The following is a 68460-nucleotide window of genomic DNA, read 5'->3' on the forward strand; positions in this document are numbered from 1 at the left end:
GTAATCGAGATGTTTTATGTGTATATGATGCTGTACAAGTGCTCTTACAACTTCGACTTTATATGAATAATTGACCCAAAAAATTATGTAAGAATGTTATAAATTGATTTTGTACTTGAATTCGAATTGAACTTATCATAAACCTTTAGAAAAATATGTTTTATTTTAATCTACAAAAAGCATTTACTTTTATCGTCGTTCGTAAGGTATTTCTGCCCCACTGTGTGACGACGACGCCAGACGACACCAATGAAATCGAGAGGCTCTAAAACCGACTAACTAAAACTAATTACAATATTGCGGGAGTTAATTGGAGGAATAATATTGAAGTCAATTACGGTAATATAGCTACAGAAATTGCGGATAGCGAACAAAATTTTGGAAGAAATAGTTCATGCTGATGATACTAACAATGAACACAGTGAATCTGATGAAAGTAGACGAGATAATAAACATCGAAATACCGGAAAAAGTTTTCTGTTAAATGCAATTGAAATATTGGAAACAGCGATTGAATTGACAGAATATGTACATGTATATATGAGGTTTAAAAACCACCTTTTTAAAATAGAGTCATTTTTTAAACGATAGAATAAAAAATTACTAATTTGTTTAAATAATTACAATAAATCAATTTTGAATTATGAATAATGAGCCTTTTATATTTATTTAATCATTGTTCGGATCGGGAAAATACAAGTCACCGACACGTAACACTGTACTGCTCTACTCTGGTAATGATCCAGGAAATGCTCGAGAAGCTGGAGTTGGGTTACTCCTTACAAAAACGGCAATCAGACGCCTTATTTCGTGAGAGCCCCTTGGGGAAATGCTTATCAAAGCTAGGTTTCAGAGTAGAGTACGACATGATTTCATTATACAGTGTTACGATAAAATTGACCACTTCACGATTAGTGGACGCTTTAGAAGCAGTCTCTTGGATGTCCGAAACAGAGAAGGTGCTGACAAGGGACTTGCCCGTAACCACCACTTAATGATAGCTACCCTAAGAATGCGTACAGCTACAACAGAATAACACAAGCCCCAAATTCAACATCGCCAGACTAAAGGATCTCACGACCCGTCAACAATTCAGAGACCACCTGCCACAAGAAATGAGAACAATCAGCAGCTTAGTACATGACGACATCGAACACCATTGCAATGCTGTTAAAAATGTTTTTATTCCAGGTGCTAACAAGAATCAGAAGCTACTGCAAACAGGTCCGACAGCAGGTTGTCGTTCGGATAGAACGCCCCGAAAATAAAATTGTTGTTCGAAGACATAGCTCTTGCAATGTGACCTCGAATGAGTTTTATCACGAAATTGTTAATTCTGTTGATTCGAGCCCCGTTGTATAGGACCTCGTTGGAATAGTAATGCACATAAGAAGATTCGGCTGTTCGATATAAGCCGGTACAGCGTCGTAAACACTGCCGCTCGATCACCCAAAACTTCTCCATCTGGGAAGGGGTAACGTTGAACTACACAGGACAACCATACACGATCATTGGCCGTATGAGGGCCATGTAGCAAATTACCTTCACTCTGGGGTCAAGCCGACTGCTAAAAACCAGCCGTTTCGTCAGAGCGAAGGGTCCTCTGGCCCTGGTCAGAGCAGCATTTATATGTCTGTCGAAATATAGATACTGATCTAACCAGATACCGAGGTACTTCACTACACTTTTGTTCGCTAATAGCTGCCCGTGAAGATCAACGATGACCATCTTGCGCCAATTCTTACACGTATCACTCGTGGCCCTAGCCAACGGAGTCCGGAACAGAATTGTCTCTGACTTCTGGACATTTATTTTCAATTTCCAGTCGTCGAATCTTGTCGAAATCACGCTGCAAGAGAATTCTAATATCCTCAACCTTTCGGGCCGTTCTGTACGCAATTAGATCGTCGGCGTACGCAATGGCCTTTGTAAGACTACCAATCAGATCGCTGGTGTAAATGCTGAAGAGAATCGGCGAATTCACCGCTCCCTGTTGAAGACCATTTTTAATTGAGAATGTTGTGGTAGAAGTTACATTGCCACTTTTGACAACAAACTTTCTACCGTTAAGCATATCATAAAGCATATACAACAATGGTTTGTTTATGCCAAGCCTGCTCAGTTTTAGGTAAAGACCCTCTAACCATACGGTGTCAAAGGCCTTTTCCAAATCAACCAGAACAGCACCTGTGCATTGTTGTTTTGATTTATTCCATTGGATATCAGAAACGAGTTTAGACGCAGCATGAATTGTGTGATGACCCGCCTTGAACCCGAACTGTTTATCCGTAATTATTTTGTTGTCCGCAGCCCACTTAGTCAGAGCCCTATTAATAATCTTTTCGAAAACTTTGCTGATGCTCGAAAGAAGACTTATCGACCGAAGATTTGACGGGTTGGAGTTGTCCTTTCCCTTTTTCGGGAGAGGATGAACCACAGCGGTCTTCCAATGCACTGTATAATATGCATTATTCAGTGCATTGTTGAAGAGTGTAGTGTAAATGTCAATTGCTTCCGTCGGTAAATGTGTTAGTACAACGTTGGATATACCATCGACACCTGCTGACATTTTGTTTTTTATTGAGTTGAAGATGAGCTGAAGCTCAACCTTCGTCACTAACAAAGGACTTGGTCCCGTTTGCTCAGCGATTATGGCATTTGCCAAGGAATCGTCATTGAACCGCATGCTACAACAGGAACATTTACAGAATAACCATAGAGCTGACCGGTACACACAGCTCAAAGCAACACCTGGTGGTGAAACAAGTAGACGGTACTGTGATAAGATCGGTGGATGAGCCAGTCAGAAGGTGGAAAGAACAATTTTCCCTGGTTTTAAACCGACGTGCAGACGATGCCTTCTTCAGTAAAGATGAGACCGTTGCTGTAATTAAAGGTCTTAGAAAGAACAAAGCGTTAGGACTTGAGAATTCCCGCATAGCTTTTACAAGCAGCGCCAAAGTCATCAAGCGAACAGCTTCATCCGCTCATAAAAGAAGCCTGGCCCACCGAAAGCTTTCCCGATGATTGGAAGTAGGGAATTATCATCAAGCTCCCAAAAAAAGGAGATCGAACAAAGTGCGAAAACTGGAGAGGAATTTGCGTTCTTCCTGCTTGCCAAAATAGTAGCAAAAATCACACTAGAACACATCAGAGAACACCTTGAGGCCACACTCGATGTCGAACAAGCAGGATTCCACGATGGATCCTCCTAAATGATGCGTTGAATATCGATCACTACTACACCTACTGTTCATCGACTTAGAGAAGGCCTTTGTTAGCGTTAACAGGGCGTATATGTGGTTAGCTTTGCTGAGGAAAGGCATCCCAGAAAAAACTAATTGCTTTTGGCATTTTTTACAAAAAAAATATTTTGTGATTTGATTCCCAAACAGTAAGTATAAAATATATTTAGATACGAATTTATAAAGAAATGATTTTAACCAAAAATCGAAACATAAAGTAATTCTAATTAGTTTGTTTAAGATTGCTTAAGAGTTCACTCGGTAGATGAAGTACTCGTAAATAAAAAAACAATTGAGGAACATTTCAATAAGAAGAGATATGTTTTCCAGAAACCATACATGCTGTTATGATCAGAAGAAAATATTGCTGAAATATCGTCGAATACTCGCTTTTATAAATTTATGTTTAAAGCAATTATTTTACTGTTATCTGTACATTTATTTTCGATTATGATCTGCAGTATTTTATTGTAGCATTTGAATGAAACAACTACATTCTTAAATGAGGCATATGAATTTTAATGAAGTTTTGTAAAATTTAAATAAATTAAATACATTTCAATACTCCTTTCACAAGAGTTCATATGACTCTTCTTATAAATAAAACAATTTATATTTTTTGTATCATTTAACATATTTTGTAATACTGGTCTCCATAAAGAGAAGTAATCATTTTGAAAAGCCATTTAGTTTTAATGTCATTCCATTAAAACTAAATCTAAATACTCCCTTATTTTGAATTCTTCTAATTCCATTCAAATGGAGGTAATTTATTAAAGTATCATATAAATTCAAAGCACATATAAGAATAAAAAAAAACAAAAAATGAATAGGTGGTAGGCAAACAATAACAAAACAACAAAAAAATTGTTACATTCAAACAAATTGTGCATTCATATTGTGCACTATGCTCGTTTGCAATTAAAGAACCTTAACTATGTACCGTAAAAAATGAATTGTCCTTCCACCACTCCTAATTGCAGCAGTTAATTGCAAATGGGGCTAATGTACAGCACTTTCCCATTGCCCACCCGATTGTCCTGATATCTGATGGCACCGGAATAGGCCGACCCCTCCCGCATCCAATAACCATAACTATTACGAGGAGCTTAGACTACTTTATATATGCATGGAGAACGTAGGATATGTTTGTAAGTATAACTAGATCAAGGATCAAATGACCATTTCATTACGCTCATTGCACATGTTTATGTATATGTGTGATTGTGTGTAGGTTTTTTTAATGTGGTATATGTGCATTGTGGAAAGTGGGATGTAGGAAGACTGGTTTAACGGGAATCCTTCACTAATTGCTGGCTATTTTCGATTTATCCTTTTTATACTTTTCCAGGAGGCTATGATGGTATTGTGGTTAGGCGCTAATGTTTGGTTAGCTTAGTTTTCATTGGCTATTTGTTGACCTGTATACTTTTATACGGAATATAGCTACATATATGATAAGAGATTGTTTCGTTTTGTGCTAAATGGATATAAGTGACCTTAATCTTATGAAGAGAAATAATCGGATTAAAATGTAATAAGGTGACACACAACCATCAGAAGTTCGGAACATAACATAATAAGGGATTTGAAGGCTTTTGGTTTGGCAATACTTTTCAAGATACTAAAGTTGTTTTTGTAATTTACGTTTTAATTTTTCGCGACAGTTGTTGGTTTTGATTTAAACGTTTTGTGTTTTTATAAATAAGTTGAAAAATCTGCTCTAAATCTGCTAAATATCGCAATTTTCCTGATTTTGTTCTTCACATGGATCAAAAAGATCGGGATTTGAGTCGAAAAATATTTTCTTTGACCTTTAATGCTAAATTTGTAGCAGAGTTGTCATGTTTGCATCATAGATGTGTCACTGTTTCAAAAGTTTTTTGGCTTGCGATGCTGGTGTAAGTGATACTGAAGTTAATGTGAAGCTACTTTTTGTGATACGTTATTTTTTGAGCATCTTATTTCTTGAAGATGTCATCAAGATACTGTTGTTTGACCCCGCCTGAAAGATAAGATCTCTAATAATTCTCTTCAACCATTTTAATGTTTGAAAATTGTAATTCTTGAAGTAATAGAAGAATACAGCAAAGGTACAAATTGGTCATGGAAAATTTAATAAAAATCAGCAACGCACTTTATTCGTTCAATATTAGTGTAAGGTCTGAAATTATTGAACTGAAGATGTAAATGGACAACGGATTTCAAGTCAAGTCTAACTTTCATTTAATTGACTAAAACACTATACGGGGCCGAAGCCATTATCCTACTTTCTACACCTTTTTCGCTGTATTTTTTTTAATTTGAACTTAATTTCGAAAAATTGCTGAGCGGTACACATTTCCTATCTCTAAAATGGTATACAAACAAGATCGAGACAAAACTGGGATTTAATGGCATGTTTGACTTTTTTTAGGAAACAAAAAAAAAAACAAATAACAAGACCTTCTTCAATACCAAAAGCATGCATTTTCGAAAAGAGACCAAGATACCAGACTTTATCAAGTGCCTTTGAAATAAGAAACATGACTTACTCCAAAACGATGTAAAGAGATTAAAAGTGAACCTATTGCAACGAAAGCCGTAGCAATAATAATATAATTAATCAACGTCCCTTAGAGAGAAGGGACGTTAGTGCTATCGGTCGAAAATATGAGGTAGAATAAGGTTCACCTTTTTTGGGGTTGCATGGACAAATCCTGCTTTTCAGCTACTCGGAACGAGCCCAAGAGAATATGATAGATGTAAAATCTTATACGCAGTGGTTTTGTTAGCGTGAAATTTAGATAAATAGCTGGGATACCATTCGGACCAGCGACAAAGTTTGAGTACGAGAAAAGATTGGTCCCATAAAATCACTAACGCATTCAAGAACTTGGGGAGTCATGAAACTATCAGGTAAGGTGGTTTATTTTTGGCGAACTGCCTTGCAAAGAAGTTAGCTTTCTCCATAGAGCTATCTGAAGGAGTGTCATTAACAAGCAAGCGTAGGGATCGAGCAACAGTTACAATTTAACATGTTTTTTACGAATGACCAAAAATTCTTACTAGCCTTTGGTCATTGCAGTATTCTTCTTTCTCCTTACCTCCTAACCATGATTTAGCCTTGGATTTAATACTTTTAAACCTATTCGTTATAAAGGTTTTTATTCCAAGATGAATCATACCAGTAATCATATCTGCATTGGAGTCTACGTCATAACCGAGAAAGTATATTGACCAGTTAAATATCGTGAAGAAATTATTAAGACCGTCCCAGTTGGCTTTCTCGAACGGTCAAACAGTTCCCTTTGTAGTTTTTAGCTTAATTTTTTTGACACAAAACTTAGCAGATATGACACTATGGTCCGATGTACCTAGAGTAGTTAAAACACTGATTATACATTTATCAGGATCAGAAGTGAGACACAAGTCAAGAGTATTTTTGGTTTGGCCGTTGCCGTCTGATATTTGAGTAGGCTCATTGACAAGCTGAGTAAGATGGTTAAACTCAGCAAAAATCTCAGCATACATTCGATTACTATATTTACATGATAAATCATTCGTAAGGGTTAATTATTTATTGTTATTTATTTTTTTTGATACTGTGAAAGGGTATTTAGTAAAAAGTTGGTGTAACTCAACTTATTAACTTTAGCAAATGTTTGTTTCCAGATAATTATGTTCTAGACACTGGGACACTTTAAAAAGGCACGACGGCATTTAACAATTTACGAAGTGCCAGAGGTTTGGCCAAGCCAAAGCTCAGAAACCCACAACGAAGGAGAATGTTAGCTGGGGAATGAGCGGGGTGAGGATTTGACCCTGCTAAAGTGTGTCCTTTGTGGAAACCAAGGGCATCCGGCTAACTAAAGAGGTTGCCCTAAGGTCCAACGAATAAAGCAAAAACAGGCCAGTCAAAAAGCCGGAAGGACTCAAACACATCGACATGCTCCAACACGAAAATTCGTGGATCCCAAATTCTCTTACGCCCAAATGGTGTCAGGGAATGGGAACACGAGACAGGCTCCATCACCGGTTGTCCCAAAGGCCCTCGTGCCTAAGGCACCAGAGGTCCTGACATTGTAGCCTTGTTGTTAAGCATTCAAGGTCAATTAACAGGGCTGCAAAGTCAGATAAAGGAGCAAGGCAAAAGGGTAGATCATCTCTACTCTTTGTTGCCTGTCCTGGCGCAATTTAGACCATTATGGGCGCGCTGCCGGAGACGCGCCTTAAAGTCCTAGCTGTGAATGTAAATTCACTGATTAGGATTGATCGAAGAGCCAATATGTTCCAATTGTTGAAAGACTACAGTTCCGATGTGTTTATGGCTAGCGAAACTAGGCTAAACCACAAAACGCATATTAACTCATAAAAATTACAATATCCTAAGAAGATACCGGCCCGACTCCACTCAAGGGGCGGTGTCGCTCTCTTTATACGAAAAGGCATTAATTATAAAGTCATGTACAACAATGAATTGCGAAAGGTCAAAACGCTAGAAGCTTGCGTTGTATGCATCTCTCTCACTCAGGGAAGCGGATGTATATGATTGCAGCTTATGCGACTGGAGCTCCGCAGGTTACTTACTTTGCATCAGAACTCAAAATTCTTTTTAGGGAACTTAAACTGAGCTTGGAAGAAAACTATTTCATTTTGGCCGGTGATGTAAACGCAAAACATGAAGATTGGGGAAATCAACATAGTAATCAAAGAGGTAACCATCTTTTTAATTTGACTAACAGTAACAGACAAAGTGGGTAATCACAATCGAAATTGACAGTCGAGTAAGACAGTAATCACTGCGGACTGGCTGCTGTAATGCAGATTTCGAACGAACGCTTGGAGTTGGAGGAATACGTTGCAACGCACTCTTACAATTACAGTAAGATGCGTTGGCTTCGTTTCACCAACGCCTTAGCGAGAGAACTTCGTTCGAGTGGCATAGCCCCACCAAACAACAGAAACCTGACAAATACCGAAAGTGACCAAGATTTACAACAGATGGACGAAACAATAAAACGAACGATGGAACAGACAATTCCAAAGTACAAAGAACGGGACCAAATGGACGCTTACAGAAACACGGCTATTGACGCACTACGTAGGCACAAGAGTGGCTTACTGACAAGACTCAAAAACTTGTACAGATGACTTACAAATCCACACTACTTGAAGGTTAAGACACTGAATTCGTCAATAAAAAATGTCAATCTGTTGATTAAGGAGAACTACTGGTTATCAATGAACAAGTACAGAGACTGGTCATTTCTAACACCAATTTTCAAGAGAGGTAACAAGTCGGATATAAGCAACTACATGCCCATTGCAAAGCTTTCTTGCATTCCTAGATTATTTGAACAAGTTGTTTTGTGAAAAAAAGACCAACCGTTATTAATCTCCTCATATTCTCAAACATATGTTCAAACGCTTTAGAACAAGGATATGAAGTTGACTGTGTATACACTGACTTTTCTACAGCTTTTGACCAACTTAGCTACGGAATTATTTTATTTAAACTTAAAGCTCTTGGTTTTCCAAGAACATAAGCTTAGAATAAGTAGTTTAAGTTAGCTTTAAGTTTATATCAAGGACCTTATTTTAAGTTGTTTTAAGTAAAAATAAAAACAGGATATTGATATTAGTTTTTTTTTAAATAAATACAATTTAAAGTGATGTAAAAAAGATCTTAGGGCAGAAAGGCATAAGCTTTAAGCGTTATAGTTTAATTTAGAGTCTCTGTATGGGACCAGTTAATTAGTTGTAATTTATGATAAATTACATTTTTTAGATTGAAGTTATAAAAAACAGTTTGAAAAAAAGTGCGTTGGACTGTCATGCAGAGGGTCTTGGGTTCAATCGCTGCCTGTGCAAGCTAACTTTTTTCACGGGTACTGCCTCTTACCTGTTACTTCTTTTTTTTCAAAATTAAACCATATGCCAAAAAAGGTATTCTTTATTTTATTTAATTATTTAAAAGATACAATAATTCTTTTGTTTGTAAAATATTCGAGGTGACATTTATTTGTTTTTCAGTTTTGTTTTGCATTAAATTTTAATTGTACCGCTCTAATATCTGTTAAAAGAAACGATTAGGACTCTATCACTTTTTGACACTATATACAAACCACGACTCTGATCAGCTGTGAACAACAGTGTACCAGTTTTGCTATATATTTTAGCCTTATCTCCTTCAAATACTACCTTAACACCGCTTTTTCCGGCTTTGCTTACCGAGATGAGATTTTCATTTAAATCCGGTATATAAAGTATGTGAAACAATTTTATATCTTTTCCGATTTTGTTGAGGTACGATGGTAGTGACGCCGTGCCGTGCTCTGATGTTGCCCATTTCCATCCTTCTTACGATCGCTTACTTCTAAAAGTCTCGTGCACACGACATCGACCTTCGCGTACTTGCTTTGGGCGTGAAAAGCTGCTTGAACATCTCGGTAATCTTCGGACAGTCCATCCAGGAGAACAACTACCAATAAATCCTTATCGAGAGTTGCATCCATTTCCTGCAGTTTGCTGACAGTCGTTTTGGTTCACTTCTATCTTCGTGTTAATGAGACGCCTGAACTCTTCCGCCTTCTGCCTGGGTCCCTTGCGATCGTAGGTTTCACCTAGGAAGTCCGAAATTTCTTTGGATAGCCGTTTCTCTTTTACTAGCGACACGATATTTGGCTCCATCGCCAACAGTAACTCCGCCCTTGCATCCATGTCTTTGTCATCCCAATTTGTTTGCTCACCTGCATCCTGCGGTCTAGGGATTGCTCCATAAACGTAGCCAGTAAGCCTCGCTTTATAAATAATTGCTTCCTTTGTGGCTTCCAAGAAGCAAAATTTTCTCCATTGAAGAGTTGGATGCGTCCATGAATATTCGTGCTCATTGTTGAGGTTATGTTCTGTAGACTCGATGAAACAAAACGAACAAGAAAATATTCTTGATTTAAAAAATTAAAAATATCAACTCCTTGATATTAAATGGGATGTTTGAAATATCCTGGGCCCATAACCTGTTAAAAGAAAAGAGCGATTTATTTTGTTTTATAGGATAACTTTATTTAAAGACGTCCTTACCTGTAAGAGAGTTAAATTAAAAAGGAAGACGTAAACAGGAAGTAAAAGTGAAGAAGGCAATTAATGAAGTTGACAACTCGATAAAAATTATATGGATGTGATAACTTTCCTTAAGCTATAAACACATTGCTTATTATGGTATCAACAATATCACGTCACGATTTTTAACATAACATTTATTTCTTAGCCAAAATGTTCAGGTTTTTTTTTAATTGCTATGTTAAAAACCACATGCTAAATATTTTCAAGAGTAAGAGTCCTTTCTGCATCTTTCTGTATACCAAAATTTATTTGAATTCCATTTGTCTACTGGTTTCTTGAGGAACACATGGAAACACATACATCTCTCTAAAAATCTTTTATTTAGATTCTTGGGATCTTGAAACGTCGAAACATGTCAATATTTTCAATTCGACAAATAGGACCGATTAGAATATCTCCTTATGGGTAGATAATAATACATCGAAGGGAAGATAAGACCTCAAAAAAAGCTTTTTTCTTGACATTATAACTAATGGAATATTATTCGAAACGTTAAAAAATATATTCCAATTTTGAATCACACATATTTAGAGGTCTGTTGGGTGGTAAAGAATGTTCGTGTTTTGAAATTTGAGTGTTTATTTATTTTATAAAATTCTATTATTTAATTTTATATATTTATAAAAGATAAGAAAAAGAATAAAGTCTTAAATATTTTAATTACTTTTGAGATTGTGATAACTGCAAACCCATTTTTAAACCACTTTAAACATCACAAGTTCAAATAACGCTGTGAAAAAATTCAAATGCCTAAAACATTTCTTTTTTGTTCCAAATAATTTAAGAATAATTTTTTTAACAAATCAGATCATTTCAATTTTAACATTTTTGTGTTTGAAAAATGTTGGGTCTATTATGATCTTCAAAACGATAACAATAGATTTTCAGTTATTCCAATCTTAAAGCTTGCTTGAAATTACAGCTGGTCACAAGACTAAATCTCGTCTCGGTCTCGTAAGAAGCGTCCATTTTCAATCTCGCATAACTAAGTAGCTCGTGAATTGTTTCATCAGTAGGCTAGTCTCGTGGTTGTTTTTTAATTGTGAAACACTTAGGCGATTAGAACTTTACCAAATGGAATGGAATTCGAAAATTAAAGCCTGACAATCTAAAATATGAAAGTTAGAGTTAGTTATTAGAGCTTCTAAGTGCGCTGGAATTCCATAAAATTAATGATTTGTATGTTAAATTTTTTAAAAGTCAAGTCAAGAAATTTAAAAAAACACGTACACAGTTCTTTTGAGTTAAAAATTCTACTTTCAAAAAACCCTAAACTGTCTTCTGCCGAAAGGGTAACTTAAATGTTTATCTACATTTTTCTAACATATGGCGACAAATTTAAATCTTTCGAGACACCATTTTATGTATAGTTCAATCATTCATTACTTGATTGAAAATCTTTTTAAAAGCAACTTTTTTCCATTTACAATCATTTTTTATTTCATCCAAAATATAAAAATTCCATTTAGGAGTAGCTACCCTTTCAATATTACGCATTAGCTCAAATATAACACCAGACAAGAATAAACCCATAACCCATTTATTTGTACATCCACATCACAAATTTTCTAATTCAATATTTTCTTTTCTACTCGTGTTTTTTTTCAAATTATTTTATCAACTGAAAATTGACAAAAATATAAAGTTTAATGTTATTACACTGATGCGACATTATTATACCAAAGAATTATTATTAACATCAATTGAGGTTCTGGTAAAGGTAGACAACATTATATAATGTAAAGGACATGGAATCCTGAATGAAATTTTATTCACATCATATCTCCCGCAGGACTCTTATCATGAATGGAGGTAATTCCTAAGAACCTTGAACACACATCATTCAGAATCACTCAATCATATGCGATGAAAGTGTTAAGGACGAGTGACGCCAAAGAAAAGGATGCTTCGCATTGCCATTAAACTTAAGTGCCTAATTCCATTCATCCCGTCATCATAGCATCCCCTTCCTTGCTTATACCGCCGTCACCACCACCGCCGCTTAATCCTATACTGTAAGCCAGTCGTGCAAAAACTAGCATCACCATCAAGCTTATTGCTTAACCCAACATCCCACTGAACCGCACCGCACTGCCAGTGTGTGGAAATATGATGGAACTGCATACAAATACGGGAGAGGACATTCCAAAATAAATTTAATCGAATTCCATACATGATGGTCCTTTTGTTGGAAAATTCACATTCAAAGAGCGAGTGGGTCGAGAAGGTGGTTGGGCGGTTGTGCGAGCGTTCATACGGGCGGGAGGCGTTGTAAAAAAGGAAAAACGAAAAAAATTAAATAATAATAATAAAGGACCTCTTGCGGAAAATATTGAATTGACACAACAAAAAAGGATGACAATGAAATCAACCTATAATGGATTTCAATAACACATACCATACCTCTAGGCAAGGTACGTATTCTGTATACCTTACTTATATACACGCTCCCATTTAAGGACGACATACCACCTGAACTCCAAAGAAACGGGAGGTAAAGTGCGGGATTTTTATATGTGGATGGGGTTAAAGGGTGCCGAGGGCAAAATTATTGTAAAATACATTCTATAATAATTATTACGGTGGCCGTAGTCGTCGTCGTCGTCGTCCTTGTTGTCGATGCAGTACCTTTGCACTTGAGCTAATATTTAACCAATGCGCCCGCGTTGTCGTCGTGTCCTGGATATTGACGATGCGTGTTTTGGTTGCGAAAGAGAGAGGAAGAGAGGATAAGGACATTTTCAATTTAAATTCACAAACAGCAGCATAAATAGCTTAAGGCCAAACATCAACAACAACAAAAACAATAACAGAAACGACCTTATCTTTTGTTGTTCCACAAAAAAAAAAAAAACATGCTTTATTTTTATTTTGTTTATATAAAATTCTTTTTCAATAAATAAAATTCATAAATAATTTTTGTTTGTACGAATGAATTTCATTGAATTAATTAACGCAACGTTAACTTAATTATAGAGACAATGTTGCTTTAGTAAATTTGTACGGACACTTCACATTTTTCACCCTCTCTTTGACCTATACATAAAAGAGAGTTGGGTACGTCTTTCGAAACTTCCCTTATCTTCAGCACTACCCCTGATTTATATGTAAGCATAGACTAAAAAGGTAGATAAGCAGAGTGGCGCAGTGGAAGCGTGCTGGGCCCATAACCCAGAGGTCCGTGGATCGAAACCATGTTCTGCTAATGTTAATATTTTTTTTTATATATTCAGGTACTTCAAAAATCTAATGTTTTTGAACTCAAAAACTTTAACATTAACTTTAATCTTAAGAAGGTTTGTGTTGAGAAATTTTGTGTGATTTTATACGAATAAAAATAAGCTAAAGAAAAAAACAAATTTCAAACAAAAATTTCTTACAATTTGTTAGTTGTAAGTTAAAACGAAAAATTAGTAAACAATTGCTTAATTTTTTAAAGAGTTCCTTGTTAAATTGAGGAAAATACACAGACCGAAAAAAATTATGTCAAAACGACAAAAAAGGGGGTGCGAAGCAACCGACACTGATATCGCCCTTTGTCTAAGATTTAACAACATAATGGATTAATTTAATTTTTTAAAAGCTATAGGAAAGTTTTTCAATCAAAAACAACATAAACTTTAGAAAAATGCATGAAATCTTTATTTAAATCGATAGTACGGTCCATATAATTGAATATTTGAAGATTATTTTACGCAAATGTTGACTTTGACTGCGCCTCAAATGGTCCATCCGCTTAGTCCAACTTTGGCATACTCTTTCCAACATTTCGGCTAGGATCTCACGAATAAAAGGTTCAATGTTGTCTTCCAATGCGGCAATTGAAGCGGGCTTGTCTTTATAGACATGAGCTCTAAAATAGTTCTACAAAAAATTGTCTAAAGGCGTTAAATCGCACGATCTAGGCGGTCAATTGACCGGTCCCAAACTTGAAATAAAATGTTCAACGAACTCGCCTCTCCATTGTTGCGCGTGCTGTGTGGCACCGTCTTGTTGAAAACATATGTCATGTCAGTTATGCTCTTGCATTTTGGGCAAAAAAAAGTAGGATATCATTTCCCGGTAGCTCTCACCATTCACAGTTACGTTACGTTTCGCATCATCTTTGAAGAAGTACGGTCCAATGATGCCACCAACCCATAAACCGAACCAAACTGTGACTTTTTGTGGATGCATTGTTAGCTCTTGCAAATCTTCTGACTGATATTCACTCCAAAATCTACAATTCAGCTTATTTACGTACCCATATTGAGACAAAAATGAGCTTAGTCTACTTATTTAAGGTGGCGCTACAGTCCGGGGCGGACCTGGGCCTCAACCAATAAGCGTCTCCAGCCAGCTCGGTCCCTAGCTAGCTGTCTCCAGTTTCGCACGCCAAGTTGGTTGAGGTCCTCTCCCACCTGGGTGCGCCACCTGAGTCGCGGTCTTCCTCTACTGCGCCGTCCCTAGGGATTTGATTCGAAAACCTTCCGGGCTGGAGCATTGATGTCCATTCGCTCTTCATGACCTAGGCATCTAAGCTGTTGGACTTTAATTCTGCTAACTAGGTCAGTGTCGCTGTACAGCCCGTACAGTTCGTCGTTATATCTTCTTCTCCATTCTCCATCTATGCATACGGGACCAAAAAACACCCGAAGAATTTTCCTCTCGAAGCATCCTAAGACGCTCTCATCTTTCTTTGACAGGCTCCAGGCCTCAGTACCATAAATGAGAACCGGGATGATGAGTGTCTTATAGATGGTGATTTTAGATGCTCGAGAGATGACTTTACTTCTCAATTGCCCTCTAAGTCCAAAGAAGCAGCGATTTGCAAGAGTTATTCTTCGTTTGATTTCAGCGCTGGTGTCGTTGTCTGTATTCAAAGCGATGCCTAGGTAAACAAAGTCCTTAACTACCTCAAAGTTATAGCTGTCCCTGGTGTCGTTTTGTCCAAGACGTCGTTGTTCAGTGTCCTTTTTTGATGACAGCATATACTTGGTCTTGCCCTCATTGACCACTAAACCCATCTTCTTCGCTTCCGTCGCAATGCTCAAAAACGCTCCACTGACATCACCCTTTGATCTTCCAATTATGTCAATATCATCTGCGTATCCGAGTAATTGGATGGATCTTTGGAAGATTGTGCCTCTAGTGTTGACGGTTGAGTTTTGCACAATTCTTTCCAGAACGATGTTGAAGAAGTCGCATGACAGTGCATCGCCTTGTCTAAAACCTTTTTTGACACCAAATGCATCGGTAAGATCTTTTCCGACCTTGATAGAGCAGCGTGCATTCTCCATCGTCATTCTGCACAAACGGAAAAGTTTGACAGGGATGCCAAAACTAGACATTGCTCGGTAGAGCTCTTCCCTATAGATGCTGTCATACGCGGCTTTGAAATCGATAAAGAGATGGTGGGTATCGATTTGAAGCTCCTGGGTTTTTTCCAAGATCTGCCATAGTGTGAATATTTGGTCGATAGTGGACTTTCCTGGTCTGAAGCCACACTGAAAAGGACCAATCAGGTTGTTGACGAATGGCTTCAGACGTTCACATAATACGGCAGAGAGGATCTTATACGCAATGTTAAGGAGACTGATGCGTCTGTAGTTGGCGCAGTTTAGAGGGTCTCCTTTTTTATGTATCGGGCACACTATGATGAGATTCCACTCATCGGGCATGCTTTCTTCCGACCATATTTTGCAGATGAAGTGGTGCATGCTCCCTACCAAGTCATCGCCTGCTGCTTTGAATAGTTCGGCAGCGATGCCATCAGCTCCAGCAGCTTTGTTTGACTTAAGTTTAGACATAGCTATCTTCACTTCGTGAAGGTCAGGTAGGCGGAATTGTTGATCTGCGTCGCCTAGGTTGAGTGGTTCTATCTCCCTTACAGAGGAATTCGGTTCGTCATCGCCGTTATATAATTTATAGAAGTGATCTTTCCATATTCTCAGCATCGACTGCGGTTCTACTACGATGTTCCCCTGATCGTCTTTACAGGCTTCGGTTCGTGGCTGGTACCCTTGGGATGTTTTTTTACCTTTTGGTAAAATTTACGAACCTCATTCCTGTTGTGACATCCCTCTATCTCCTCGATCGCGAGCTTCTCATGCACTCTTTTTTTCCTTCTAAGAAGCCTCTCGTCTTTTGCTCGTAGAGCTCGCGAGCAGTTTAAGTCCTTTTGTGCAGCGCCGTTCAGAGGCGGCATCTCTGATAGCTGCAAGGCAATTTTTCCACTGGTTTTCAATGCTTAATCCTTGTTTTGGATTGGATCGGGATATCCGTAGCCGTACCTTGGCTACAACGAGGTAGTGGTCCGAGTCAATGTTGGCCTCTCGTAATATTCGGACATCCTGTGTACTGGAGATGTGTCGCGCATCGATCGAAATGTGGTCAATCTGGTTGACGGTTGATTGATCAGGAGATTTCCATGTCCATTTGTGGATATTAAGATGCGTGAACTTCGTACTAGCTACCAGAACGTCTCGCCTCGCAGCGAAATCGATCAGCCTGAATCCGTTGTTGGAGGTGGTGTTGTGCAGGCTGTATCTCCCGATTGTGCCACCAAAGATGTCTTCTCTTCCTAGCGTATTGGGCTTATATTGGCGAATTTAGCCTTGATGCGGATTGTCGTGATGCCCTCGCTCACACTGTTGAACCTCAAGACTTTTTGCCTGAGTGTAGTTTCAACAAAAAATCCACACCCAAATAGACGCTGTCTCTGTTCTCGGTATTAGTCGTCGTAGTATACATGGCAGTCTTTTAGTTTGCGTTTGCCCGGTCCATCCCATCGCACTTCTTGGATGGCGGTAATATCTGCCTTGCAGCAGTTTAGGGGGTCCGCTAATTGTTCGGCTGCACGTGGTCTGTTAAATTACCTAACATTCCACGTACAGATCCGAAGTTCGTTGTCCTTATTTCGTTTGCGTGGGTTGTCAACAGTGAGTCCGTCCGTATCCGAGGCTTGTTGGTGCTTCGCAACTAAAGGTATTTTTTATGTGGCCAGGAAGTCATTCCGACGGGACACACCCCAAAATGGAGGACCAGATCCTTAGTATAACTCCAAAAACAGGGAGCTGGATAAACCGTTCCTTATAGGCCTAGGCTCCCAATATGTCGAAGGAGCCCTAAGTAGTTCAACCTTACTGGAACTGTAGACGCCACCGTTGATTCCATTTTGAGAATTTATCCGCTGACGTCTTGGATAAGCACATATTAAAGCGAAGGCAAGGTGGTCGAACATTAAAAATATGTGGCGAAAAGTTGTCATGTAATAAAATGCAGTTAATACATTTTTGGGAAAATTACATGAAACAATACGAAAAATGTCTCTTACTACGCAACAAATTTATAATGCGGATGTAACCGGCTGATACTGGAAGCTTCTTCCTAGTAAAATGCTCGTTTTGTCTACAGAACAGAACTGTATGAACGCAACTGGAACACATAATCTTACCCCATTAGTTATCGGGAAGTCAAAATTCCCCAGAGCGTTTTCCAGTTTCAAGGTTCCGCTGATTTATAGATCCAGACAAAATGCATGGATGATCAGTGAAATATTTCAAATTGGGTTAACGCCAATTTTGTCAATAACCTAAGCACTTTATTTAAATTTAATCTTTGTCTTAAGCAAATCCTACAATTTTTTGTTTTTTTCTTAACGCTTTCCAGATGAAACTTTATCTGAGAGAAAATAATTTGCCAAAAAGGGCGCACTGTCGCTCCTTGACAGTGCAACTCGTCACTCCAATAAAGAAAAGCTAACTAGTTTTGTTGGAGACATAACAGTTATGTTTTTTCCCCTAATGTTACCGCTTTGATTCAACCTATGGATACAAATTTTAAAAATTCTGTCAAGGCATACTACAAAATGATGTAATGATCCCGAAATCGTCTTGGGACCAACTTCCCGCTTCCTATATCGCTAAGTGCTTTAAATGTACCTATATACTTCGACGTGAAGAAAACTGGGAGGAAGAAGATTTAATTCCCCTTTTACAATTACGAAGAACACTGCCCGAAACTCTGAAAATGAATTATCTTCTTGCAATTATAGATAGAGAACAAAACATTTCGATACAAGAATTTAGAGACTAAGTAGTCGTAGAAGAAACTGCACCTGAACCAACTGAGGATGTTTCGGAGAGTGAAACCGACGAAGTCACTACAGCTTCCCAAATAACAATCTCCCAGTAGTACATTGTTCAGATACGCTGCTTTGGTACTCAGATCAAAATGAACTGGACGCAGAAACGATTTCCACTTTGCTGAAACTTAGAGCAGTGGTAATAGAAATGTCAAGCCAAGCTGTTCAACAATCAAAAATTACAAGTTTTATTATGAAGAATTGATTTAACCGATTCTAATGATTTTTAATTTTTTTTAAATGAAGTGTACTCGCAATTACTTGTATTTTGTTTATTTACATTTTTTGTGAATTCAATAAATATTTTGTGTTGTATTCAATGGGTATAGAGATAATTTTGATCACTTTAATGAGAATTGAAAAAAGTTCCAGTAATTTGAATCTCTCTAAAATCCGAAAACGCCTTGTTTTAATGAGTTCACATTATCGAGGCGCTACTGTATAAGATTTTAAGAGATATGTATGTGTGTGCGTGTGTACGTCCGTTCGTACGTCCGTAAGTCCGTACGTTCAAAAAGCTTTTTTCGTCGTTCGTCTTCAAATACATTTCTTTATACAGATAATAACACAGAAAGAGGACTTTTAAATAAATATAGCGGATGTTCTTTTAACACTGTTACTTCCAAATATTTAAAAACAAAAAATTATTATTTTATCTCCGAAATCTAGTAAATCGAATTGACAGTTGTTTTTTTTACAAAAAATAAAAAATAAAAATAACACCACTAAAAGCTGCTAAAAATTGATTTTCAACACAAATATCTTTTCAAAAATAAAAGAATTGACTTCAATCAAATTAAATCTCATAGAAAATAATCTTTTTGACATTCAGTAATTTTTTTTATAAGAATCCAATAGTAATTTTGTTCGTATAAATTAAAATCTACAAAAATAGTACGAACAATTTGTAAAAATGTATACTTATCCGATTCTGGTAGTCTAGTGAATTAATGAAGTTATTGACTTCAAATTGACTTCATTCTGGGTTAAATTTTGTTTTAACGTAATATATTGTTCTTAAAAAAATCTAATATGTATTTGTTTATATAAGAACAATTCAACTGACAAGTTTTCTTTAAAAAAATTATTTACGAGATATCGAGAACCGAACATCATTTTTACCAAATGTTCGTACTGCTTTTTGGATATTTTATTTTTTATGAAAAAACGGACTATTGGATTTTTATCGAAAATTCCCTGAATGTCGAAAACAATATTTTATGTGAGATAAAATAAGTTTGAAACCAATATTTTAAATTTTTGAAAAGACATTTGAGTCGAAAATCAATTTTTACGAATTTTTAGAAAGTCTTTTTTTAGGTTTTTTATTTTAATATAATAAGAAATATTGAGTTCAACATTTTGAAAACAATCGAATTGACAGTTTTTTTTACAAAAAATTAAAAACCTAAACAAAAAAATTAATAAAAGTTGGTAAAAATTGATTTCGACTCAAATATCTTTTCAAAACTTTGAGATATTGGCTTTAAACTACTTTCATCTTTTAAAAAATATTGTTATTAACATTAAGTAAAATTTTGGAAACAATCGAATTGATAGTTTTTTTTTACAAAAAATTAACAAAAATTGGTAAAAATTGATTTCGACTCAAATATCTTTTCAAACATTTGAGATAATGGCTTTAAACTACTGTTTTCTTTTAAAAAAATATTGTTGTCAGCGCAATTAGTAAAATTTTGAGGAAAATATATTTTTTTACAAAAAATAAACAAACAAACAAACATTACTAAAACTTAGTAAAAATTTTCTTACGACTCAAAAAGCTGTTACAAATTAAAAATATGGTCTTCAAACTCTTTTTATTGCACAGAAAATATTGCTTTCGATGTTCAGTATTTTTTTTTTGTTTTTAACCAACAGTCCGTTTTTTCATACAAAAGTAAAATCTACAAAAAATAGTACGTGAATTTGGTAAAAATTGATGTTCAGTTCTTGATATCTATCAAATTAAATTTGTAAAAATTTAAGAAATTCTTCAAAATTTGTTTGACTAAAAATCTATTTGACAAAACTAGATTTCAAACTAAGCTATTTCTTTATATGAATAATTCAACCAACAACTTTTTTAACCCAATACGAAAACCTACAAACTTTAAGCACAAATAGGCAGACGGGATGGGAAGTTATCAGTGTGGTTCGCATCCCAGCCTCTTTTTTTGGCAAACTTTCGCATTTTCGTGGGTTTTGTGGCGTTGGTTACATCTAAAGAAGTATTATGTATGCAAGTCGTATCACCAAAATTCTCGATAAATATCAGGTTAAAATAAAAGCAACACAATTCAATAGTGCGCTTATCAAAGTGAATGGTCTTAAGCGGCCTTAAACTTCAGGTAAACAAAAAAGGTGGGTAAAATGAAGAATCCAATATCCCATTCTTAAGTTACTGTCCATACCTTAGATTGATAGAAAGTTTCTTGTTTAACGATTAAAGCTGGTTAAACATTCAAAAGTCCCAATAGTAATCAAATAATACAAATATTAACAAAAAAAAAACAACGAAACGAAAAAACAACAAAAGGTTTTTAAATCCCTTTGAGAATACCGAATCTGATTATTTAGTAGAATAGACACACTGACAGCAAAAATTGAAATGCTGCTTGCACCAAAAACAGAAATTTCAAAATCCTGTCAAAAACAGAAGTGAGTAGGAAGGTAGGTAGGTCCTCGACTACTCGAAAATTTATACAAACACAAAGTTATTCAATATTATTATTTAATGACAGCTTAATTCAGCCTCAAGGCAATTAGTTAATTCAGTTTGCAAATGCTTGTGCATATCCTCCTCATCCTCGTACTACTCGTCCTTGTTCGTCGTCGTCGTCGAATAACGTATACGGCGAGTCCTTGTGTTCCTATTTTTTAAAAAAGAGAAAAAATTACGAAATTCCTATTCAGTGAGCATGTTTAAACGTAGAAAGGAATCCAAAAGCTCTTTGTTTTTAGCCTTGGAAGAAACAAAGATTTTTATTTTTATAAAAAAAAAAGCTATGAAAGAACGGAATAGCCTTGAGCACAAGACAAACTGTTTTCAATCAAAATTAAAAAGAAACACAAAACAAATAGCTACACGAAAATATAAAGGAAGAAATCTCGCGTATTTTATAGTACGGCGAGCATATGCACCGTTTCTGGTTTTTTGTTATATTCAAATTTTGTTAAACCAAACGTAAAAAAAATCATCCTGGAATTGAAGCGTGTACAAGGACAATGGAAGTAGCTTCGGACTTTTATGGGAGTATTCTTTTTTACTGATGACGAGTTTCTGCTTTCTTTTGGTATACCAACTTAACAAAAAAAAGTAGGAATTTAAATGCTTATTGATATAATCTGAGGTAGGATAATTTGTTTTTTTTTCTGAAGGACCTTTTATGTTAAATTATTCAAGCTGTTTACTACATTTTTCAAAGTTTTTGTTGCAACCACCAGGAAGCTAATAATGTGGAATTTAATTATACCGAAACCATCAATATAAAAAAATAAACTAATTGTTTTATGCATAAGGTGAATACATTTATTTTAATGTATAGAGTTGGTCAAAACAAAAGCAACTTTTAAAAAATACATCCATTTTTTAGTCTTACTAAAATATTGCTAGAATTTGGCAGCAAAGCCTTTATTTTTAATCACTTCAGCACATCGTCGAGGCATAGAGTCAATTGAATTGTTTATAATGCTGATTGCGATACTTTCTCTAGCCAATTTAGTTTGATCAAACAGATCGTTTTTATTTTTGCATTTAATCGTTAGAATTCGTCGAAATACAATTTTCTGTAGATTTTATATGATGTTGAGATCTGGGGTTTATGCTGGCCATTGTAAAACTAAGCTAACTAAGTTGTTGTCCTTCATTAAATATCCATTTCAGAAGCAACTGATCCTTAGCAAAATGTTACGGTCCATAAAACAATATATTTTACCATCTATTTGGTGAATTGGTCGCAGTTCTCCTCCATGTTTAACATTAGATTTGGTTTAAAGCGAACACGACGGAAGCCATCGGAACCCTTGAAATTGAATTTGGACTCGTTCGAAAAGAGTACGTTCCTCCATTTTCTTACGGTCTCGCCAGAATGATTTTGGTGCAAATAAAAGGATTTTTAACAGCTGTGAAAGATTTTAGTGCACCATCAACAGCTTGTCTCTGAATTGTTCTTGCGCTTACGTTCAGGTCGAGTTGGGTTCTTATTTCTATCGCTGATATAAAAGGTTCTTTTTTAAATAAATAAAAAGTTGCTTTTGTTTTGACCAATAAAAATTGGATTAACTTACCTTCTCATGTCATATTTAAATGTACCGTTATGAAAACTGTTCTCTGTTGTGGTCTATTTAGAAGTACATACATAATGTATTAATTATTCCCAAATTCTGTACAACAAAGTTTTCTTCACAGCTGAATTCTCTCTTCTTTTAAAAAGTCTGTAATATTTCCTATTCACAAAAAAGGACTTTTTTACGTTGTAGAAAACTACAGTGAAATTTCTTTTATGAATGTAATAGCAAAAATATTCTGTGGCGTTCTTGGAGAGAGACTTGAAAAGTGGGTAGATCCGAAAAATATCCTATCTGATCTTCAAGCTGGTTTCAGAAAAAATTATTCAACCATTGATCAGATATTTACTCTGTCATCCATTGTCAAAGCGTTTTATGCCAGGAACAAAAAAGTTTACTTATTTGTTGTTGACTTTAAAGCTGCCTTCGACCTGGTTAACAGAAATGCGATCTTCTATAAGCTCTCACAACTTGGCATATCTTCCAACTTCATTAGAATGATAAAAGAAATGTACACTAACACAAATGGAGCAGTGTGGGATGGCTTATCCTATTCGGAATGGTTTGAGACTGGCGTGAAAGAAGGTTGTCTCTACAGTGCATTGTTGTTTTCTCTGTTTATAAACGACGTAGTAGATGATCTTCCCGGAGGAGTAAGAGTTGCAAATACTACCATTAATGTGTTTTTATATGCAGATAACCTTGTCATGCTCTCAGAATCAACAGAACATATGCAATTAATGATAAAGAGATTTTATTTTACCATTGAGTATGTCCTTGATAAAAAGAACCACAAGGGTTTATCTACGGCTTTTTAAAGATTTTAAAGCTATCAGTGCGTAGTACCCGTGGCATGATGGTTAGTGCGTTGGACTGTCATGCCAGAGGTCTTGGGTTCGATCCCTGCCTGTGCCATCCAAAGTCTTTTCACGGGTACTGCCTCTTGCGAGGAATTGACAAATTCTCCAAGAGTAATTCTTGTCATGAAAAAGTGCTTTCTCAAACTAGCCGTTCGGATTCGGCCTTAAATTGTAGGTCCCTTCCATTCCTGACAACAGTACTCGCACACAGGAATGGTTGAGAGTTGTAAGTCACTAGGCCCTGGTTCACAACGGACTGTTGCGCCACCCCATTTGATTTTTTTGAAAGCTATCAGTGCGCACCTAGAACCATAATTGGGAAAACCATCTGTCCACCTGAAATTCCTTAAAGCAAAGCGCTTGAATCTTCTTTGAATATTTTCGGTCCTGTCTGAGGAATTTTGATAAAAAGGAGACCAAATAACACAACAGTATTCCAGTATGGGTAATATTAAAGATATGTAAATCGTTTTCAGAGTATAACTATCTTTAAATACCCCCGTGTTGCGTTTACAAAAACCTAGCAAAGAATTCGCTTTTGAAATAATAAAATATATGTGTTCAGAAAAAGAAAACTTAGTGTCAAAAATAACACCAAGGTCCTTTATTTCACTCACGGTTGAAAGACTTTCATTGCCTAGACTGTAACTGAACAGCACTTTAGGTGTTGTACGAGAAGCTCTAAATATTTTACATTTAGACATATTGAGCTCGAGATGATTATATTTACACCAATTAAAAAACGCATTTATTTTTTTTTGAAAGTTAACACAGTTTTCAACTGAAGAAATTTGGGAATATAGTTTCAAGTCATCTGCGAACATCAAACAATTAGAGAATTGCAGACAGTTCGGAATGTCATTGACGAAAAGATTGAAAAGGAGGGGTCCCAAATGACTTCCCTGAGGCATTCCTGATAAGACTTCAATAAAAAAGGATTGATTGCCTTCCATTTTAACAATCTGTTTTCGATTTGACAAATAAGATTCTAACCATTTCAGAAAACCGAATCTGAATCCCATCCTCTCCAACTTTCTTAATAGAAGTGTATGATGGACTCTATCGAGCGCTTTCACAAAATCCGTGTATAAAACATCGACCTGCATTCTTTTTTCCAAAGCAGATAAACAAAAAGTTGTAAACAGACACAAATTCGTAGTAGTAGAGCGACCACTACAAAATCCATGCTGTCTCGAAGATATTATGTCTTTCACCGTGAAACTAAGTCTATTGAACACCAACTTTTCAAAAAGTTTTGGAATCGCTGAAAGTTTTGAGACTGGTCTATAGTTCTTTATTAAGTGCTTGAGACCACTTTTATAAATAGGGCTGATGGATGATATTTTCCACTCTTCTAGAAAAACCCCAGAATGGAGGGATTTATTAAAAAAAATTGTTAGTCCTTTACAAAGCGAAACAGCACATGCCGATATCAAAAGATGGGACTAAAAATTAATACAGAGAAGTCAAAAATGATGGTGTTTGCGCGATATAAAAGAGTTCGCCTTATGACGGTCATTTTCTAGAAGCCGGTTAAGAGGTCAAATATTTGGGAGTTAAACTAAATCCGGCTTTAAATCTCAACTAACACCTAACCGAAAAAGCCAATAGCTCTCAAAGCTTGCTAAACCTATCATGGAAAAATGTGTTTTCCAACAAAAGAATAATTTTATCTGGTTAGTGCGTTGGACTAACCATCATCAGTCGTTCTTTGACTTTCAAAGAGAAAACAAGTTATAAGTGGATAGTAGATAATTTTTTAATTAAAAGTGCATTTGTAAGGTTTTCTATTTAAGAAGGCAGTAAGCCACAATTTGAAATAACTAATCGGTAGCCTAGTGGAGCTGGCGTCAAAACTACAATATCGTAAGAAGAGACCGGCCCGACTCCACTCAAGGGGGCGGTGTCGCTCTCTTTATACGAAAAGGCATTAATTATAAAGTCATATACAACAATGAATTGCGAAAGCTCAAGACGCTAGAAGTTTGCGTTGTATGCATCTCTCTCTCTCAAGGAAAGCGGATGTATATGATTGCGGCTTATGCGGCTGGAGCTCCGCAGGTCACTTACTTTGCATCAGAACTTGAGATTGTTTTTAGGGAACTTAAACTGAGCTTGGAAGAAAACTATTTCATCTTGGCCGGTGATTTGAACGCAAAACATGAAGATTGGGGAAATCAACATAGTAATCCCAGAGGTAATCATCTTTTTAATTTGATGAATCTTTACAGCGTTGAATATGGCGTCGACCTGCTGGCTACTGAAAGGCCATCGTATCCAAGAAGCGGCTCCTTTCTGGACCTTTTGCTGTACGACACCAGACTGACAGTTACAGACAAAGTGGGTAATCACCCGTGTTAAGCGAACTTGGAACCACCTTTCATGGCAGTATTGTTTCTTGAATTCCAAGAAAAGGCGCAATATACTAAGTCAATATCTATCTCTTTCTTAAAGAATTAATTTTACTATTGAACACCGGAAATTTAGCTTTTTTGGCATTAAATCAACCATTTTGAGAAGAAACAGAGTGAAGTGCATAAGCTTGATAGTTAAAACAAAAAAATCAGAAAAAATAAGAAAATTGCTTAAGGCAATTACTAAAATATAAAATATATTAAGATATAAGCTGGAAACTAAAGTAAGGAAATATAATTGTATATGAATTATTGCTACTATGTAATTTACTTTTTTTTAGCGAAATTAAAGTTGTTCTTCTTTCAAATTGGATTACTTTAATTTTGGAAAATTTTCCATAAAGTTGGCTGAACCAACAAAATTCTTTAATTTCGTTTAAAACGAACAACAACACCATCACGTGGTCATCATCAATTGACCTGGCCATAGTCAATTCAACATCATCACGTGGTCATCATCAATTGACCTGGTCACAGCTCAACGTACTCATCGTCTTCATCATCAGCTCAACGTACTCATCGTCTTCATCATCAGCTCATCGATCCATCATTAGAACAACGTCTTCATCATCGTCATCCTCAGCTTCAGATCCTCATCATCGTCGCCGTCATCGCAGTCGTCGCCGTCATCGCAGTCGTCGCCGTTGTGGTCGTGAACTCAACTCTATCTCCTTGCAATCAATTGGTACAAGGTAAGTCGTTATGCCTCAAAATTATGGTAATTATAGACGTAGGTCAAAGACTCACAATGCTCAGACATCTCCGGCATCAAATGCCCAAAATTGTAGGAAATGTACTGAGCCTGATAGTATGGCGCCAATGGTAGAATGTGGCACCTGTTTTAATTGGTTTCATTTCCCATGCGTGGGGGTTACAGAAGAGGTAGAAAGCATAGATTGGCACTGCGGCGAATGTGTTAGTAAGCTTCAAGCAATACAGGATTCAACCTCAAAGGAGAAATCCACAACTAATGCTGCCGCTTCAGGCGTCGAAGTTCAACCATCCTCGCAGGATGATTCCGTAGATGATCATACTCCAGTGAAGGGTCTATGTAAGCCGGTCGAAAAAGCTAAGCACAACAAAAAAGCAACAAGGAGCAATGGTTCAATTGCAACAAAAGCATCAAGTGCAAATAGAGTCAAGTTACAACTTCAGAAACTGGAAGAAGAGCGAAAACTTCAAGCAAAGCGTGATAAGGAATACATTGACAAAAAATATGCAATTCTTGAACAATGTTCCATAGATGACGAAAAAGATTCAGTTGTGAGTGCACATTCCGTCAGTGATCGCGTTTATGAGTGGGTAATGAAATCGAATTTACAGGAAGTGACAGGTGAAAATAAGAAAAATACGCAGAACAATTTCCATGATGGCAAGTTGGACAACGGGCGAGGTGAAAAGGAAAAATATACCGAGTTAGATGTGACAACTAGTCCAGCACCAGAATTAAACAAAGCTCAAATCGCAGCAAGACAGTTCATGTCAAAAGAACAAGTTCAGTTCTCTGGGCGACCTGAAGAGTGGCCTCTTTTCATTAGTTGGTGGAATAATTCATCAAAGGTGTGTGGATTCAGCAACAATGAGAATATGCTAAGGCTACAACGGTGTTTGAAAGGAAAGGCTCTTGAAGCAGTACAATTCAGACTTCTTCATCCAGATCAGGTCGAGGGGGTGATAAAAACATTGAAAATGCTATTTGGTAGGCCCGAGATAATTATTCAGTCGCTTTTGCAGAAGGTAAGAAATGAACCTGCACCTAAACATGACAAGTTAGAAACTATAATACACTTCTCACTCGAGGTAGATAATATGTGACGCATGATGGAGGTTACAGGTCTTTCTGCTCATCTCAACAATCCTTGTTTACTCCAGGAACTGGTAGAGAAGCTGCCAGCACAAATAAAACTTAATTGGGGTATGTTTAAACAGACTATTTCTTGTGCCGATTTGTCGGTGTTCAACGATTGGATCGCGAAGTATGCAGCAGCTGCGTCAGAGGTTACGGTGACAGTTCCTTACTCATTCGAACAGAAAACAAATAAAAGGACAAAAGCTATTATCAACATTCATCAAGAAGAAAAGCCTCAAGATGATAATAAGTGTCCTGCATGCAAGGGTGATTGTAAATCGCTATCTTCATGCCAAAAATTTGTGCAGATGACTTTGCAAGATAAATGGAAGTTGATTAAAACTGGTTACATCTGTCGAATATGCTTACGCAAACATGGCAATCGTCGTTGCATGTCATCACAGCTTTGCGGTGTTAATGGATGCACCTATCGACATAATTCGCTTCTTCATAACAGCGAAGTTCAACTGAAAGTCAGAAACAACGGTGATGTGCGAACAAACCATCCAACCTCAAACAACAATGGCGTTCAGAACACCCACTACAGTGGTACAATCATTCGTCCAAGTGCTTCTCTTACTCTTTTCAAGATCGTTCCGGTGAAGTTACACTACAACAACAAATCTTTAGATACGTTCGCCTTCATAGAAGATGGATCGTCAGTAACTCTCGTTGATGAAGAATTAGCATTCGCACTCGGTGCCAATGGTGAAACAGAACCTTTGTGCTTAAGGTGGACTGCAAACACCCATCGCCGGGAGGACTCATCCATGAAGATTACTTTTGAAATATCAGCCCAAGACAGCAATCATAAATACTTGCTCCCAAGTGCACATACAGTCAAATCATTAGATCTTCCAAGACAGACACTGGACATAAGCAGCCTGATGCAACAGTACGCACACCTGAAGGGATTACCAATAAAATCATATTGGAATGCGAAGCCTCAAATCCTGCTCGGTCTTCAACACTGGCGATTGGGAATGCCTCTGAAAAATAGGGAGGGTGATGAATCTCAGCCGGCAGCAATAAAAACAAGGTTAGGGTGGACTCTTTTTGGTGTTTCATCGGTTGGTACTGAACTAAATAAAGAAGTTGAAGCAAAAATTAACATTCATCTTTGTGAATGTCAAAATGAGATGGATTCACAGATGCATGAAACAGTAAAGCAATATTTCGCATTAGAGAGTATAGGCACTAGGCCTACTAAGCGAAGACTCTCGGACGAAGATTATAAAGCAATGCAACTACTGGAAGAAAAAACTATTTTCTTGGGTGATAGTTATGCCGTTCCGCTGTTGTGGAAATATGAGAACATCCAGTTGCCGGACTCGAAGCCCATGGCAGAAAAAAGATTACGCTGTCTCGAAAGACGTCTTCTTCACCAACCTCAACTCGTTGAACGGGTCAATAAGCAAATCGAAGAATATCTGAAGAAAGGATACGCAAGGAAGCTAAATGATTATGAGGTGAATAATTCAAAGACACGATCCTGGTATTTACCTATATTTCCGGTCCTGAATCCAAATAAGCCTGATAAGTTGAGGATTGTCTGGGATGCGGCGGCGAAAGTCGAAGGGGTATCTTTGAACTCGTGTTTAATAACAGGACCAGATGATGTACCATCGCTGCCATCCGTCTTATTTCGATTTCGTGAAAAGAAGATCGCTATAACAGGTGACATACGCGAGATGTTCCATCAAGTGAAGATTCTTGAGGATGATAAAAACGCTCAAAGGTTCTTGTGGCGTAATATTGAAGACGGAAATATTGAGGTGTATCAGATGCAGGTTATGACATTTGGGTCTACTTGTTCACCTTTTTGCGCCCAATACATAAAAAATAAAAACGCAAAAAAATTTGAGATGCAGTTTCCAAGGGCAACAAAGGCGATCATTGAAAACCACTATGTGGACGATTTGTTAGACAGCGTAGACACCGAAGAAGAGGCAATAGCCTTGGTAAAAGACGTGATACACATCCACAAGCATGCGGGGTTTGAAATCAGAAATTTCGTTTCCAACTCTTCAAACGTTTTAAACGCTCTACAGTCCAAAGCTTCAAATGCTAACAAATCCTTTACAAATTACGCTCAAAATGACTTTGAAAAGCTCCTAGGTATGTGGTGGTCTCCAAGCACAGATATGTTCGTTTACACATTCAAGTCAAGCAAAATGCAGAATGACGTTATGAACGGCACACAAATTCCAACGAAACGAGAGGTACTAAGAGCCCTCATGTGCGTCTTTGACCCTCTTGGTCTTATTGCAAACTTCACAATTCAGCTAAAAATCATCCTGCAAGAAATTTGGCGGTCAGGAATAGGGTGGGACGAGAAGATAAAAGATCGGCAGTTCCAAAAATGGAAAATATGGTTGAGCCTGATTCCTAAAATAAAAGACGTATCAATTAACAGAAGATATCTCACAAATGTACATTTTGGAACTGGAAGTCGTGTTGAGTTACATATATTCGTGGACGCGGGTGAAGAAGCTATTGCCGCGGTAGCCTATATCAGAGTTTCCACTCAAAGCGATGTTGAATGTTCACTTATCAGCGCCAAAACGAAGGTAGCTCCAATAAAGACACTCTCAATACCTCGGCTAGAGCTAGAAGCGGCCGTGTTAGGAGTACGACTCTCTAAAATTATCAAAAATGGTCACACAGTTCAATTTGAAAGTTTAACCTTTTGGACAGATTCCCAAGTCGTTCTCAGTTGGATAAAATCCAGCAAAAAATACAAAAGTTTCGTAGCCGTCCGTATCGGAGAGATACTCGAAAGTTCAGATGCAAGTGATTGGAATTGGGTTTCCAGCAAAGACAACGTCGCCGACGATGCCTCAAAATATAAAAGCAACTATGATTTCAGCTCTTCAGGCAGATGGTTTACGGCACCGGAGTTCCTGTACCAAAACCCATTTCCTCTATCAGAAAAATTCTCTGAAGACCTTACATCTGAAAAAGGCAATGAAGAGGTTAAGGAATGTTTTCTTCACTTCGAAAAGCCATCTGCATCAGTATTAGACTTCAACCGTTTTTCGAGATGGAAAAGCCTTCTAAAGACACAAATATTTATCTATCGATATGTCAAACTATTTGTCCTTAAATGGCGAAAACCTTGCAGACCATCAGTATTCCAACTAGACGAGAAGGAAGCAGCTAAGATTCTCCTCTACAAACAAGCTCAGAAAGACAGCTTTCCAATCGAGTATGAAGCCCTAGCTATCGCAACAAGTTCCGGGAATGAGGTCAACATTGGCAAAACCAGTCCGCTCTATACTCTCTCTCCATACTTAGACGAAAATGGACTTATTCGTATTGCGGGAAGAATCGATGCGATAAAAAATGTACCATCGGAAACTAAAAGACCGATCATTCTACCGAAGGATCATCAAGTCACCTACCTGATCGTAAACGAATTTCATATAAAATTTTGTCATCTTTTTAACGAAACCGTGGTGAACGAGCTTAGACAGTATTACTTCATTCCCAGCTTGAGACGTGTTCTAAAAAAAGTTCAAAGAGGTTGCCAGCACTGCAAAAACAACAGAGCCGCGCCGCAGCCCCCACGCATGGCAGAACTACCACCCGCTCGACTTCAACCATTCCAAAGACCATTCTCATACACAGGAGTGGATTACTTCGGGCCACTCTTTGTTAAAATCGGAAGGCGCCTAGACAAGAGATGGGGTATGTTACTTACTTGCCTAACTCTACGAGCAATCCACATCGAGATTGTCCACAGCCTTTCCAGTGATTCTTGCATATTGGCTTTTAAGCGGTTTATCTCAAGAAGAGGTATGCCAAAAGAAGTATACTCCGACAATGGAACAAATTTTCGAGGTGCCAGTAAAGAGTTGCAGCAGGCCATAAGAGACTTAAACAAACATGCAGTAGCCAAAGAATTTGAATTGGATCTGAAGTGGAACTTCATTCCGCCAGCAGCACCCCACATGGGTGGGTGTTGGGAACGCATGGTTAGATCTGTTAAACAAACCCTTACTGAAATATCGCCAACTCGCAATCCTTGCGACGAACTATTAGTGAGTATGATGGCGGAGGTAGAGAGCATTGTGAATTCGCGACCCCTTACCTATGTACCAATTGATTTTGAAAGTAGTGAAGCACTTACCCCCAATCATTTATTGATCGGTTGTTCTAATCAAGAACGACTCCACGCAGAGCCAATACGTGACGGAGCAGCTATCAGAAGAAATTGGATAGCCGCTGAAAAGTACGCACAATCATTTTGGCAAAGATGGCTTCGCGAATACTTACCCGATTTGACCCGACGGACAAAATGGTTTAAACCACAGAGGCAGTTGCAAGAAGGAGATATTGTAGTTATCGTAGACTACAACAGTCCAAGAAAAACCTGGCCAAAGGGTAAGATTCTTAAAGTGATACCTGGAAAAGATGATACTGTTCGGAGCGCAATTGTACAAACCCAAACAGGGATTTATACTCGCCCAGCTGTTAAGCTTGCAGTCCTTGAGGTTCACCAGTTCGATGGAAGTGGTAAGCTGGATCCTAACCCAGTTACCGGGGGGGAGTGTTAAGCGAACTTGGAACCACCTTTCATGGCAGTATTGTTTCTTGAATTCCAAGAAAAGGCGCAATATACTAAGTCAATATCTATCTCTTTCTTAAAGAATTAATTTTACTATTGAACACCGGAAATTTAGCTTTTTTGGCATTAAATCAACCATTTTGAGAAGAAACAGAGTGAAGTGCATAAGCTTGATAGTTAAAACAAAAAAATCAGAAAAAATAAGAAAATTGCTTAAGGCAATTACTAAAATATAAAATATATTAAGATATAAGCTGGAAACTAAAGTAAGGAAATATAATTGTATATGAATTATTGCTACTATGTAATTTACTTTTTTTTAGCGAAATTAAAGTTGTTCTTCTTTCAAATTGGATTACTTTAATTTTGGAAAATTTTCCATAAAGTTGGCTGAACCAACAACCCGCGAAACTGCTTACAGACAGTCGAGTACGACAGTGATCACTGCGGACTGGCTGCTGTAATGCAGATTCCGAACGAACGCGTGGAGTTGGAGGAATACGTTGCAACGCACTCTTACAATTACAGTAAGATGCGGTGGCCTCATTTCACCAATGCCCTAGCGAGAGAACTTCGTTCGAGTGACATAGCCCCACCAAACAACAGAAACCTGACAAATACAGAAATTGACCAACACTTACAACAGATGGATGAAACAATAAAACGAACGACGGAACGAACAATCCCAAAGTACAAAGAACGGGACCAAATGAACGCTTACAGAAACGCGACAATTGACGCACTACGTAGGCACAAAAGTGGCTTACTGACAAGACTCAAAAACTTGCACAGACGACTTACAGACCCACGCGACTTGGAGGTTAGGACACTGAAGTCGTCAATAAAAAATGTCAATCTGTTGATTAAGGAGAACTACAGGCTATCAATTAACCGCAAGATCCGGTCAGTTAATTCGAGCGACCCTAGTATGTTCCCTAAAATCAACAAGATATTCAGAAAAAAGAACGACAATGACCTTCCGAGTCTGAAACTCCAAAGAACCGAAGAAAACAGAGACGTACTCATGACAGCGCAAATAGATCCAGAAGAAGCCATCTTTGACGATGACTTTTATATAATTGAAGATCCGAAGGAAAAAGTGGAGGCGGTGGGAGCTGCTTTCCAATGTTAGCATTCGCCCCAACCACGACCTGGAAAACAGAGCCCTACTTAATCACTTTTACCTTCGAAATGATATGACACAATGGCGATCTGAGAACCGCGGTTTCATGCGGTTCAATGACGATTCCTTGGCAAATGCCATAATCGCCGAGCAAACGGGACCAAGTCCCTTGTTAGTGACGAAGGTTGAGCTTCAGCTCATCTTTAACTCAATAAAAAACAAAAAGTCAGCAGGTGTCGATGGTATATCCAACGTTGTACTAAGACATTTACCGATGGAAGCAATTGACATATACACCACGCTCTTCAATAATGCACTGAATAATGCATATTATCCAGTGCATTGGAAGACCGCTGTGGTTCATCCTCTCCCGAAAAAGGGAAAGGACAACTCCAACCCGTCAAATCTTCGGTCGATAAGTCTTCTTCCGAGCATCAGCAAAGTTTTCGAAAAGATCATTAATAGGGCTCTGACTAAGTGGGCTGCGGACAACAAAATAATTCCGGATAAACAGTTCGGGTTCAAGGCGGGTCATGACACAATTCATGCTGCGTCTAAACTCGTTTCTGATATCCAATGGAATAAATCAAAACAACAATGCACAGGTGCTGTTCTGGTTGATTTGGAAAAGGCCTTTGACACCGTATGGTTAGAGGGTCTTTACATAAAACTGAGCAGACTTGGCATAAGCAAGCCATTGTTGTATATACTTTATGATATGCTTAACGGTAGAAAGTTTGTTGTCAAAAGTGGCAATGTAACTTCTACCACAACATACTCAATTAAAAATGATCTTCAACAGGGAGCGGTGAATTCACCGATTCTCTTCAGAATTTACACCAGCGATCTGATAGGTAGTCTTACAAAGGCAATTGCGTACGCCGACGATCTAATTGCGTACAGAACGTCCCGAAAGGTTGAGGTTATTAGAATTCTCTTGCAGCGTGATTTCGACAAGATTCAGCGATATTGCGACGACTGGAAACTGAAAATAAATGTCCAGAAGTCAGAGACAATTCTGTTCCGAACTCTGTTGGCTAGGGCCACGGGGGATACGTGCAAGAATTGGCGCAAGATGGTCATCGTTGATCTTCACGGGCAGCCATTAGCGAGCAAAAGTGTAGTGAAATACCTCGGTATCTGGTTAGATCAGTATTTATATTTCGACAGACATATAAATGCTGCTCTGACCAGGGCCAGAGGAGCCTTCGCTCTGACGAAACGGCTGTTTTTTAGCAGTCGGCTTGACCCCAGAGTGAAGGTAATTTGCTACATGGCCCTCATACGGCCAATGATCGTTTATGGTTGTCCTGTGTGGTTCAACGTTGCCCCTTCCCAGATGGAAAGGTTTCGGGTGTTCGAGTGGCAGTGTTTACGACGCTGTACCGGCTTATATCGAACAGCCGAATCTTCTTATGTGCATTATTATTCAAACGAGGTCCTATACAAAGGGGCTCGAATCAACAGAATTGACAATTCGTGATAAAACTCGTTCGAGGTCACATTGCAAGAGCTATGTCTTCGACCAACAATTTAATTTTCGGGGCGTTCTATCCGAACGACGAGTATTTTGAGAGTGCACGCTTGAGCGGCTTCATTCCCCCAGAGGCATTCCTCTTTTTAGATAGATGTGGTCTGATACAGGATAGATTGGCAGTTCCGTTAATCTACCACGTCAGACGACGAACCGTGGGTAGGCGACTCCCATAAAATCGGGACGTCATGGCACAAGAGAGCAGAGCTCCTTCGGTTCAGTAGGGCTGTGTCCGAACGGGACCGAACTGATAGGGTGAAGCAGGAGAACCAGTTTTGGTGGCTTCAATCGGCACTTGATATTGGGTAGTCGGGATGGGGCTTTAAGCCTTATCCGTCTTACATACTTGTTTTATAGTTTTAGGGTTTAGTTTTAAGTAGAATAGGCATGGTGGCACGAAAAAAAAATTTAAAAAAAAAAACAAAAAACAAGAAATTAAAAAAAAAAAATTAAAAAAACATTAAAAAAAAATAAATAAAAATACAAAAAAAAAAAAAAAAAAAAAAAAGACAACGAAATATGAAAAACAAAAATGTTAGATAGTTAGATTTGCTGCTGTGGTTGTTCTAGTTTTAAGTAGTTTATAGGTAGAATAGGTAGTTTAAGTTAGTTTTAAGTTTTATTTAAGGACCTTATTTTAAGTAGTTTGTAAGTAAAAATAAATAAAAAAGGTTATTGATATTAGTTTTTTCAAAATTTTCTAATAAAAACAAAACAAATAAAATTTAAACTGAAGTAAAATAGATCTTAAGGCCGAAAGGCATTAGTAATTAGTGTTATAGTTTAGCTTAGAGTGTCCGTATGGGACCATTAAGTTAGTTGTAAGTTATGGATAATTTAGGCTAGTTTTATGAATTTTTGTCTAGCTTTAAGATAGGTTTAAGATTGAATTAAATAAAAATGAATTTGAAAAAAAAAAAAAAAGTGCGTTGGACTGTCATGCAAGGGGTCTGGGGTTCAATCCCTGCCTGTGCAGCCTTAATTTAAAAAAATTAATTTTCGCGGGTACTGCCTCTTGCGAGGAATTGACAAATCCTTCAAGAGTAATTCTTGTCATGAAAAAGTGCTTTCTCAAACTAGCCGTTCGGATTCGGCCTTAAATTGTAGGTCCCTTCCATTCCTGACAACAGTACTCGCACACAGGAATGGTTGAGAGTTGTAAGTCACTAGGCCTTGGTTCACAACGGACTGTTGCGCCACCCCATTTGATTTTTTAATGCAGTAGTTAAATCAACTCTTTGCTATGCTTCTCAAGTTTGGGGGTCATATGAGTACGAGGAAATTGAGAAATTCCACAGCAAATCCATAAAAAGCTCTTCAATCTACCCTAAAATACGCCTCGTAATGCTGTATACTTGGAAAGCGGACTACCAAAACTCTTGACAAATACACTCAAGTCACAGGCCGACTTCATAATAAAGGTAAACTGTCGTTATGAGGAATCAAGGCTTTCAAAAAAACTACTTTTGTATGAGTTGCGGAATAAGGACTGGTGGTATGAAAGATGGCAATCTATTGGCAACGCTTGTGAGTAAACCTTACATATGGATGTGAACAACCATCGTAATTTGAAAGACCAACTCTACCGCATTATTTAGAAAAACGAAGACTATTCTAGATGCCTTCATCGTTAAGGCTCGGAATTCTGAAAGTAGACTCTTATAAAGTCAGCTTAATTATAATCTAAACAAGAAAAACTACTTTCACGACTCACTTAGCTATGGTAAAATATCCGTGATATTTAAAGCAAGGTGTCATCTCATTTCCTTAAGTGATAACCCTTATAATGGAAGCTTTAATCAATTCTGTACGCTTTGCAACCTAAAATCAATATTCAAAGCAATAAGGCAAATTTCCTTTCGAAAACAATCATTAACTATGCAGGAAACTATCCAACTTCTAAACGAGTGTGACTGGAAAACCCTAAGCAATTTCTTAAAAACAGTTTACAAATATAGAATGTTATTAATATTAAAATAAGTTTGAACTTTAGTTTTTTTTTGTTAATTATTAAAAATTTAATTAAATTTTAAAAATATAAACTTATAAACTCATAGCTCTTAAATTCATAATTTGTATATTGAAATTTAAATAAATGAATAACTTACTTAAGTATAAAATTGTTCAAAAAATTAAAATGATTTGTTTAAGTTATTTCATTTTTGAATGACATAAAGATGGAGTAAGTTTTAGTTGCTAATGTTTTAGTCAATACTGTATATCTCTTGTTAGAAAATAGGTTGAAACCACGCCCGTGAATCGTTAGCATTGTAAGTATATCAGGAACTAAAACATAAATTTGGAAGTGCCGGGTGCAACTGTCCATTGAGAACTAGGTCCTAGTGACTAACATCTCTCAATCAATACTATGTGCGACTATTGCTGTCAGGGATAGAAGAGAACTACAGTATTAAGCCGAATCCAAATGGCTTATTTAAGAAAGCATTTTTCATGGATTCTTCGGAAGAGCCAGTACCCGTACTATAGGCATTTAGGCATAATTTGAAAAAAACTAATTTCGATATCCTTTTTATTAACTAAAATAACCATAGCAATAAATATAACTATCTAACATTTTTTTCCACTTGTTCATGTTTAATTTTTTGCCACGTGCCAATTCTGCTAAAAACTAAACCCCTAAACTGTATAACAAGTATGTAAACTAGCCCAGGCTTTAAACCTCATCCCGACTATCCATTATCAAGTGCCACCAAAACTGGTTCTCCTAATTCACCCTATAAGTTCGGTTCCGTTTGGACAGTCTCAAAATAATTGTTGTTTGGATAGAACGCCACAAAAATAAAATTAATGGTCGAAGACATATGTAGCTCTTGCAATGTGATCTAGAAAGAGTTTTATCACGAAATTGTCAGTTCTGTTGATTGGAACCCCCTTGAATAGGACCTCGTTGGAATAGTAATGCACGAACGAAGATTCAGCTGTTCGATATAAGCCGGTACAGCGTCGTAAACACTGCAGCTCAAAACCAAAAAAATTCTGCATCTGGGAAGGGGCAAGGTTGAACACAGGCAACCAGAAACGATTATCGGCTGTGTGAGGGCCATGAAGCAAATTACCTTCTCCTCCTCTGGACCTGGTCAGAGCAGCATTTATATGCCTTTCAAAAAATAAATTCTGATCTAACCAGATACCGAGGTACTTCACTCTACTTTTGCTTGCTTATCGCTGCCCGTGAAGATCAACGATAACCATCTTGAGCCAATTCTTGCACGTATACCTCATGGCCCTACCCAACAGAGCCCGCAACAGAATTGTCTCCAACTTCTGGACATTTATTTTCAGTTTTCAGTCTTCGCAATATCGGTGAATCTTTTCGAAATCACACTGCAAAGGAATTCTAATAACCTCGACCTTTCCGGCCGTTCTGTACGCAATAAGATCGTCGGGGTACTCAATTGCCTTTGTTTTACCACCTTTCAGATTGCTATTGTAAATTCCGAAGAGAATCGACGAATTCACTGCTCCCTGTTGAAGACCATTTTTAATTGAGAATGTTGTGGTAGAAGTTACATTGCCACTTTTGACAACAAACTTTCTACCATTAAGCATATCATAAAGTATAAACAACAATGTCCAAGCCATACCAAGCCTGCTCAATTTAAGGTTAAGACACACTAAACCACTAAACCAGAATAGCAACTTTCCGTTGTTGTTTTACTCGTAATTAATTCCATGGGATATCAGAAATGAGTTTAGACGCAGCATGAATTGTGTCATGACCCGCCTTGAACCCGAACTGTTTATCCGGAATTATTTTGTTGTCCGCAGCCCACTTAGTCAGAGCCCTATTAATGATCGAAAACTTTGCTGATGCTCGGAAGAAGACTTATCGACCGAATATTTGACGGGTTGGTGTTGTCCTTTCCCTTTTTCGGGAGAAGATGAACCACTTCGGTTTTCCAATGTATTGGATAATATTTATTATTCAGTGCATTTTTGAAGAGTGTGGTGTAAATGTCAAATGCTTCCATCGTTAAATGTCTTAGTACAACGTTGGATAACCATCGAAACCTACGCACTCACCATCACTCCAATATATAAAAACATATAGTTCCAGTTTTTTAAGACGTCAAAGCTCGTTTGATCCGACAATCTTTTCTTTTCCGACAGGTTCATTATTAAATCTTAAAATATAAGAAATATTGTTGAACAGACTGTTTGGATACAGGAGCAAGTTTGAATTACCCAATCGTTCATGGTATATTTAAATATTTAAAACAAAATTATGTCATGTTTCCAATCCACCTAGATAGAAGTCTGTTTTGAGAATTATAAAGGCGGCTTATTAAACAATTACCCAATTTCCATTTTTTCAAGTGTCTTTATAAGCTACAAGTTTTGAATTGTATTTTATTTAAACTTAAACATTTTACAAACCAATGTTTTTGGCGAAGTAATTTTTTCCTTAGTTACATTTACGTTCTACTTTTCTAAAAAGAAGAATTAAATCTTTTAACAAATACCACTTTAGCAGGAGAACTTTAAAAAAAAAGCTTATAATAAATTTGTTTTAAACTAAAGTCACAAGGACAAATTATTAGTGAAATAGTAAACCACATAATTATAAAAATGTGTTTAGAAATATCAGCGCAAAATTTTAAATGGTTTCGTTTTACTCAGCGTAAAAGATGATTTACAATGCTAAACTTAAATAATTTTATCTATTAACATTTTCCTTAAGTTAATATCAAGAAATGGCTACTTTAACTTTAAACACTTTAAGCTAAATCCATATGACATTTGTCGTCGGCTGTATTAGAATCAACTTCCCAAATTGGTTTGGGATGAGAAGTCAAAACGACAGGCCTTGTTTTCATAAAAAACTTTTCTGAAAAATAAGAAAATTTATCAATAAAATATATACTTTAAGAAGCACAGCGTATTCTTCTGCTTAATTTTTCTTTTGCGTAACAATACGTCTTCGTCAGCTTCTACACTCGTTTCTTATGACACTCACGATTGATACAGAGAATTCGCTTGCAGCACAGTTTGCTGTTAATTCGATGCTGCCAGTGAGTGACATGACTCCGCTTGTACTTGAAAGCGTAAACGATTCTATGGGACAAACCTTCATTCGAACCCATTCAGTTACTAGAGTACTTAGAAATCTTGACATTCACAAATCCTCTGGGAATAGTATCCCCACTATTGTACTGAAGAGGTGGTCCTTAACGCTGGAAAAACCACTGAGTAAGCTTTTCTATCTGTCCTATTGTACAGGTCTCTTGCCGAGTGGATGGAAAACTGGATTTGTCCAGCCTTTCCCTTAAAAAGCCGAATCTTCCTCACCATTTAACTATCGTCCAATTGCACTTACGTTCCTTCTTTCCAAGGTCATGGAAACGCTGATAAGTTTTCAGCTTAAGAAATATCTTGTAGAACGGAAGCATCTTAATGACCGGCAATACGTCCTTGCAATAAATCCAGTGGTGATCTCATGGTTTATTTCACCGAACAGTGGAACAAAAATTTTACATCGTTTTGAAGAAAGTAAGATTATTGCACTTGATATTTCAAAGGCATTTGATAGAGTTTGGCACCAAGCTCTTTTATCGAAAATGCGTGCAATTGTTATTGATGAATACCTTCTTCGTTGGGTTAGAAATTACTGGTTCAAATCTGATATCCACAAAATAAATGCTGGTGTGCCCCAAGGCTCCGTTTTGTCTCCGACGCTCTTCCTTATTTTGATAAATGATCTTTTGTCTGAAACTTCAAACCTACTAAATTGTTTCGCTGATGGCAGTTCGCTCAGCTCTTCATATTCGTTTGTAGATTCTCATTCTTGTTCTTCGGATGTAGACGATACCAACGGCAGCGTATGATAAGCTTATTAAATTCTGATTTTGACAGCATTGTACAATGGGTAATCAAGAACCGTGTAGAATTTAATGCTTCAAAAACTCAATGCTGTCAAATATCGTAAAAGCGTAAGCCTCCCCCACTGCCACTATCCATGAGTGGTACTTGCATCAAGGAGACTGAAAACGCTGCTTAGTTTTTAGGTTTTCTCCGAGGATGCAAGAAGTTTTTACCCCTTCTGATCTGGCTATAATTTATATTTTCAAGTATCTAGTTTTAAACATCAAGGTTTAAATTAATAGTAAAACGCAAAAACAGAGTTTCTTATAGCCAAGAACAAAATTCAGGGAAAAGAATATCATAATTACCTCTTAAATTGGGAGTATAGAAATAATTAAATTTGGTGTTCTTTTGCTTCAATATAAATCCTTCAGAGTAATAAAACTTATATGTAGAACTCTTCGTTTTTTTTTATATTAAATTTAAAGGAATTAAAACAGCAAAAGGGTGTGATAGTTGACATTTAAAGGAAATAAGACATTCGATAGTGCAGCAGTAACACAAATCCTCAACTGCATTTTACTGCAAAAGACCTCGATACTTAAATACTCCGGTTGACTGGTAATGTAAGACCAAATGAGCTTCATACATCCCATTCTTTTGTCCTTGAGGAATGGAAATAACTCTGCTCCAAAGTAATGTGAAGTCAATAATAGTACATCGTGTTTATGTTTACACTTATTCAAAGAAAAAGAAACTTCAGGATAAGAGGAAAGTAAAACAGAGCTGATATAAAATCTTGGTATTGGGTTGTATTTGAAAGCATATATTTTAATTGGTAAACGAAGAACTTATACAACTGATTTTATAAAATTTTGTTTGTACTTGAATAATTTAACGTCAAAACAACAATTAATTGAGTTCAATATAATAATAACAAATTCAAAAATAACGATAAAGAACTTATAAGTAACGAGCCAATGATAATACTAAATTACGAATAAACTACGAATTCAGAGAAACCAAAAACTTAGATTTACAAACAATAAGTTCTTAAGGTTGTTACTAACAACAAATGTCTACATATGTCAAAATACTATATAAGACATGACTTGCCCTAAACGCTGTTGAATACTTCCGATTTTTTAGAAAGTAGTTATTTAAAAGAAAGCGTCAAACTACAATCAAAATATTGTTGTTCTAATCAACTTTTAAATTTAATTTTAAGAGTCAACCAACGAAAAGCGTGCCAGTATTTTTTCCAGCACTTTTTCATGTGCAGTTGAGTTATTATTGCGAAATCTTTGTGGATACAATGGACCTAACATTTAACACCAAAACTCAATGGAATTGAATAAAATCTTTAAGGTCTAAAAACTAAACTCAACAGATCCCTTATATGTATTTTCCTAAATGGCTGTTTCGAAAATGATCCTGAAAAAATATTGAACACGTTCTCAAAAGTGTAGGGAAAGTATACAGTGAGAGTAATAATTTTACAGATAACGTTATTGCTAAGAAAATGACCTTCAAAGAAAGCGATCTTCTTCTTAAAGAAAACCTTAGAACTTATAGAAGTCATTTCAAGATTTGACACCATAGGAGAAGACAAAATTATATATAAGACGGTAAAATCCGCCGCTGATAGCCTTCATAACCAGTCTGGCTTGTTTTATAACAACATCCTTCGGACTGTTACCTTTCCTCATGTTTGGAAGTAATCTATACTGAAGCGATTCCTAAGAGTTCCCGACAATATAACCAAAATAAATGGATATCACACGATATCTCTTCTACCTGTTTTCTCAAAGATTTTTGAAAACATTTTAGGACTTCGAATAGACTATCTGATGGATAAGTCAATTAGTAATAAACAACATGCTTTTAGAGTATACAGGGGAGTTCAATCTCTCAGCTCGGAAGTACAGCGCCAGCGGAGTAATGTCATCAGACCACGAGAAAGCTTTCGATCGTGTCACAACTTTTTCTATAATTGAAGAATTACATAAACGGGGTGCCCCTAAACAAACCCTTATAGTTATATCATATCTTTTTATCGGGTAGATCTTGTTGTGTTATTGGTAATTGTCTTACCTCAAACAAATGAAAACAGGATACCACAAGGGTCTCCTTTGCCAGTATACCTTTATGATGCATACATAACATTTAAAACTTAAAGAAGATTTTGTTGTTGTATATGCTTCGTGGCAGCTTCTGGAGAACCATCTACGGTGAATATCATTTTAAAAATGGCAGACAATGAAATCCTTGCTTGGACAAGGCAGATTTTCCACCATCCAAAATAGATGCTTATACAAGGCAAATGTCCCACCATCAAAAAACAGAAGCACTGCACCTTTGCCCGGGATAAGAAAGAGCCCTTAGTGTTACATTCAGTGGAAACAAGAAATGGAATCTCCCTATCAAAAATACTATCAATCAACTTAAGACTAGAAACAATGCCCTGAAAATGAAATTTCCTCGTGAAAAAGGATCACATCTGGTAACTGCTCCCAACATAACCAAAGCTCTGATCAAAGATGGTTATGTGTATTTTGAAGAAAAACTTAAAAGAGCATCGGTACAGCAATAAACGAAAATTTCCGAACAACCACAGGAGTACTAAGGACAACATCAATCGAAACGCTTATAGAATACGAGCAGGGCTTAAGCAGTCAACAAGTTAGGACAAAAACGAGCAGTAAGCTTAATGAGTAAATCCCTTACTAATGTTCTTCATCCTCTTCACACAGCTTCAAGGAAATTTCATCCAGAAAAAAAAAACAATATAGTTTCCTTAATTTCGGATCATGGTTGTGTTCCCTTAGAAACATTAGGAAATCAGTTGATTATATATCTATAGACATCAGTCGTTCCAGACACAACAGAGAAAACACTTTAAATCAACAATTCCTTACGCTTCAACGTGAGCTAGTTGAATCTATCAAGCTTTTGAAAATATTAAACACCGACAGACCCTGCAGGAATAGTAATTCTTCTTACTCAGTTTTCTAACTAAATGCAAACAACGATGAAACCAATTGATTGATTAAAAAAATCAATTTTCTTTACGAACGTGAAATCTAAAGAAATAATTTACATGTTGTGGAAATTTCTCAAAGTTTTTAAAAGTGTCACTTAAGTTTTTTGATACTAAAAAATATTGAACACGGAGAATCCTTTCGAAAGCCCTTTTGAAGTAAAATTTTGTAAAACTTGATTTCCCACAAAATATTTCTTTATTGTTATGCATAACTGTTGGCCAAAAGCGAGCTGTAAAAATGGCAAAAAAAACGATTTTTCGAACATTGCGTTTTCGCGTTTAATATAGGATTCAATTAATATTCTTTTTAGCCCCACAAAGTCCGTGGGTATTCCCTAGCAGTTCATAGGGTCTCAACTACTCATATACGCCATGCATCGTGTAGGAAGAATATGTTAGGTTAAGGTGGTGGTCAGAGGCCGGAAAAGCCAATACACCATTACGAATAGTTAGACCGTTGTGATACTTAAGGGATCTAAATATCTTCCTTACTGATTAAATCAATTGGAATGAATCTTTTAATGCATTCAATTTCGGAATTTCTTAGATCACTGGGATCTCTAGCTCTTCTCTGATCTCGTGAATCACCCTCGCTTCTTTTTCATTTTGGTAGTCATTCTTTTCGAAGCCTGTGTTCAGTACCACTTCTGCCTTCGTATAAAACTGTCAATAGGTTCCTGTACTGTTTTCCCATACCGTTCTTTGTTGAAGGTACGATTGGATTCAAATTCAAGTTTGACATTCGTATACTTACTTACTTAAGGTGGCGCTACAGTCCGGGGCGGACCTGGGCCTCAATCAACAAGCGTCTCCAGCCAGCTCGGTCCCTAGCTAGCTGTCTCCAGTTTCGCACGCCAAGTTGGTTGAGGTCCTCTCCCACCTGAAAAACCTGTGGACGCTTGTGTCCTCTTGAATGCACATGTCTACCATTTGAACATCTGACATTCGTATAAGATTGTTCAAAATTCAAAATTTGTTCCTTGGAGAATTTTCTTCATGACAAAAACTTTAGTCAATCCAAAAACATCATGCAAGGATCTGTAAATTTGAAAAACTATGAAAGCATTCAAGATTATTTATTACTTTAGTTTGAATAAATATTTAAGTCATTTTTTCAAACAAAATTAAAAGAATTTGCACAGCACATTTTGTAATTTGCAGAATTAATGCAAAATTTCCATCAGCACTTTTGAATGGAAAAATACTCCGCAGTGCATATTCTGACTGCTCAAAGCTCCTCATAGAGTACTCAGTGCTCCACCCACATAACTTGCCTATTACCCTGCCCTGTGAGAATTTTATTACAATTGATCACCTGTTACGTGAGTACCTATGCATGCATGACATTCTCGTCCTCGTTCTCGTCCTGGTCGTCATACCCAATGCTCGTCCTCGTATCGATAAAAGTTGCTCCTGCTGTTGCAGCAAACATCCTATGAATGGGACAGCAGCATCATCATCGGGTAGAAAAGAGAATGTCCTTGATGTTTCTGTCCTGGTGTCCTGGAATTTTTTATGTGCGTCCGTCTGTTGGTCGAATGGTTGTTGTTTGTTGGTAGGTGGTGGCTCATCGTCCTCGACATCGTCCTGGTTGTTGTTGTTTTGGGTTTTTTTTATTGTCTGTATGTTGCTTTGTCAGTGTCGATTCGCAATTCAAATTTATTTAGCCATTCTGATCGGTAAATTCAGTTGTTTCACAAAGCAGTTAAAACAACACAGCAGGTTACAAAGCAGGCAGGCTGGCAGTTTGGCTGGCGCTCAGGCAGGAGGGCGTTGTAATGGTTTGGAAATGCAGGTCTCCATTTTGTATCCAACAAGTTGCTATGTGAATATCGATATACCATACGTACATAAATACGATTTTCAGCAGCCGACAGGACACTCTTTGCACACGCTTGGCTCAGGCTGCAAACTGATGGACATATTGGGAAATGTTTTAATAATTATGCCCAGGACATCAATGCAAATTAGTGTGTTGGAACAACCTGATTTGTTATCGGATTTGTGCTCCCTTCCTTGTTGCTTTACTTCACCTCCTACCAATGCCAGTTATTCACGGGGGACAAAAATATAGATACAAACATATGAACTTGTGTTTATGTATAGTACATACAGTTATGGCCAAAATAATAGTAACAAACCATAGTTTTTTGTAATTTGTGTCTTTAGCAACCTAAAATTAAAACATTAAATTTGAATGTTAAATATTTTATAAAAACCTACACATTCATATATTAGTTGCGGAAGTACCAACTTTTATTTTAAAATTGAAAAATCAAAAGGCCCCAAGAGAAGACGGGATCTCATGTGAGTTTTTTTAAAAATACGACTCCTACGTTTATCAACCACTTAAAAATATTGTTCAATTAAGTTTTTCCGAATGCTGATTTCTCTTCTTCGTTCGTCTGTAGTATTTCCAATACATAAAAAAGGTCCCTTGAACGTTGCTGAAAATTACAGAGGCATTTCATTTATGAATGTTATAGCCAAAATATTCTGCGGTATCTTTGTAGAGAGACTGGAAAAATGGGTTCAACAAAGAAATATTCGATCTGATTATCAAGCTGTTTTAGAGAACATTTTCCTATGATAGATCAGATTTTTACGCTATCATCAATTGTTCAAACGTTTCAAGACAGGGCAATAAAGTTTATTCGTTCTTATTCGACTTTTAACAGAAATGAAAATTGGTCTATCTACCAAATGCAGGTGTTTGGGTTGGCAGAATCTTCTCTCAGAGTTACCGAGAAAGTACTGGTATGGAATAAGAATGTCCCCTTAGTGCTTTCCTGTTTTCGTTGTTTATTAATGATATATAAGATGATCTACCTGGAGGAGGAGCAATGCTCAATCGGTTATCAAGTTATTGCAAAATATGGGGAATAACCATTACTGAAAAACCAAAAATTATGGTGTATTGTTTGGGTGTATAAGGCTGGATCCAACTCTGGATTTCAGTAAACACCTTTCTGAAAAAGTGCGTACATACTGTAAGAAATGTTTAAAATTCTACGAAGTTTTTAAAACGAATATTGAAGATAGTGATTTAAGATTTTTAAAACCATCACAAATTTTACTGGAAAATAACTAAACCATGAAACCTTATATGTTTTTTCGTTTTTTAAAAAGTAATATTTCAAAAATGTGATATCTCGGATTTAAATTAAGATCATCAATATCCGAAGAAAAGTGTAATTTGATTACTAGAAACAAAACTTTGTCGATCAGTGTTAAATTTGATAATATAGCTGAAAAGTCCTTATTTTAGTCAACTTCAATTAGTTTTATTTTTCTTAAAGATAACAAGTTTTTTTACAAAATTTTGTCTAACTTAAAGGGTTTTTACTACCCTCATCATCCTGTCCAAGTTTGAATATAGAATCAGCGTTAGGAAATGAAAGGATTCACAAGGAAATAAAGGTGAACATTGGTCTTAAAGTTTTGGATAGAAAATGGGAATGGAAACATAGTTGAACATTCAACATTCTTGATGTGCGGTTGGAAAAAGAAATTAAGCTGAAGTCTTAGCTGATAAGCATTCTTAGAATTGGGAATTCGCCAGAAATTTTTTGTATAGGAACATCTACATTTGAAGCATTTACATTAAAATTCTACAAGGCAAATAATTCTCTAAAGTCTGTCTGCTGTCGAGATCAAAGTTAAATGAGCTGAAGTTGGAGGTAGAAGAGCGTCAGTGACGAAACGGAGTGCTGGGGAAGAACTACATGTATTTTATACCAATACTAATAGCTTGGTGCCAAATTAAATGCTGTTGAAATAATATTAAGTTTAAAAGTCTTACTTTCTTTAAAACGATGTAAGCCTTCAAATAATCGGTCGATTTTTTGCTATGAAACACATACTGCCCCTAATTTAGAAGCTTTTGTTCTTGAAGTAATAAATAATCAGTATTTTCATGAGCTTGGAGTGAGTGCAATTGGAGGATAGTTAGAAGGGAAAAACGATTTGACTTTTTTATAATGACATCCTGGACAAATGGTGTTTTCCATCTTCTCGAAAAGAGGCCTGTACAATGGGAAAAATATGGGATTCTGGATTAGTCAAGGTACTGAATTTTTCTTGAGGATTTAAGTACCATCCATAAAAGACATTGTGCATGAGAGAAGTGACCCAATACGTTTTATACTGTCACATCCAAGTTGGAACAGTGGTTTCATAAGCTTCGGGCTTAGCACTTCTCCAATTAGACGAAGACCAAATATTTTTCAATCCATTTCAAATATACTAATTGTTGTTTTGACACTTTAAAATTTATTCTTAATTTAGGTTTTGTACTACATTTTTAAAATAAATCTGTTTCCGGATACGTTTCCATGGTGTTGAGATTTTGCATTAAGGCAAGCCTTCTCACGATACGAAGACACGATTTAGAAATGACATGTGTTGTTGAGAGTAGAAATAGATTAACTTTAGTTTTGTTTCATAAAGTCTTTCTTTCTCCAAAGCTCATTTTGAACAGGATATCCCCTGATTTTTGACATTTCTATGAAATTAGAGAATTTCTATCGACTTTCGCGATCTCATTTAAAATTATAGGCATGGCTCTATTAGAGAGTAATAAAATGATTCCAAGATGATTTTTAGTGCAGTGTTAGTGTTTTTATTTGTAATTGGATACACAATTTAATATTTGTTATAACTTATTACAAAATCTTAAGAAAATTGATTAAATTCAGACTAGAACTTATCTTACCAAAAGATAACAACGACGCGTAGACAACTCAAAAATTGATTTTATGTTAAACGATGTTTCTTATCCTTATCTTTTTTTGAACAACAAGAATCAAGATACTTTTATTCTGTTTTACTACAGTTAATAAATTGATGAGGTAGGCAATATACAGAAATTGAAAACGTGCACTTTTGTAGTTTGAGTGTTCAAACCCTCATGAAAGCATGGGTTGCTTAAATTAGACAGCTTTATGTTGCTACTTCAAAAATGAGATGGCTTAGCAGTGATTGTCCATCTTTCCTTGAAACCAACATGATACAAAATGCACCATCTTTCTTCTAAAAATGCTGTCAAATTCGTATTTAATTCTGTCCGGTTATTGTTTCGTACTGGTTTGGTTTCAGGTAAAGCTCAAAAAGTGCAGCAACCAGTAGAAGTAATAATCTCTCTTCGAGATACAAAATAGTTATCAATTGCACCAATAGTTCAGAATACTTAGAAGGAATATTTACCCTTATCAATTATGTGATAATGACTTCATAACTTATGGGAACAATATTCTACACTTACCAAAGACCATGCGTTGAGCTAACTTTTGTTAGGGTAACCATTTGCTATCAAAAAGATAAACGGTGATTTTTTAAAAGCTTGAGAACTTTTTCAAAAAAAAAACGCATAAAATTTGCAAAATCTCATCGATTCTTTATTTGAAACGTTAGATTGGTTCATAACATTTTTGAAGATAATTTCATTTAAATGTTGACCGCGGCTGCGTCTTAGGTGGTCCATTCGGAAAGTCCAATTTTGGGTAACTTTTTCGAGCATTTCGGCCGGAATAGCCCGAATTTCTTCGGAAATGTTGTCTTCCAAAGCTGGAATAGTTGCTGGCTTATTTGTGTAGACTTTAGACTTGACGTAGCCTCACAAAAAATAGTCTAAAGGCGTCAAATCGCATGATCTTGGTGGCCAACTTACCGGTCCATTCCTTGAGATGAATTGTTCTCCGAAGTTTTCCCTCAAAATGGCCATAGAATCGCGAGCTGTGTGGCATGTAGCGCCATCTTGTTGAAACCACATGTCAACCAAGTTCAGTTCTTCCATTTTTGGCAACAAAAAGTTTGTTAGCATTGAACGATAGCGATCGCCATTCACCGTAACGTTGCGTCCAACAGCATCTTTGAAAAAATACGGTCCAATGATTCCAACAGCGTACAAACCATACCAAACAGTACATTTTTCGGGATGCATGGGCAGTTCTTGAACGGCTTCTGGTTGCTCTTCACTCCAAATTTTGCTTATTTACGTAGCCATTCAACCAGAAATGAGCCTCATCGCTAAACAAAATTTGTCGATAAAAAAGCGGATTTTCTGCCAACTTTTCTAGGGCCCATTCACTGAAAATTCGACGTTGTAGCAGATCGTTCGGCTTCAGTTCTTGCACGAGCTGTATTTTATACGGTTTTACACCAAGATCTTTGCGTAAAATCTACCATGTGGTCGAATAACACAAACCCAATTGCTGCGAACGGCGACGAATCGACATTTCACGGTCTTCAGCAACACTCTCAGAAACAGACGCAATATTCTCTTCTGTACGCACTGTACGTATTCGTGTGGTTGGTTTAATGTCCAATAAAGTAAACTGAGTGCGAAACTTGGTCACAATCGCATTAATTGTTTGCTCACTTGGTCGATTATGTAGACCATAAATCGGACGTAAAGCGCGAAACACATTTCGAACCGAACACTGATTTTGGTAATAAAATTCAATGATTTGCAAGCGTTGCTCGTTAGTAAGTCTATTCATGATGAAATGTCAAAGCATATTGAGCATCTTTCTCTTTGACACCATGTCTGAAATCCCGCGTGATCTGTCAAATACTAATGCATGAAAATCGTAACCTCAAAAAAATCACCCTTTACATAGCTTATTACAAAATCTTAAGAAAATTGATGAACTTGAGACTAGAACTTATCTTAACAAAAGATAAAAACGATGCGTAGTGTAACATGCAGATTCATGCTTAATTAAATATAAATGCAGGCGTGCAATTTATAAAAACTCTTTAACTAAATTAAAGTAAAACCGCCACATGCAAAGATAAAATAAGACCAGACTTCTTAATTGTTTGAATGCTTTATTTGAACTAACTTACTTAACAAACAGTAATAAATTGGGTAAGCTTTTAAGAAGCATAATGTAAAACATAAAAAGGAATACATAAAAACTGTCATAGGATCGTCTGATAATTCCGGTACACATTGAAGTAAATAGATTAAGTTGAATGCATACACAATTCTATGTTTTGAATAAAACATTATAAAAGCTTTTTAGTTTGTGCCTGCGATCGTAAAAGGGTTGCCAGATACTTAATTATAAATTAATATTAGGTATGTTATAAAGTCATATCGCAAGATATACGATCTCTTACAGTAGACAACTCAAAAATGTATTTTATGTTAAACGATGTTTCTTATCCTTATCTTTTTTTAAACAACAAGAATCAAGATACTTTTATTCTGTTTTACTACAGTTAATATATTGATGCCAAAAGGTAGGAATATACAGAAATTGAAAACGTGCATTTTTGTAGTTTCAGTGTGCAAACGCTCATGAAAGCATGGGTTGCTTAAATTAGACAGCTTAAGGGCTTTATGTTGCTACTTCAAAAATGAGATGGCTTAGCAATGATTGTACATCTTTCCTTGAAACCAATATGATACAAAATGCATCGTCTTTTTTCTAAAAAATGCTGACAAAATCGCATTTAATTCTGTCCGGTTTTTCTTTCGTACTGGTTGACATTTCTATAGCATTTCAGGTAAAGCTAAAAAAGTGCAGCAAACAGTGGAAGTAATAATCTCTCTTCGAGATACGCAATAGTTATCAATTGCACCAATAGAACGTGAACTTAGAAGAAAAATTTACCCCTTTCAATTATTTGATAATGACTTCATAACATATGGGGTTTATATTCTACAATTACCAAAGACTTTACATTTCAAATACTGGTAACCCTGGGTTGGGCCAACTTTTGGTAAGGTAACCATTTGCTATCAGACGGATATTTGGATAAGGTTTTATTTTAAACACAAACCAATTTTTGCTAAAGCAACCCTATGCTATTAGAAAGATAGTTTAATAGTCTTTAATTTAAACTAAAAACCGACTAAAAACACATCTGATTCATTTTCTAAAACTAACAAAGACTTAACATTTCTAATTTAGGCAAACTTGGATTATATATTTTATTTTTGGTTAGGCAACTCTATATAACAGATGAGGCTAGATATTCATTTAACGTATCTTAGATTTAAACATTGATATTCGAGACTAGAGCAAAAGTCAAAATTCTACTCGCAACTACAGGTTTTTTTTTAACAGGCATGCAACAAAGGCAGAGCGACAGGGACAGCAAACGACGTCATATTTCTTGCCGCTCTTTTGACATTTCTCTTTAGTAAGGTTTGCCGTTTCATGATGGAATGATATACGAGCCAACAAAGAGTCGAAATTATTAAAATTTACTACCAAAGGGCTAAGAGGGCTACGTCCAAGTTATGGTCGTAATAATAGTCCTAGTAGATCAACAATTGAGCATCTCGTGGAAATATTTAAATCCAAAGGTATACTTACTTACTTAAGGTGGCGCTACAGTCCTGTGTGAACTAGGGCCTCACCCAACAAACTTCTCCATCCAACTCGGTCCCTAGCTAGATGTCCCTAGTTTTGAGCTCCAAGTTGGGTGAGGTCACCTTCCACTTGTGCGCGCCACCTGATCCGCGGCCTTCTTCTACTGAGCATTGGTTTCCATGCACTCTACGTGACCAAGCCATCTTAGTCTTTGGACTTTTACCCTTCTGGCTAAGTCTACGTCGCTGTACAACCCGTGCAGTTCGTCGTTCCATGTTCTCCTCCACTCCGTTTAGATTGGTCTCTCGAAAGAGGACTTTACCACTCAATTGCTTTCTTAGCCCAAAGAAACAGCGGTTCAAAAAAATCAAATGGGGAGGCGCAACAGTCCGTTGTGAACCAGGGCCTAGTGACTTACAACTCTCAACCATTCCTGTGTGCGAGTACTGTTGTGAGGAATGGAAGGGACCTACAATTTAAGGCCGAATCCGAACGGCTAATTTGAGAAAGCACTTTTTCATGACAAGAATTACTCTTGAAGGAATTGTCAATTCCTCGCAAGAGGCAGTACCCACGAAAATTAATTTTTTAAATTAAGGCGGCACAGGCAGGGATTGAACCCAAGACCCTTTGCATGACAGTCCAACGCACTAACCATCATGCCACGGGTACTACTAACAGCGGTTAGGAAGAGTTATTCTCCGTTTGATCTCGGTGCTAGTTTTGTTTTATGAATTCATAGAGGAGCCAGGGTAGACAAAGTCCTTAACTTCCTCAAATTTGACCGATACTCGGTGTTGTAGGTCCTTTCTTCATGCTTTGAGCTTATTAACTAACTCTCAAAAACCCCATTGACATCAGGCTGAGTTCTTCCGATTATGTCAATGTAATCACCATTTGCTAGTAATTTGAAAGATAGTGCCTCTAGTGTTGACATGCTAGCGATGCACTGTTCTTTCAAGTATGATGTTCAAGAAATGCTGTGATATGCGAGCTTGACATGGATGATAAGATGGTGGGTTTTGATTTGATGTTGTGGGTTTATTTCCAGTATCTGCAGTAATGTGAATATTTGATCGACTGTGGACTTTCCTGGTCTAAAAGCACACTTATAAGGACCTATCAGGTTGTTGACGATGGGCGTTAGACGTTCACATATGTGGCGATGTTAAGTAGACTGATTCCTCTATAGTTGGTGCAGTTTAGAGGGTCTCCTTTTTCAGGATCGGGCAAACAATACTGAGGTTCCATTTATCGGGCATGCTTTCTTCCGACCATCTTACAGATAAGTTGGTACCAAATTATCTCCAGCTGCTTTAAAGAGCCCAGCATTCAAGCCATCCGCTCCAGCAGCTTTATTAGGCTTCAGCTTCGAAATGGCAATCTTTACTTCGTATAAGTCGGGAGGTCGGGATTGTTGGCTTCCATCGTCTATGTTGAATGGATCATCCTGCTTGACAGCAGAATTCGGTTCGTCGTCGCCGTTATACAGTCTGCAGAAGTGGTGGTTCCATATCCTCAACATTAACTGCGGTTCCACTATGATGTTTCCACTTTCGTCCTTGCAGCCTTCGGTTCTAGGTTTATGTACCTGTGAATTTCTTTTCACTTGTTCATAAGGCTTTCGAACTTTATGCCTGCTTTTAAATCTCTAAACATCTTCGACCGAACGCTTCCCATGCCCTCTCTTTTTCCTTATTAGAATTCGGTGTTCCTCTAGCCTCTTCTGCTCATAGATCTTTCGTCCTTTTGTGCAGCGCCACTTTGCGTGCCTTTTGTTTTTCTGCATTTGCCTGCCGTCATTCCTCATCAAACCAGGGGTTCCTTGTTGGTGGCTGTTTAAACCCAGCACATCAGAGGCGGCTTCTCTGATTGCATCTTGGCAATGTTGCCACTGGTTTTCGATACATTGTGTTGGCGGCAGAGAACTTCGAGAGAGATTCCTTGTAACTCGGACGGAAAAGGATTTGGCGATCTCTGGCGATTGTAGCCGTTCGACGTTGTACGTTCTTTCAGCACCTCCCTGTTTTGCTTTGGGTCTGAAAATCCGAAGTGCGACCTTGGCTACAACGAGGTAGTGGTCCGAGTCGATGTTAGCTCCTCGGAAAGTTTGTACATCCATCATGCTGGAAGCGTGCCTGGCGTCGATCGCAATATGGTCAATCTATTCCAAGTTCCTTTGTGGATGTTGAGGTGTGGAAAACGCGTACTGGCTACCATGACGTTTCGCCCGTAGCAAAATGTATGAGCCCAGGACTATTTTAATATCGTAGCTAGGAGACTCTCTTGATTCGTTTGGTTATGAGGCGCTCATTAATGCACCTATAGCTCAAGACTTCTTGCCTAAGTCTGGCTCCAATGGCAAAGCCGCATCCAAATAAGCGCTGTTGGTTTTCGTGGTAGCAGTCACCATAATAAATATCGCAATTTTCCATCCTCTTTTAGCACGGCCCATCCCATCGTATTTCCTGAATGGCGGTGATGTCTGCTTTATAGCAGTCTAGAGTCTCCGCTAATTCTTAGGTTGCACGTGGTCTGTTAAGGGACCTAACATTCCACGTGCATATCCGAAGTTCGTTGTCCTTTATTCGTTTGCGTTGGTTGTCAACAGTAAATCCGTCCGTATCCGAGGCTTGTTGGTGCTTCGTAACTTTGAAAGGTCTTAGGTGGCCAGGAAGTCACCTGACGGTGGTGATTTTTGCGAAAAGATCTTGGCCTACATCCCTTCAAGATTAAATAGACGCAACAACTGAAGCCGCTTGCCCACTAGAAGCGTCATATGTTCGTACAACTTTTTGTAGTAATGCATGGGCTTCCCTGATGATCAAAACCGTAAACGAATATTTGCGTCCCCAATTGGATGATATGGACTTAGAAGACATGTGGTTGCAACAGGACGGCGGCGCGGTGGTGGCGCAGCGCTACAAGCCACATAACGAATTTCAAAATGAATTTATTGGAAACCAAGTTTGGACAACGCATGTTATCTCACGAAATGGTCCTGTCGCTTGGCCACCTTAGCAGTGCGATTTGATATATCATGTGGGTATACGTCAAGTCTATGGTGTATGGTAACAAGCCAGCAACTATTGATGAACTTCGTACGAATATCGAACGTGAAATTGTAGTAACAGAAGATTTATGCTTTAAAATTGTCGAAAATTAGGTTCAGCGTCTGGAATTCTAAAAGCGTGCCCGTGGTGGTGCAAAAGAAATCAAACGTACTTTTACAGGAATAAAGAATTTCATTGATATCTAAAATCGTTGTTGTTTTATTTAAAAACAAATCTTTTGTTGCGCTCTTATTGAAAAACATATTACATTTACTTTTATCTGCTGTGAAGATTTTGTATTTGTAATACGTGTAAAATCCTATTTTACTATGGATATTTTTGGCAAAAAAAACCTATAGATTAATTGAACATTTCTATAACTGTAGTTTGTATACTAATAAAATTATTAATTGACTAATTTGACAATTTTGTATCTGTTGTTATAAACTCGCTCTTTTATTGCCTATTAAATTGACTCCCATAATTAAAAACAAGAAGCAAAACAGATAAATTCAAAAGTAAGAAATGTTCCTATTATTTTGACCATAAATGTCCTTAGATATGCAGACGTTATGTTGATCTGTTGTTTCGATTGAATGATTTGATAGATTTACTGGAAATGGGATCATAATGTTTTCTTTTTTGCTGTTGGTTCTATTTTTATTTTACAAAAGCTCCGACTCTTAGTTCGAATAATTAAATACAATAAATTAAAATCCGATTAAGTAAAAAGTTTTAAAACAGAAACACACACTCACTTAAAAATAAAAGGAACAATGAAAATTTTCACCAATTTGTTGGTATGTAGGTTTTGGATTTTAAACCTTTTTACCTTTTTGAATAATAAATAAATAAAATAAAACAAAACCTATTCCACATGAGTAACATTTAATACGCTGCTGTAAAAAAAGAAATGGTTTATGGTTTTATAATTATATTTAGCATATTTTTTTGTATTTTGTTATAAGAAGCTTAGTAACTGCACAATGCACATCATGAATTATTCAGGGGAAAAGCTTCTGGGTTAGGTTCGTTTATTTTTGAAAATTTTAAATAAATTAGATTTAGAATGAAACATAAATATTAATAAAGATTTGTTTAAATTAGATACGTGTACCTTTTTTGCATATTACATTGTTTTGAGTCCTTCATTTATATAATAAAGTAACAAATGATAAAAGTGGTTTGGCTTTATGATATCTATGATGTGTAGATAATTATGAAATGTACATTTCGCAATCCTTCAATTTGGATAAAATTAGTTTTTAAAACGAAAAATTACTAATTAGGGGGTTGCCCTTTATAGTAAATAATTTTGAAGATGAAATTCTTCAGTAAAATTAATCAAGAAGTCTGTTGAGAAATTCACTTTATGGAAAGTTCGCTTAAATTTTTGGGCCAACATTATGAACATGGTTTTCTGTTGTGTGTTGTTGACGTGAAACTTAGAGATAATTCTTCGATGGCACTTAACAGACTTGCGAGCCTAGAAAAATCCTTGAAGAAAAAAACCCATCTTCTTGAATTTAAAAATAATTATGTTCAAGGCTTGTTAGCTTAAGGGCATGCTAGAGTCGCACCAGATGATGAATTGACAAAGTTGTGCCATCATTGTCGAGAATACAAATAAGAAACAGTGAATCCAAAATGAGTTTCGGATGTAGATACTTAAGTTAATGAAGTTTTAATCAATACATTTCTTTCGAAACGCCCAGACAACCTTTTGCCATTATATGCTGGCTTGTTTAAATTTTACGATCGAATTAAACTGTAAAAGATGATGCAAAGGAGATGTTCCACCGAATTCGAATCATGGAAGATAATAAGCCATGATAAAGATTTGTATGGGGATATGATGACAGTTCACGCTAGCCTACGGTTTGCATAGATTATGCAAGTATTGATGTTTGGTCCCAGAAGTTCTCCAACGAGTGCACAATTCGTAAGAATTGTCCAATGGGGATTAAAAAACCGCGTGGAATTTAATGCTTCAAAAACGCAATGCTGTCTTGTATCGTAAAAGCGAAATATACCTCCATTACAATTATCCATGGATGGCACTTGCATCAATGAGACTAAACATCACGATGATCACATACGCGATGTCGCCAAAAATGCCGCAAAGTATTTGGGTTTCCTTAGGCGATGCAAGAAATATTTCACCCCTTCTGATCTGGCTGTTATCTACTAGACTTAGTGCTCCTGCAACTTACTTAAGCCTCTTTGATAGTATTGAACGTAGAGCATTTAAATTGTACTGTCAAACACAGAGATTAGTTCTTTAGCCATACTACGCGAATGTGAAATGCCGTACCACACTCTGTCTTTCCTAGTCATTGCAATATTCAGGAATGCAAAACCAATGTGCACCGACATCTCCTTTTAAACCCTCTCTCCTCTTCCTAGTTTTCACACTGTGCCTCTGCTTAATAAGGGTAGTAATATCCCCTTAAGTGTGTGTTTATTATAAAAAAAATGTCGTTATCATGTTTCAATAGTTTTTCAAGGGAGATTGTTATGGGACCCACGCTGATAACTTTTCACCAAATTTTTATAGCTTTAAGAATATCTTTCTTAAAGCTATATTCTCAAGATACTTTAATCGAAAACTATTCCATATCAAGTTCATTTTGTTTTTGTAGGTAATATGATTCGTTATATGTATAATGATTGTGCAATAAATCGAATACTATTTAATTTCAATTCATATACCCCAAACAAGTACTGGTGAAACTTTTTTATTCCGAATATGATCGACAAAGCTTCTTTTTCGATCTGACTGTAGCGTTTCTGGGATTCTGTTAATGTCTTCGAAGCAAAAGCTATCGGTTTCTCAGATCCGTCCGGATATATGTGAGATATTACCGCGCCAATACCATGCGACGATGCGTCTGTCGCTAAAGAGACTGGCAGATCATTTTGAAAATGAACTAACCTCGATACACTCATGAGTTTCTCTTTAAATATTTGGAAAACTTTTCGCTGCTCGTCTCCCCATATAAATTTTACATTCTTCGATTGAAGTTTATTTAACGGGGCAGCAATTTGTGCAAAATTTTCTATAAACTGATTATAGTAGTTTATTTTTCCTACAAATGCTTCTAGTTCCTTCAAGTTGCTGGGCTCGGGCAAGTCTTTGATGGCAAGTAGTCGTGACTCAGACGGACGAATGCCAGTTGCGTCTATTATATGACCCAGGTACTCGATTTTGCTTTTGGCAAATTCACATTTTTCTAGACGGCATCGTAGACCATGACTCTCAAGACGTTCAAGAAAAGTCTTTAGATTATCCAAATGCTCTCCTTTGCTTCTCCCAGAAATAATGACATCATCGACATAAGCTGCGCCAAACAGCCCGGTTGTCAATTGTTCGATGTAGTTTTGAAAAATTCCCGTAGAGCTAGCTGTACCGAAAGGTACACGTAGATATTGAAACAGACCAAACTCAGTGGAAATGACACAGATTTTCTGAGACTCCTCATCTAACGGGATCTGTAAATAAGCATCAGAGAGATCTATTTTCGTAAAATAACAACCACCTTCAAGACTGTGAAAAATGTCCAAGACCCGTGGCAATGGATGACGATTTACTATTAGTTGCGGATTTATTGTTTGCTTGAAATCGCCACAAATACGAATCGAACCATTCGCTTTTTGAACAGGGACGATGGGGGCAGCCCATTGACTTGTCTCAATTCGCCGGAGAATACCCAGCTTAAGAAGTCTATCTATTTCGGCTTTCACTTTTTCTTTTTGGGCAAAAGGGACGGGTCGATATTTACAAAATTTTGGTTGTGCATCAGCCTTTAATACCAAATGACCAACGTAACTATTGCTACATCCCAGCTCTGAATTGAACACTGATTTATTACGTTCACAAAGTGTTTTTGCTTCTAAAGCTAGTTGTTGCTGCTCTTTGTCAGAATTGTCACTTGAAACATGTAGAGCTTTTTCTTCACTTTGTTGCTTTATGCTAAGATCAAACGCATCAAACAAGTCCATTCCCATAATGTTGGAACCATATTCGCTATCGACTACTAATAAAGGCAATCTACGTACAATACCCCTCCAAATAATCTCTGCCGAAATCATGCCTTTAATGGGAATTTTAATATTACCATATGCTCTCAGTACTCGGTCGGTCGTTGCACAAATTGGTTCTCCTAAATTCCGATAACCTTGCAAACCTATTAATGAGCAGGTAGCCCCCGTGTCTAATTGAAAATCAAGCGGGACTTTGTTTACTTCTAGTGACACAATTAATCTCTTTTTTGATTCTTCGCATTGACCAATTGATTCTTTTAGAGTGCATATGTCTTCATGCTGCACTTCGTGTATTAAATGTGCCGTTTCTCTAAAATCTTTATTCAAAGTATTTTGATTATTATGTGAACGCGATTGGTAATGACGATGCTTGGAGCTTGAGCGATTGCTTTGTCGGTTTTGAGAATAATCCCGTTTCCTACGACGTCGATCACGTGTATTTTGTTTTTTGTTCGAGAGACATACGCTCTGGATATGCCCACGTCGATGGCATTTGTCACATACAAAATCTAAATATTTGCAATTTTGGCGGTCATGTTGCACGTTGCAATCAGGACATGACTTTCTATTTAAATAATTGGCGTTTTGTGACTTACTCGAGTAAATAGCGTTGACTTCAACTGCGGCGGTGGTAGACATTGGTTTTCTTTCTCCTTCCTTCAAGATTGATGTGGCTTTCTGCGATAACTCAAAAGCTGTGATGATACTCTCCATCTTTTGTAAGGAAGGATCGCTGTCCTGCGTGGCTTGCAAACGTATTTGATCATGCGGTGTATAAAAGACTATCATGTCACGGATCATATATTCAGCATAAGAGTGATTACACCCTTCTTTACGGCACGTGAATGCACAGTCCTTGGCAAGGCCCTTGAGATCCGCGATCCAGTCACTGTAGCTTTGTCCTTGAGACATTTGATGACGAAGAAATTTACATCTCGAAGCCAGGATATGCAAATCGGATTTGAAATGTTTTGTGAGCTGTGAGGTTAGCTTGCTAAAAGTGTGTGTACTTACGTCTGTTGTCTCAAAAAGTTTCTTCAATAGGTCTAGAAGATGATCGCCGCATGATGACAAGAAAAATGACTTCTTCACATTCTCCTCTGTGATAGAGTTTGCCGCAAAGTGTTGCTGAAGTTGAAAGAGATAATTTTCCCAGTTCGCTTTGGCCGGATCGAAAGCTTCAAACTTGGGAACTGTAGTGGTGGTCGAGGCACCCGGAACTCTGCTCATGATCTCTTCCATCATGTCCATATTCTTCTTCATGAGATTCTCAAACCATGCTTGCTGTTGCCTGATGAGCTGCTCTTCATCCCATCCTCGTCGCCAATTAATATGATTCGTTATATGTATAATGATTGTGCAATAAATCGAATACTATTTAATTTCAATTCATATACTTTATTAATTCAATAAGACAATTCAAATAAATTTAGATAGTTAATTAGGTTGAGTAAAAAAGAAAGAACTGGACACGTTGTCGGCTGGTAAAGAAGTGAGAAAAGTTGAGTCCGGAAATAATCGTCTTAAAAACGTCGCTGTCAAGTTCATGACACGTTTGCAGAAAACTGTCAAACTTAACAGCCGCTGTAAACTTAATGGCTGGATGACTATTAAGCTCAACAGTAGGTTTCACAGTAAAAAAAAGTTATCAAGTTCCATGTTGTGAAATAGCACAAGACGTGTGTTAAGTGTTTAATTAAGTTTTATTGCAAACAAATGTTCCGATGATCAATTCCTTACTTGCGTCAAATATTTTGTGTCCTTTGTATCTTTTTTTTACTACAACTTCAACCTGCAAACACTTTTTTATTCGAGCTCAAAATATATCGTCCTGTCTGACACAGCCACCAACTCCAACATCACACAGAAATACAAACCAGGGACCAGCGGTAGATTAAAAAATACTAAGGTACTTCCATTAACTAACAGCTCCAAAATTCGAAAACTCTATTGTCTTAGTGAAATAGGTAGGCAATACGAATTTCAACACGTTAACTGAAATGTTTATTTAGTCTGTGCGTGGATACACATTTTTAAAATTGACTCTTAAGTTTTTTGGGATCATTTGTAATAAAAAAGTTTGTGACTATTTGTGCGTTGCTTAAATTCGTTTAAGGTATTAAAAATTGACTTAAAATCAAAAAACAAATCATTTTTTGGCCAATGAAAGCAGAAACTGTCGAAATTAGTTTCTTTTAAAAATATAAATAAAAAATAAATTAAGTTTTGTTACCAAACGAAAACTTCATTATTCATTGAACCATATCTAATTTTTTGATCAGAATATCGAAGAAAAAGTAATGAATTATTTAATAAAAATTGTATGAATCCGCAATTTTACGTTGGGAACTTATTAACTTCACATAAGAAGTTATTGTAATGGGTCCGATTTGTCAAATTGAACATTTTGACATTTCTCGACTTTTCTAGAGTCCAAATAAAAGATTTTTAGAAAGATGTCTGTGCGTGCGTGTGGTGTACGTATGCATAAACAAAATTAAATAAAGAAATAACAAAATATATAGAAGACAATTCAAAATCAAACAAAAAAAAAAAAAAATGAATAATAAATAAATTAATGAACAAACAATAATAAACAAAAAATAAATTAAATAAACAAAAAAATCAAATAAATTAAACAAATAATTGATAAATAAATAAATTAATTAATTAATTAGCTATCAAATAAATAAATAAACACATAATTAAATATATAAATAAATAATAAATAAGTCAATAAATAAATTAATAGATAAAAAATAAATAAATAGAAAAATAATAATAATTAAAAAAATTAAAAAGTAAATTATAAAATTAATATCACAAGTCAGTCTTAAAATGGAAAATAAGAAAAAAGAACGAAAATTTACTTTCAATAATCTATATATATAAAATATTCCTGTCACAGTGTTAGTGGCCATATTCCTTCGAAACGGCTTAACCCATTTCAATGAAATTTTGCATATACATTCGGTAGGTCTGAGAATAGGTTTTTATCTATTTTTTATATTCCTAAGTGCTATGGTTTAATAAATATTGTTAATTTAATAATTTTAAACTCTGTCGATAACTGCGCAAGTGATTATTAATCAGTTTTTCTTTGTAGGAGCTGTAATTGTTTATTATTTATATTTGTCTTATTCATAATTTAAAAAAAGTTTAGTTCTCACATTAACTTAATACCTTAAAAATACTTAAGACGTGTCACAAGCTCCCGTGAACAACGGCTATTGTATTAAACGTATTATATTTCATTTATTTCACTATATTTAATTCATTTATTAATTTCTTTATTATTAAAAAACCCTTTAGTAAGAACATTAAAGCCAGTGTGTGCAAAAATTTGGGAAAATCATTATAAAAGAGAATTATTATGAATGGTAAGTGAAATAATAAACGAAAATACACCAATAACTATTAAATATACTGCTTTCCACTAATTAAATTTCAGCAAAACGCAGAAGAACTTCTTTGGGCCGTTATACACGTAATTCTGCAGGCATGTGGAATGCAAGAACCCAAAGAACAGAAGAACAAACCCAACAAGATGATACTAATGCGCGTGTGGATGAACGAGCTGGACGAAATGAACAAAGGCGATTAGAACAAATGCAAGCGCGTCGTTTGACAGTTAGCAGAAGCAGAGCAAGTGACCAGCAGCGTCAAAAGGTACATCGATCATTTACATATAATTCATTTCTGCGTCTAGCATTCGAGTATGACCCTGATATTCAATATTATGCTCATTCAAAAGTGGTAATTGGTGCTATGGACAAGGAATGTCCGCATTGTAAAGCTCTTAAGTTTAAAAATGAGACACCTGGGATGTGTTGGTCATCAGGAAAGGTCCAATTACCTGCAATTGAGACACCACCGGAACCATTGAACGGTTTACTTATCGGCACAGATCCAGATTCTAATCTTTTCCTAAAGTCAATTCGAACATTTAATTCGTGTTTCCAAATGACATCGTTCGGAGCAACAGAAATAGTTAAGAATATTCCTATCAACAATGGTCAACAATTCAATTCAACATTCAAAATCAAAGGCCAAATATATCACAAAATGGGCTCATTGCTGCCAATGCCGAACGAAGCATCTAAATTTTTACAAATTTACTTTATGGGCGGAGAAATGAACGTGTGGATGCACGTTGTGGCTATAATAACCTCGACTCGCATTTTGCCAGACGCATCGTCAGCGACCTGGATGCTCTATTGAATGAGCATAATGAATTGTTGAAAATATTCAAATCTCACATGCACAATTTACAAAGTGATAATCACGCTATTGTCATCAGTCCTGATAAATCACCTGTTGGAGAGCATATTCGTAGATTTAATGCACCTGTTCTTGACGATGTTGATGGAATCATGGTTGGCGACCGTACAAATAATAATCTACAGTTTATTGCTGATACACACCGTTTATATGATGCTCTCCAATATCCGCTAATGTTTTGGAAGGGACAGGATGGGTATTGCATAAATATTAAACAACGATATTCTACAACAGGTGCCGAAACAAACAAGAATGTCAGATCGAAGGATTTTTATGCGTTTCAGTTGATGATTAGACGCGACCAGAGCAACGTTATTCTACGATGTCGTGAGCTTTGTCAGCAATTCATGGTCGACATGTATGTATGTAAAGATAGAGAGCGAACGATTACGATACTTGAGATTTAATCAACAAAAGTTGCGTGTGGAAGAATATATTATATAAAATACGTCCTGTGGAAATCGACAGTATAATTTCTGCGGAAATTCCAGATCCGTCTACTGATCAAATGTTGTTTGATATTGTTACAACAAACATGATTCATGGCCCATGCGGCAATCTTAATCGTTCATCACCTTGCATGGCAGACGGAAAGTGTACTAAAAGTTTTCCGAAAAATTTCACTAACGATACAATCACAAATGTTGATGGATATCCAACTTATCGTAGAAGACATCCCGACAATTGCAGACAATCATTTGTTAAAAATATTAACAGCGTAGACATTGACATTGATAACCGTTGGGTGGTCCCATATTCGCCTTTGCTGAGTAAAACATTCAATGCTCATATTAATGTTGAGTTCTGCAGTTCAGTGAAGAGCATCAAATACATTTGCAAGTATGTGAATAAAGGCAGTGATATGGCTGTTTTTCGGGTTGAAAATACCAATTTGAATGCTCCTCCGGTTAATAAAGATGACGAAATAACACTTTATCAAATTGGCCGGTACGTCAGCTCAAATTAAGCTGTTTGGCGTATCTTTGGTTTCCCAATTCATGAACGGGATCCAGCAGTTACTCATTTAGTTATCCATCTTGAAAACGGCCAGCGCGTATATTTCACGAGCGAGACAGCGTTTGATTATGCTATTAGTCCACCAAAAACTACACTCACTGAATTTTTTGAATTGTGTAATCGTGCGGATGCTTTTGGTGCTTTCACACGGACATTACTCTTTTCAGAAGTACCCCGCTATTTCACATGGGCTGCTACAAAAAAATAGATGCCTCGCAAGCAAGGTACGCCAATTGATGCATGTCCCGGTTTATTCAAATCAAATACCTTGGGGCAAGTATTTACAGTCAATCCAAAGCAGACTGAGTGCTTCTATCTTCGACTGTTATTGGTTAATATCACCGGTCCATTATCATTTGAACATATACGTAAAGTGAATGGACAACAGTATCCAACGTATAAAGATGCATGCCTTGCACTCGGCTTGCTGAAAGACGACAACCAATGGGAATGTGTACTTACTGAAGCAGGATTGAACTGTACAGCTAAACAAATTCGCTTACTATTTGCTATAGTGCTGACTACATGTTTCCCGGCCAGAGCAGAGACATTATGGGATAATCACAAAGATTCAATGACTGATGATATATTGCATCAACATCGTACACGGTGCAACGATCTTACGATAATATTCAGTGACGCTATGTACAATGAAGCATTGATTGCTATTGAGGATCTTTGCATTATAGTTGCCAACTTACCACTCAGTCATTTCGGTATGCATTCACCTACTCGAAATGCATCTGATTTAATAGACAATGAATCGAATCGTGAACAACAATACAATACTGCAGAAATGGCAGCGGTAGTTGCTCGCAATGTCCCAATAATGAATGAAGAACAAAGAACATCATGCTCGCAGTTTCGGCAGGACAAGGTGGATTCTTTTTTTTGGATGCATCAGGTAGAACTGGCAAAACATTCCTTATTTCGCTAATTCTTGCTAAAATACGATCAAACAATGGTATCGCATTGGCTGTTGCATCTTCTGGCATTGCGGCAACTTTATTGGATGGAGGCAGAACAGCTCATTCAGTATTTAAACTGCCACTAAATATTCAAAACAATATAAAAAAACAATCATCCATGGCCACAGTGCTGAAACAGTGTAAAATTATCATCTGGTATGAATGCACTATGGCACACAAACATTCACTTGAGGCATTGAACAGGACATTGAAAGACATAAAAAACAACGACAGACTATTTGGCGGCACTCTGTTACTCCTTTCAGGTGATTTCAGGCAAACACTTCCCGTTATTCCGCGTTTAACGTACGCTGATGAGATCAACGCGTGCTTTAAATCATCGCCACTGTGGCGTAATGTTGAAAAAGTACAATTGAAAGTAAATATGCGTGTTCAAATGCTTCAAGATCCATCCGCTGAAACATTTTAGAAGCAACTGTTAGATATAGGCGACGGAAAATTTACTACCGATGAAACTGATGCATAAAATTACCGGTCGATTTCTGCACGATTATTGATTCACAAGATGCTCTCATTGAACAGATATTTCCCGATGTACACCGAAAATATACAAATCATGAGTGGCTGGCAGAAAGAGCAATTTTAGCAGCAAAAAATGTGGATGTCAACGATATAAACCTTAAGATACAACATTTGTTACCAGAAGACTTGGGGTCATACAAATTAATTGATACAGTTTGTGATGCTACCGAAGCAGTAAATTATCCAACTGAGTTTTTGAACTCATTAGATTTACCAGGCATGCCACCGCATAATTTACAACTAAAGGTTGGATCTCCGGTAATTTTGCTTCGGAATTTGAACCCACCGCGGTTGTGCAACGGAACCCGATTAGCAATTAAAAAATGAATGAAAAATGTTATCGAAGCCATTATTTTAAATGGCAAATTCCTAGGTGAACAAATATTACTACCGCGAATCCCTATTATACCTTCAGATGTGCCAATTCAATTCAAGCGCCTTCAATTTCCAATTAGATTTTCATTTGTAATGACTATCAATAAGTCTCAAGGCCAAACGATGTCTGTCTGCGGCTTAGATTTGAGTACTTCATGTTTTTCACATGGACAATTATACGTGGCGTGCTCTAGAGTGGGCAAACCATCCAGTTTGTTTGTATTGGCGAAAGATGGGATCACAAAAAATATTGTACACTCTGTTGCATTAAGGGATTGATATTGTTTTTTTTTTTTTTAGTATTGTAATAATTAGCGATATGTTAAATTAAATTGATTAATTAAAAAAAAATTGTTTGGTGATTTGTTATTTTAATATTTTGTCACCGTTTACAGTACTCTATAGCTCTTCTACTTACATATATACCACATCCGTACAAACTTACAATAAGTTAGGTATTTATTTCTATTCTCTAGAATTTATTTATATGACAAAACAAGGTTTGTCGGGTCAGCTAGTAATTATATATAACTAAGAAGCTAGGTTTGAAATCAATATGTTATCTGAAGATAAACAAGATAAATTATAGCGTACATTGATTTTGTCAATTCTTTGCAATGCTGGTTCTATGTTTGACATAGAGTGAAGCTTAGCTGTTGAAACGACCATGGAACTTCAGAATCATTTTTAAAACTTTATTTTGAGCTATTTGAAGTCTACGAATATGGCTTTCTGCACATATCCCCCAACACGGTGAACCATAAAACATAATCGCTTGAAAAACTGCTTTAAATATCAGGAGCTTATTATCATTACTCAGTTTAGATTTGCGGTTTATAAATGGATAAAGAGTTTTGCTAGTTATATTAAACTATTTGATTACTTCTTGTACATGCAAGCCAAAAGTTAAAGTTGTATCAAAATGAACTCCAAGATACTTAGCACTTGAACTCCATTCTGTACTTATTCCACCAACTAAAAGATTATTGCTTGGCAAGAAACAGCCTTTTTCTTTTTCTTGAGAAAAAGATAGCCTGAGTCTTTGAGGCACTTATTTTTATCGTCCAATCAAACAAATAATCTTGAACTACATTAAGTGCAGATTGCAGATTTGTTTCAATAATGAAACCAACTCAATCTGATGAAAAGATACAAGTATCGTCAGCGAATATAACTTTATCACAGTTTGTTAAACATGGAAAGTCGTAGGTAAAGATAGTGATAAGATTGGACCTAGCACCGAACCTTGAGGTACACCTGCCATAATATTGTAAGATTCAGAAAACCAATTATTTATTGAAACCTTAAACTTCCTTTCAGACAGAAAGGATTGAATGCTCTTTATAAGGTACATTGGGAAATTGAGTCTTTAAAGTTTGTGTAATAATGCATTATGCCAAACAATATCAAATGCTTTTTCAATGTCAAGGAGTACCATGCCCGTACTTTTACCCATTCTAAAATTATTTTTAATGTGTTTGGTAATTCGATGAATTTGATGTACTGTGCTGTGGTGAGCCGTGAAGCCAAATTGCTCAAGCGGTAAAATATTATTTCTAGTCACTTGAGACACAATTTTACTTTTTAGAATCTGTTCAAAACATTTGCTTAGTGAGAATAATAAACTTATTGGTCTATAATTGCATGGTAAATTTGCACCAAGCTTAGCTTCAAACAACAGTTAAATAGGAGTTGTAAGAATTTAATTCCCGATTTCGGCAAATTCCTAAAATACAAATTTTTAATATCATCAAAACCCGCAAATTTTCTTGTTTTAAGTGCCATAAGTACATCTTTGACGTCTTGAAATGAAACATGTCCATAAATATCATTTACAGTACTTGAGTTTATAATATTGATTGAGTCACTGAC

General features: G+C 36.6%; 2 protein-coding genes across 2 annotated transcripts; one reads left to right on the forward strand and one right to left on the reverse strand.

The window, feature by feature from the left end:
- Positions 1 to 27859: 27859 nt before the first annotated feature.
- LOC129939474 (uncharacterized) lies at positions 27860 to 32446 on the forward strand. The gene has a single exon (XM_056047501.1). It carries the CDS (start codon positions 27860 to 27862, stop codon positions 32444 to 32446), a length of 4587 nt encoding a protein of 1528 aa, XP_055903476.1.
- A 7407-nt stretch (positions 32447 to 39853) lies between these two features.
- LOC129939485 (uncharacterized) lies at positions 39854 to 60655 on the reverse strand. Its single transcript, XM_056047513.1, has 3 exons — positions 58073 to 60655; positions 45360 to 45567; positions 39854 to 39963 (listed from the first exon to the last, which is right to left on the reverse strand). Exons 1-3 carry the CDS (start codon positions 60653 to 60655, stop codon positions 39854 to 39856), a joined length of 2901 nt encoding a protein of 966 aa, XP_055903488.1.
- Positions 60656 to 68460: the final 7805 nt, after the last annotated feature.

The sequence above is a fragment of the Eupeodes corollae genome, chromosome 1 (assembly GCF_945859685.1).
Source record: "Eupeodes corollae chromosome 1, idEupCoro1.1, whole genome shotgun sequence".
Lineage (NCBI taxonomy): Eukaryota > Metazoa > Arthropoda > Insecta > Diptera > Syrphidae > Eupeodes > Eupeodes corollae.

Coding starts and splice junctions, on each gene's coding strand:
- LOC129939474 (XM_056047501.1), top strand. CDS start 27,860: ATGGAGGTTACAGGTCTTTCTGCTCATCTCAACAATCCTTGTTTACTC.
- LOC129939485 (XM_056047513.1), bottom strand. CDS start 60,655: ATGGACATGATGGAAGAGATCATGAGCAGAGTTCCGGGTGCCTCGACC. Junction 45,568..58,072: donor TTCACCAGTACTTGTTTGGG/GTATATGAATTG, acceptor AACAACAACCAG/GACGATGTCGAGGACGATGA. Junction 39,964..45,359: donor GATACGAGGACGAGCATTGG/GTATGACGACCA, acceptor CTTATTTTTCAG/AAAAGTTTTTTATGAAAACA.